The sequence below is a fragment of the Haliotis rubra genome, unplaced genomic scaffold (assembly GCF_003918875.1).
Source record: "Haliotis rubra isolate DU_JTF1 unplaced genomic scaffold, ASM391887v1 Scf1207, whole genome shotgun sequence".
In the NCBI taxonomy this organism is placed as follows: domain Eukaryota; kingdom Metazoa; phylum Mollusca; class Gastropoda; order Lepetellida; family Haliotidae; genus Haliotis; species Haliotis rubra.
Window position 1 is genome coordinate 173,733 of NW_025765123.1, and position 72,089 is coordinate 245,821.

Consider the following 72,089-nt stretch of genomic DNA (forward strand, 5'->3'; position numbering starts at 1 on the left):
CTCGCAGTGGTAAACATGTATCAACGGAGCTGTTGTGGTAAGCATGTATCAACAGACTGTTGTGGTAAAACATGTATCAACGAACTGCAGTGAATGAAACATGTATCAACAGACTGTAGTGGCAAGCATGTATCGTCATTTTAATGGTAAATGATGTATCAACAGACTATCAAGTTGTGGTAAACATGTATCAACAGACTCTAGTGGTAGCTTATGTATCAACGGGCTGTAGTGGTGCCGCACGAATGACTGTAGTGGTAAACATGTATCAACAGATTTTAATGGTAAACATGTGTATCAACAGACTGTACAGGTAAACATGTATCAACAGATTTTAATCGTAAGCACGTATCAACAGACCGTTGTAAAATTACGTATCAACAGACTCTAGCGGTAAGCATGTATCAACAGATCGTAGTGGTAAAAACATGTATCAACAGATCTTTAATGGTAAGTATGTATCAACAGAACTGTTGTAGTAAAACACATCAACAGACTGCTGCAAACACGTCCAGCAGACCTCGGAGTGGTAAACATGTATCAACAGACTCGGAGTGAAACATACTCAACAGGATGAGAGTGGTAAACATGTATCAACAGATTTTACCGGTAAACATGTATCAACGGGCTGTTGTGTGGCAAACATGTATCAAACAGACTGTCATGGTAAACATGTATCAAACAGACTCTAGTGGTAAACATGTATCAACAGACTCGTTGCGTAAACATGTATCAACAGGCTGCCGTGGTAAACATCAACACTGCAGTAAACACGTATCAACAGATTTTAATGGTAAACATGTATCAACACTTGTTGTGGCAATCATGTACCAACAGACTGTAGTGGGTAAACATGTATCCAACAGACTCGAGTGGTAAACATGTTATCCAGCAGACTGTTGGTGGTAAACATGTATCCAGCAGACTGTTGTGGTAAACATGTATCAACAGACTGTTATATATGCGGTGACTGCGGTGAGTTTAGTTTTACGCCATCTTTGCTTTAACGCAATATCACGGGACGGCACCAGAAATGGGCTTCACACGTGCTTGTACATGTGGGGAATCGAACATCTTCGGTGACCAGCGAACGGCTTTAACCACTGTGGGCTACCGCGCGCCCCTCTACATATATATGGGAAGCATGCTTTTGTGGTCTTGTCGTTCATTAGGCGTATGTAGATGAAAGATTGCTGAGTGCGGACTCTCCCATATTTTGATATAACCAAGATAGGTGGATATCGCATTTATCCATTGTTTGAAGTGTAAAAATACGTATGGCGCAGTGGGTGTTTGATGACTACCAGTCAAAATTGTTTTGCAGATATTTTGTTGCCGAAGGTAAAAGAACATACCCGGCCGCCAGAATCCAGGGTTCAGAATTAATCTTCAGTAACCCGTAGCAACAGTAAAGCTGACTAACAGGATCTGATGGTGGGTTCGCTGGCTGCCGTTTATTTTATGTCGTATCATCAATTGTATGATCTCGATACTCCATAGATTATGGTCCAGAGCTGGATTGTTTAAGACCAGACCGCCGCCATATAGGTGCTGGAATATTTTTGTGATGCGGCGTTAAAACAACCGACCGTACGGCCGAAATCCTTTACAAATATTCAGCATATTAAAGAGACGCTGGTCTCAGGCTACTTGCCAATCTTGGAGATAAGTCCCGCTAATACTTTATTGTTTTCTTCGGCACGTTTGATAATGTGTATACCATTGCTAACGTTTCCCAAAGATGCGTACATACCTATATGTATCTATGTTATAAATTACACTGTCTAAGACTAGAAAGAAACCTCGTGTCATTGTTGATCTTAGTCGACTCTATAGATCTATATACTTTCTCCAGGACGTTGTTGTATAGCTTGTATCGTCCATCAATGCTACTTACTCATTACCCAATACTTTGTCGATCATTTTTAGACTACCTTTTCCACTTTATTCATCTGAAATTAAATGATAAAAATTGCTTTCAGCGCTGACAACCCCTTTGCCTTAGCTTCTGGCTTGGTAGTCATTATGTGGATCAACATTTAAGACACAACGTGCAGGAAAAATAAACACGCTAAATAAAACGAGTGATTACTGATGGATACAGAGCTCATTTTGGGGGGGTATTCGTTTGGGGGTTTTAGTTTAATTTTAAATTTTTAAGATCATAATCTTGAACTTTCAAAATAATATTTTCAAAATTAATGTTGAGTTACGATCTTGAAATTTATAGATTATAGAGTGGATATTTCAGGAAAATATAAAAACGAAGGACCCCTAAAAAGGCTTCCGTTGATGGATGTCCCTTCAGCTCTCATCCAGTTATAGGCGGCGAACCAAAGAATGCACGGAGGAGCTGCGCGACATGACTGACATGACATGCAGCACAGAATATCCTGATACAGCGGTTGGTATCAAACGCCAATTTGAGTGTAAGTGGGTGAGTTTGGCTTTACGTCGCTTTTAGCAATATTCAAGCAATATCACGGCGAGGACACCAGAAATGGGCTTCACACATTGTACCCATGTGGTGAATCGAACCCAGGTCTTCGGCGTGAGCGAACGATTGCAACCCGCAAACGCACCGCCCTAAACGCCCATTTTGAACGGTATTTCAGATGTTCTATGGCGTTGTCGGCTCAAATATTGGGTGACCGGGTGACCATGTGGCTCTTTGGCGTTGAACACGTCAGCCCAACCCACGAGCGCAGGTTTACGGTATGGTACTAATGAACCAACAGTCCTAATCACTGGACAGTGGATCCAGGTACGTAAAGGGACGTAATTCACTGTAGTGATCGCTGATGGCTTTTAATACCTCGAAGTATGAAGTTGCAGCCAGCTTAAAAGCCTTCGGTGAATTGCAGAACTTGTTTTCAGGGAGCTTTCTTGCATTCTTCAAGGATTCGCTCAACAACGTTCGTCGTGAACAGATCACTGCCCTCCGTCAAACGACCCCCAGGCAAAATCTATGAGGGTCCTCAATGATCACTGGCTGCAAAGACTTCCGGCCTCTGATCAGCCCGGAGTAGATGTCGTCAAACTTCCAGGTTCTCTGTGAACTGGATGTGTGCGATGCCAAGAGCGACTCGCATGAGGTCTTCTTTGGTCCGGGATATTGTGGTGGATGTTGCTTATTCGAGCCTTCAGCTCGGGGACATCCCTGGAATCAAACAACATATGTTACACAATTTTATCAAGATCATACGCGTCTTTTGTCATACTGTGATCGGGAATAATAATCGCGCAATTATTATTGCGATCCTGTTTCAGCAGCCCGTGCTTGTCGTAAGAGGCGATTAACGGGATCGGTGTAGTCAGGTTCGCACCGACTTGGTAGTGATGCATGTTATCGTATCATTAATTGCGTACATCATCCATGCTCATGATGTTGATCACTGGATTGTCTGGTTCGGACTCTATTATTTACAGACGGCCGCCATATAGGTGGAATATTGCTGAGTTCGGCGTAAAACAACCAACCAATCAAACGAATCTGGATGAGTGATTGCATGCACGGTGCTCTGCATGGACCTAAGGTGCAGTTTGGTCATTTGGTCATTCTATTTCGCCCCATGGACAATAAACTGCCCACAGTTTGCCAAGGCTTGATTCCGGATCGTTCGTCCCGTGCTTCACCACACAATAACGAAAAGGTCAGCGTATAATAGGTACGCAGCCGCAGTGCACAGTTTTGGTTTTATGGTCCAGGCCGGTCCTGTTATGTTGGTGTGGAATCTGTGGTTTGACAATTTAAAACATATTGAAAATGTTCGCCCGTAAAAACGCTTTATGGGAAAATCATTGAATACCCGAAGTAAAAGAAAAGGCCTTCTTTTATGTTTGATGGCCGAATTACGCATGTAGGTTTACTTTTTGTTGAACCCGTTAAACGCGTATGTTAGCCTTTCTACACGATCTCTATACAGCTACACTCATCTCCTGACGCGACTCTGTATAGCTACCCACATCTCTGACACGTCGCTCTATAGGCTACACACATTTCTGACACGTCACTATAGCTTCACACCCATCTCTGACACGTCTCACTATAGCTACCCACATCTCTGACACGTCTCACTATAGCTACCCACATCTCTGGCACGTCTCACTATGGCTATCTCTGACACGTCTCACTATAGCTACCCACATCTCTGACACGTCTCTCCTATAGCTACCCACATCTCACTATAGGTACCCACAACTCTGACATCTCACCGACTGACGTCTCCACTATAGCTACCCACATCTCTGACGTCTCTCTCTATAGCTACCCACATCTGTACGTCTCTATAGCTACCCACATCTCTGACCACGTCTCTCTATAGCTACCCACATCTCTGACGCGTCTCTCTATAGCTACCACATCTCCATCTCTGACACGTCTCTATCTATAGCTACCTCACATCTCTGACACGTCTCTCTATAGCTACCCACATCTCTGACACGTCTCTATAGCTACCCACATCTCTGACACGTCACTCACTATAGCTCATCTGACACGTCTCTCTATAGCTAGCTACCACATCTCTGACACGTCTCTCTATAGCTACCCACATCTCTGACACGTCTCACATAGCTACCTCACATCTCTGTAGCTACGTCTCTCTATGGCTACTCTCTCTAGCACATCTCTCTATAGCTACACACATCTCTGACACGTCTCTCTATAGCTACCCACATCTCTGACACGTCTCTCTGTAGCTACTCACATTTTTGACACGGTTCGCCCTTCCAGATGACCTGCAGTGTGGCCTTCCACCCTGGTCAGCCGCCTCGTCAGATGAAACACGTTGATTGGGTGGCTCAGATACTCGTTCATATCCGAGATGTTCCCATGGGAGAACCTTGTTCCTCTCAACAATCCTGGAACAAGTCGAAAAAAATACATTTTATCAAACTCAGGAAGATATTAGACTGAATAACGTTGGATATTTAGGTCGAGCTTTCACTAAGACTATTCGCACGGAGTCCTGGGAAGGGTAAAGTATGACAAATAGATGGTAAACTTTTGTATTACAATAGGATCGCTGCGGTCGCTTAGCGAAGCGTGGTGTATGATCCGAAGGAGTTGGAGCGATCAGGTCATTACAACATTTGACTGATGTTATGTGAGTGTCCCCTAAAGTTGGGGTCATACTATCAACCCCTAGTTTCATATCCACCGTCAGTGACAATATACGTTGATTATTCCAGCGTAACCTGAAGGAAAGGATTCCACCTTGTGCAGTTGTTCATTATCTATTTCAAAGGTACGTATCACACCTGTTCTTAAACAGTTGCACTGGCTCCCCCATCAAGGCAAGAAGCGACTACAAAATCCTCTGTTTGACCTACATGGCCCGTCACGGACTTGCTCCCCATATCTCTCTGACCTGCTTACTCCTTACTGAAACAAACGCTGCCTTCGATCATCCAATCAAAGGCTTCTGTTTTGCCAAACTTCAGGCCCCAACTTTTGGAAACCGGACTTTTTCATATGCAGCCCCAACCTTGTGGAATTCCTCCCATACAATCTGAACGTTTCTGATAGTATTGCCCGCATTCAAGTCAGGACTCAAAACATACCTGTTTTCAATGTATTATTAGGACTCTATTTGGACGTGTACATATTGCTGTATAAATGTTGGAGACTCTTTTAATCTGCCATTGTCGCGCCTTGAGCATATCTGCTGACGTGGAAAAGGCGCATGAAGAAATCGCCAATATATATACGTAGTCTGAACCGCCCGGGGTAGAATTTGTCTCAAGCGACCCATGCTTATCGCAGGAGACGACACATGGAAACGATGTCGTTGCCAACGTATGTCATCCATTGTGTCCTGTTTGCGTACATCAATCCTCGTGATGTTGATCACTGGATTATCTTGCCCATATTTACAGACCACACTCCTAGAGCTGAAATATTGCTGATTGTGTCGTTAAACAACAAACAGACCAAGTCATAGTACTCGATATTTTTGAATGACATTACTAAAGGGATAGTAAATGCGCTTACATACTTCTTTTCGTATTGCTGTTCTATAAGAAGAATGGTTTAATCATAATTATGTCACGAATAAGATAACGGGGCGTGTACCATGTGTATCCCCGCTAGTACATCCGTCAACACCTGCGATTGATTGTAATGCTATGTCGACACTTGGTAACATATGGCGTTCAATGTGGCACGCAGGAAATAGAGGAGTACATCGATTATCTCCCTTTACAGGAGTCAATGCTCAATTTCACAGCCGGTGTGCTGGCAGTGCTGTGCCTATTTCTATAATCACTACACCAGCACAAAACAACGAATGTATGTCCATTAGATTCAGTTAGCATGCCAATATACTAATTAACACTCTGAATACAGCAAGCATAAAGTTCTATATCCGTGTATGTTGCGTTGTTCGTGCAGTAATGCAATAGTGTCGCCTGGGGATAAATCCTCATAATAATGATCTTACGTGCTAATTTTGTAGACTTATCAGTAAATTGGATATTTCTTTAATGCAAAAAACAGTCCCTGTATTAAATGTCTATAATAAACATCACTGCTGAAATTTACTACTTTATGTCCTGTGGAAAAAGCATTACATTAGTGGCATCGGGAGATAAATCCTCATAATAATGTTGATACGTATTAATTTTGTACGTTTATCAGCAAATAGGTTATTTCTCTTATCAAATGCCCATAAAAGTGAAAAACACGGCCCCTGCATCAAATATATATAATAAACATAAACATCAACAAAATCTGAAACTGTCAGTCTGATAAAGTGTTTTATATCTTGTAAGGAATGAATAGTGAGTGAATGGAGTTTTACGCCGCCTGCACAATTACCTGCTTTATCAAGACACAGGACACAGTAAACATCCTTAACAGAACAACCCATGTTGATGTTGGGAACTGAACCCCCGGCAAACTGCGAGAGAAAATGCCTTAGCCACTAGCCCACCCCATTACTCGTTAAACATGTTCATAGATGCAAAGGTACGTCAGGAAAATACGTGACAGATTGGTTGACGTACAATCTGGGCCTCTACAATCGTCTATGTTCTACCCGATCTTGACGGGAACACTAAAAACCAGAGAACATACTCCGTTCCAGAATCAAGAATTGAGTTAATCCGGTTGATTTCACCACAAGAAACGGTTTTATCCGAATTAACGAGGTCCGACTATATCGTATCACCTGGTCACACCTGAAGACCGACTGACTGTACTCACTCTCTCATCCCTCCCAGGTTATGGGGATCCTCGCCATGATGGGCGAAATGTTCCTCACGAAGAAATACGTCTGCAAGCGCTATAATTTCAGATTCGATGTAAAAGAGCTTTTCCAAATTTGCCATAGAAGTAAATTTGCCTTTGTTGGCAGAGCACACAGCCAACAAGGCAAAAATAACCAGCAAACGCTTCAATATCCAAGCCATTTCTGGTTGTGCGTCTATGCTGGAAAGTTTGGCATCAGATGTTGGCATATTTTGATGACGTAGAGCTCACGAGCACGTGGCGCGTGAGTTGGCCGCACAGATGGTGTCACCATTGTTGGTGGGTTATTGGAAGTCGATTGTACAGGTACTCCATACACAACACTGTTATAAGCCTGTAGACGTGTCGGAGAGAATACGAGTTGTCCCCCTTTAGTTTGGACGACGACTGAACGTTGGACGAAGACACCGAAGATAAATCCGAATAGTTACTCCGCACCAACATGCCTTTACCAAGCACTCACTAGGCTCACTCACTTCACTTGAACTGGTTGAGCAGGACTCGATTGCACCATTTCTTAGCGAACTGGTTGAGCGAGTTAGTGTAAGTGAGTTGGGTTTTACGCCGCTTTTAGAAATATTCCAGCAATATCACAGCGGCGGACAACAGAAATGGACTTCACACATTGTACCAATGTTGGGAATCGAACCCGGACCTTCGGCATGACGAGCGAACGCTTTAACCACTAGGCTACCCCACCGCCCCGAAATGGTTGAAGCAGACACAGTGGGAGTCTGCTTAATATTGTTTGTAGGTTCTTCATCTGGAATGGTACAAGCTTGAAATGTCTCAGTGAACAGTAGTAAAACATTTTATTTGATATTCTATCTTTATGAGGAAGCGCGTCAATATAACGATCGCGTTGAGATAGTAATTCATGTATATCACAGCGTCACACTGATGCAGAATACAGCCTAAATGATTTTTGTGTGCTGAATCTTGGACATTGAGCTTACAAAAATTAGTAACAGTGCAAGTGGCATTTTGGAGACTCCTCGATCCTCTATTACCACCAAATTCCGGCAACATCTTTGGCAACTTGACCTCCTGCACCGCATGTTCATCGATCTAAGTCAATGGAGGCTACCAAATCGCCCTAGCTATGCTACATGTTATGTTATGTTATGCTTGCGTTATGTTATGTTTGTGTTATGTTGCGTGGCATGCTGTGTTGTGTTGTGTTGTGTTGTAGTTGTGTTGTGTTGAATATATTGGAAGATCTATACAAATGGAATTGTTATATGCGAATGTATGCATCTAAACAATATTTTTCATGTGTATATATTCAGGAATAAACAAAATATTGCGGGTGGGACTGCATAGAGACTTTTATAGAGCATGATTATCAAAATAAGGACTTAATTCATATTTTTACAAATAGGCATAAAATGGCGAAGAGAAGGGGAATTATTATATAAGGGAATTATTTTACCTTTGACTTACTACATGATTAGGGTAGTATATAGTGGTTAAAGCGTTCGCTCGTCATGCCAACGACCTCGAGTTCGATTCCCCACATGGGTACAATGTGTGAAGCTCATTTCTGGAATATTGCTGGAATATTGGTATAGCGGCGTAAAATCAAACTCACTGACTCACTAAATAAACAATGACATCGACACAAAAAAGACTGCTTTACACAAACACAACGTGTGTCATTTAGAACACAAATGTTAAACACAAATATACCTTTAACACGTCAACGTATATATATGGGATTTTTACGAGTTAGTGTTGGATTTTACGCCGCTTTATTAACATTCCAAATTCCATAATATTAGGGCGTTGGGCACCTGAAAGGCCACGTGCGACTAACTATCCTCTCTCATAATGATTAAAAGAACAAAGAAATTTGAATGAAATATTGTGAGGGCAAACACCATGAAATACACGCCTTAGACAATACATTCTGTTAAGAGATTTCTGCTGCCCTGCCCTGCCCTGCCCTGCCCTGCCCTGCTGTACTTGCTCGAACCTCTGACGGGCAGTCAGATCAGTCACATGTCACAAGTAATGAGAGCCATCATGCACATATATCATAACTCCATCTATGTTCAATGTTTAACTTCCCCTCAAAGTGTCATCCAGCATCTCTTGTACTATGGCCCCTTGGCTCTCTGTGTGAAAAACAAATGATTTATGATGTACGCATTCACAGTAGATTAACGCTTAGACCCTGAATGTATATAAGTTTGATAGAAACAAACAAACCCATTTAAATTGAAAAGGAGCCCCAGTGAGTTGTGGGAACCTGGGGAAATCTAGACTTGCTTCATTTAGGACTTTTGAATTGCAGGGATAGCTCATCATTAGGGGAACATATATGGTTCAGGGACTGTGAGAGTGACTGCCATTCATAGTTGACATCTAATTACATTTTAATACAATGCTTCATTATGTAATTGCATGAGAAGATAATTTTACTTATTATTATTATTGTTTACTTTATTTGTTAGTATCGTTAATTTATTGTTCATTACTTTTCACGTATCAGCTAGATATTGCTTATATAACTATTCAGTTTTGCCTAAATTCCCATCAGATGATATCGGACAACTTTAGTGGTTATGTAAGAACACAACATGTGACCTGTACATGAGGCAGATATGTTACAGTAAATGAGCTTTTCTTGTAAGGGGGCGTGGCTCTGGCGAGTAAACAAGTCAGAATGTCAGCGTGACAAATGTGACCTTTCTTAGCACGTGACACGTCGTCGTAACATTTGTCAGTGGCGTGTTGCGTGTCTGGGTTATGGGCATAGAAACCCTGAATGTATGGCCTCGTACGACAGACACCAGTGCATACAGGAATCTACAATATTAATCAGAAACAAGGTCGCGGCTTGTATGCGTGACTGGACTGTAACAAAGGTACTTGTCAACATGTTGACAACACTGCCAGCGTAAACAATGCAGCTGGACATCATCAAGATCAAAACTATTCTACTAATTCAGTATAAACTGTCGCATTCAAGCCTGAGCTACATTTCAGTTTATACTTGCTCTACAGTCATCTCAGATTTTTGTGTCCCTACACCTTGGTTGAGTGTGTCCCTACATCTCACTTTTATTGTGTCCCTACATCTCACTTTACTGTGTTCCTACACCTCACTTTATTGTGTCTAGACCTTGCATTATTGTATCCCTACACCTCCGATTTGTTGTGTCCCTACATCTCACTTTATTGTGTCCCTTACACCTCCACTTTATTTGTCCCTACACCTCACTATATTGTGTCCCCACACCATGGTTTATTGTGTCCTACACCTCACTTTATTGTGTCCCTACATCTCACTTTACTGTGTGTCCTACACCTCACTTTATTGTGTCCCTCTCCTATATTGTGTCCCTACACCTCCTGTACTACGCCTTGGTTTATTGTGTCCTTACGCACATTGTGTCCCTACATCCTCACTTTGCACCTCACTTGTGTCCCTACTACCTGTGTCCCTGCATTTATTGTGTCCCTACATCTCACTTTATTGTGTTCCTACACCTCACTTTATTGTGTCCCTACACCTTATATTGTGTCCCTACATTGTGTCCTTCACTTTATTGTGTCCCTACGCCTCACTTTATTTTTTTTATTGTGTCCCTACATCTCATTGTGTCCCTACACCTCACTTTACTGTGTCCCTGTCCACCTCACTTTATTGTGTCCCTATTGTGTCCCTAAATCTCACTTTTTACTCTCTGCCTCACTTTATTGTGTCCCTTGCATCTCACTTTATTGTGTCCCTACACACCTCACTTTATTGTGTCCCTACGCCTCACTTTATTGTGTCCCTACATCTCACTTTTATTGTGTCCCTACACCTTGGTTTATTGTGTCCTGCACCTCACTTTATGTGTCCCTACATCTCACTTTACTGTGTCCCTCACTTTATTGTGTCCCTACATCTCACTTTACTGTGTCCCTACGCCTCACACGCCTCACTTTATTGTGTCCCTAGAACTGCTTTTGCATTACTGTATTCCTTCGCCTCAGTTTATTTTGTCCCTACGCCTTGGTTTATTGTGTCCCTACACCTCACTTTATTGTGTCCCTACACCTTGGTTTATTGTGTCCCTAGACCTTGCATTATTGTATAGCTACGCCTCAGTTTATTGTGTCCCTAGATCTAGCATTATTCTGTCTTTACACCTCACTTTATTGTGTCCCTACACACTTTGGTTTATTGTGTCCCCACCTCAGTTAGCCATCTAACCCACGTGGAAGCTGGGATGGCTGAGTGGGTTAGATTGCTGACTTTTGTGTGCTGGCGATTAGGTGTCTGACTCTGAGGGTGTGGGTTCGAATCCCAGATGGTACCAACAAAGGTACTGGAATGTGTACGTTGCTGAGAGAGTATAATCCCAAATATAACATGCGTTACATATAGAGATGGTGTCAACTAAACTGACGAGCAAAAGAACGTACACAGGTGTAATTGTTGCTGCAATCCCAAATATGCGTTCTAACTAATAAAATTATTGAAAAACATTGATTGTATAGAACGCAACCATCATGTTTCATTTGCCAAAATGCAACCAAAAACATTATGCGTGTTTTGCACGAATGTTTGCAAAATTGTGATTATTGTCCCATGCACCAGCACTTTTCTGACAGAGAGTATAAAACCTGTTTGTCGTGAAGACTAAACAATCACTTGACAGAAATCTCATGAGGAAATGCCAAGATTGACGTAGGCGCAACGAGAACATGCCAAAGGAATGACACAAATGGGTGCTTTCAACAGCGATATTGCAAGGACATTGGGTTGCACAAGACAAACCATAATTCGGCTGTTTAACCGTTTCAGTACGACAGGCCAGACATGTGATCGACCCAGATGGGCGTTCCAGAGTCACAACACCCCAAGAGGATCGCTATCTGCGGGTTATTCACCTACGCAACTGGATGTTGACGGTGACGTCATCAGCAGCCACATCATTGGGTCATCGCGTAAGCCGATTCACAGTGACAAGACGACTTCGTCCTGCTGGCATGTATGGGCCTACCGACCGCTGCGTGGAATGGCCTTGACCTTCCAGCATCGTAGGAACCGTCTGCAGTGGTCATCACTACATCGCTGTTTAGTGTTACAATGTCATTTTGCTGATAAAACACGTGTATTGCAGTGTGCTTCAACATACATTTTCCGTTTCATCAAAAGGTTTTGTTATTTTTATCTTATTGGAAGAAACACAACCTGTGTACTTTCTTTGCACATCAGTTTTATGTACATAGGTATGCGTATGTTTCTTTCTAAACTGAAGCGAATATTTTTATCAAATGAAAATCTCGTCCCCTGTTATTGTAGGGCCCTGGTAGAGCAAATAGGACATTTTTAACTTACACAATCACAATATCCTTCGTTAAATTGGTACTACCCGAAAAACATTTACCAATACGGATGGCGGTTTTCAGACATCACATGCTTAGAAATTGTAACGTTTTACCTATTTTCGTTCCGTTATCATTACAAGATTGATTAAAACAGGTTAAAAAAATGCGGATCATCATCCGATCTTGCTATGCGATGTACCGTGCCTGGAAGTGAGGCACATGTTCGCCAGCAGAGCCCGGCGGCTCTTCCGAGCACCGCCCTTGTACAGCTCTATTCATCATTGCAGACAGACGTTGACAACGGTCGTCAGGAAAAGGTATGTGCACATGGGGGTTTTGAAGGTCGAAGATGTTGGTGTATATTGTGTGGTGCATGGAACTGAAAATATTTTAAATATAAGATGTAAGTAAACAGCTAGAGTCGACATGTTGTCGAGATGAGATGAAACGGGGGTTAACCCTTCAGATGCCATAAAGACATACATGTGTATATGCTCCTTCTTTTGTACCCTCAGTTTTCCCAACCGAACTTTAGCTGATTGTTTTTCAAGCAGTATGGGCTAATAAATCATCAGTAAAGTCAAGTATGCGACAAAGAGATATGAGACTTATGTCATCGTAATCATTTGATGAAAACTGTTCGTAACTTTCATTACATGGTAAAATATCCTGATGATTTTGTGATTAGTTTATACGCATATGTTTCAAACACACCAAGTACATCCATCTGTCACTGCGCATGCCTGTAGTCCAGTACACCTTGACGGGTGTGATGTGTACAAGCAGGCATTGAGACAATAACCCCCGACATTGCTATGCGCATGCCTTGGGGCTAGTACATAAGTAATATCTACCTATGTATGAAAATGACTTGATGGTTGAATTTGGATGAATATTTTAGGGTTATTATTTATTTGCTTCCGGAGTCGTGGAGTAATTCTAGAGACAAATGGATTCCTTCTGTAAGGGGAGTTGTTTCGGGAGGTCTCTATCCCTTGGCTTCTCCACAAGGGCATGTCTGATGTTGTACATTCCTGATGAAGTGGGTGTAGTTGTTGCTGACGTATCGTGTCAGGGTTGCACATATGCTTGGCAGATTGACACAATCCATCATAACGGCGCTCTGAATCAAACAGGACCATAACTCTGATAACTGGAAATAATGAGACTATCCGACGTCATATTTTGAACCCTTCAAACATCGCGAACAGACAATAGGAATACTAGAAGGTAAGATTTGTTGTAATACATAAGGCTATTGAGAAAAGGTTTTGAAAAGGTTGATCTTGTGATTGTGTCATCTGACCGCTAACCTGACTTCAAGCTGGGTCCCAGGTGGTTGTTATGTGAGATCTTGTTGACTGGGTGTGTCTCCATCTCCATCAGAGTCGACTAATGGGTCTCGGATGGTTGCGAGTAAGATCCTGTTGACTGGGTCCTAACTGTCTTCAGATGACTAATTGCGATGGTTGCGATGTAAGATCTTGTTGACTGGGTGTCTCACAACTCCATAACTGTCTTCAGAGTCGACTCGGATGGTCTCGGATGGTTGCGATGTAGATCTTGTTGACTGGGTGTCTCAGAGTCCAACTCCATAACTGATCTTCAGAGTCGACTTATGGGTCTCGGATGGTTGCGATGTAAGATCTTGTTGACTGGGTGTCTCACAACTCCATAACTGTCTTCAGAGTCGACTAATGGGTCTCGGATGGTTGCGATGTAAGATCTTGTTGACTGGGTGTCTTCCAACTGGAGTGTCTCACAACTCCATAACCATACTTGCGTTATGAAATCTTGTTGACTGGGTGTCTGACTCCATAACTGTCTTCAGAGTCGACTAATGGGTCTCGGATGGTTGCGATGTAAAGATCTTGTTGACTGGGTGTCTCACAACTCCATAACTGTCTTCAGAGTCGACTAATGGGTCTCGGATGGTTGCGATGTAAGATCTTGTTGACTGGGTGTCTCACAACTCCATAACTGACTTCAGAGTCGACTTATGGGTCTCGGATGGTTGCGATGTAAGATCTTGTTGACTGGGTGTCTCACAACTCCATACCTGACTTCAGAGCTGACTTAATGGGTCTCGGATGGTTGCGATGTAAGATCTTGTTGACTGGGTGTCTCACAACTCCATACCTGACTTCAGAGTCGACTAATGGGTCTCGGATGGTTGCGATATGAGATCTTGTTGACTGGGTGTGTTCCATCTCCATAACTGACTTCAGAGTCGACTAATGGGTCTCGGTGGTTGCGATATAAGATCTTGTTGACTGGGTGTCTCACAACTCCATAACTGACTTCAGAGTCGACTAATGGGTCTCGGATGGTTGCGATATGAGATCTTGTTGTTGACTGGGTGTCTCACAACTCCATACATAACTGTCTTCAGAGCCGACTTATGGGTCTCGGATGGTTGCGATATGAGATCTTGTTGACTGGGTGTCTTCCATCTCCATAACTGTCTTCAGAGTCGACTGATGGTGTCGGGTGGTTGCGATATGAGATCCTGTTGACTGGGTGTCTTCCAACTCCATTACTTGATCTTGCTGACTGCGGCATGGAACTATATTCACTCATGTATATATTTGTAGCAGTACTAGAATGGATATTGGTTAGGTCTCTGGAGAGAGAAGGGTGTTCAACACTGATGACCTCACCTGTAATGTGGTCATTGTGTTTCAGATGTTCCTTCTGCTCAGTACGAGTCTTCTCCTCCTAGATGCCTTGACGCCTGCCCACGCAGTCGTCACACCAGGTACGATGTCCGCCATCACACCTGGTAAGAAATCCGTCGTCACACCTGGTACGATGTCGCCGTCACACCTGTAAGAAATACGCCGTCACACCAGGTAAGATGAACGCCATCACACCTGTAGAAATAGTCGTCACACCAGGTAAGATGTACGCCGTCACACCAGGTAAGATGTACGCCGTCACACCTGTAGAAATAGTCGTCACACCCGGTAAGATGTACGCCGTCACACCTCGTCATACCAGGTACGATAGTCCGCCATCACACCTGTAGTAAGATCGTACGCCGCCATCACACCTGTAGAAATAGTCGTCGCTACAGGTACGATGTCACACCTGTAGAAATAGTCGTCACACCAGGTAAGATGTACGCCGTCACACCTGTAGAAATAGTCGTCACACCAGGTAAGATGTCCACCGTCACACCAGGTAAGATGTACGCCGTCACACCTGTAGTCATTACATCAGGTAAGATATATGACGTCATATCTGTAGAAATAGTCGTTACACCAGGTAAATATAAGTCAGTAGACTTGCATGCATAGTCGTTAAACACGGTAAGTTACATGTGGCCACACCTGTATTCACAGTTGTCACACAAGGTAATATTCACATAATTACACATGTAAGACTCTGACACCTGCAACCAACGTTTTGTCAGGTTTCATGACTTACACGCAGTTCAACAGGGATTCCCTACACTATTCCGAGCTGAACAGACCTTGATTTATCCCCTTAATGCCGAGCCAGGTAACAATAAGTACCACCTTTTAACGTTGGTTGATGAGACCGGTTATTTAACCATCGACCTTCCCTTAGTTGAGAGGGCGGTGGGGTAGTCTAGTGGTTAAAGCGTTCGCTCGTCACGAGAAAGACCCGGGTGCGATTCCCCACATGGGTACATTGTGTGAAGCCCATTTCTGGTGTCGCCCGCCGATATTGCTGGAATATTGCTAACAGCGACGTAAAGCTAAACTCACTCACTCTTAGTTGAGAAACGTCTTTACGTCATAAAAAAAACTTAGGAACGTCGTCATAGGGTGACAATTACGTAGTTTCTGTGAAGCTCATGGCCCATTAAGTATGGCTTGTCTTGCGTGGTACACCAGACTGTCAGGGCATGTAACGTACACTGTTTTAAATGTGTCACATATTCGCAGAATGTCAGGTAAAGTTCATCTTGTAAACGGATGTACATTCCGATTTGAATAAACATGACCGCCATATGTGTAGACGTGTGTCACGGTTCAGAGGGCAACGTGTACAAAAACTTATCACAAGTCCTATCACACAGCTACAAACTTAACTTGGGTGGGGCGGCTAATTACTGAGTCACTAATCGCTTTATAATGGAGTACCTGGCAAGTAAGAAACCGTTGCGTTTTATTCAGAATGATGAATGCCCTCGTGTCTATAAACTACAAACTATCTCCTTTTTTGATAAAAAAATTCAAATTCCTAAGGCTTTAATCGCTACTTGTGACACATTGGCCGACGATTGTAGACTTGCAAGAGATGTATTGTCTATATTTGTTACAAAGTCTGTATGAAACTGAACCAATCTTGAGTGCTGTATACAATAGCAAGATACAATTAAACCTTCTGAATAAAACAATGACAAACTTGCATTTTACGGAATAGAAGCCTATAATTATTATAGGACAAAGGCTTGGAGCTTACGACAACTGAAACAAGCGAAAAGCGCAGGTCTGCGAAAATGTCTTTTATTATTTTTGTTTTCTCTAGCAATAATTTGTTCAAGCATCTCCAATGTTTACATAATACAGATACATACGACGCACGCAATGTCATATTGAACTGTGTCAACAGGTCACAAAACATAACTGACAATGAGGTACAATAGTCAAAAGATGACAATAATTTTTTAATGCAAAACACTATTTATTACCCTTTGTTGCAATGCGCGCAGGCCTCAAGGTTGCCTAATGTTGATGTTTACAAAGGCTAAAGGAAATTATATTGCTGGGGTGTTTAGCTGTTCAGAATGGATCATTGCTGGCAGGCTTCACAATAATAACAAAAGGGGCGGTCAGGTAGCCAGGTGGTGGAAGCGTTCGCTCGTCTTGCCGGAGACACGGGTTCGATTCCCCACATGGATGTAGTGTCAGAAGCTGACTTCTGGTGTCCTCCGCCGTGTTGTTGATGAGATATTGCTAAAAGCGAAGTAAAACCATTCACTTAGAACAACGGAATGACATCACGAGAATATTATGTATTCCAGGAAATGCCAAGTGCTGTTGTAAAACAAGGGTGTGGCGTGTATTCTGAGTACAGCTGTGTCCAGTCATTCTCTCAACATGACAAATCATATTTGGAAGCTGCACATGCATGAGAATGGTTTTTTTTTCACATGTGCATTTACTTATGCACATTAATTAGGACAAACGTCATAATAAGGACAAGTGTGATATAACCCATGATAACAACTGCCGCTGAAACTAACCTGCACATTTCAGTGACAAGGTTGAGCAGAAGTTGAGTCGGTATGGTTTTTTTTGTCAGTTTATACGATGTGACATGATTGGAAAAAGATCATTGCGTAGTTTCACGGTGCTCTGTATGTGATAATCTGATATACTGCATTGGCCATAACTAAAGCTTCAGGGGCGGATACAGCTTTTTGCGGTCATTTAATAAACTTTCAGGACAAGGTGGTGGTGATAATATGATGTGTGCATTGATTCTCCCTGCCGGTTACCTACCTTTGATGTATTATATGCGTGATATTGCATCAATGCATGATCGTTCCCGCAGGTTCCCAGCAAGAAGAGTTTTATGAGTGATATAATGTGATGTAGCATGGATCGTTCTTCTTGCTTACAAGCCTTCACAGTATTATATATACGTGATCTTGCATGAGTTGCAGGAGTCGTTCTCGTAGGTTACCAGCATGAAGAGTGACATAATGACACAAACCATGTGATAGACTGCCAGTTACCAACGTTCAGTTGGGTTTTTTTCATATTACGTATTACTTGGACCCTTTCATACAGTTACCAGCTTGTATGATTCAGATGCTTGATTGGCATTTTAGAAGATGCTATTTGATGAACTTAAGTTTAGTTCAACCTGATGATGGGGCCAGAACAAGCCATGAAACGTTGTAATAAACAAACAAAAAGATGAAACCCAGAAAATTCTCTATGTTCAGCTTGTATGATTGTTCCCGCAGGTTATGAACCTGCACCACCATGCCTGATGGGTCAAGCCTGCCGACACACCTATAGTCGCAGTTACATGAACAACCAAGTCTTCTGTTGTCCTAATGGACAGGGGATGAGCGTAAACAGCAACGGGTTCACTACACACTGTACATGTGGCAGCAACAGCTTCGTCTCCAACGCAAACTTCGTGAACGGTCAACATATGGGCAGAGTAATGCGGCTCAATATGCAGAGATTTCAGGCAGAGATGGCCGCCTTTAACCGTCGAATGGCACAACTTGGTCAGAACCTTGCCAACATGTTCCGTGGCGGCTTCTGGTAGACGAGCAGGACATAGGTAATTCCGGTATGGTCGAATTTGAAGAAAAGACATTTTCGTTGAAAGGACATGCATCCTCCATATATCATTATGATTACATTCTTATCTACAATAGTATACACAGGGATTGTATTTAAATATTGAACAGAACGATAGCTTTTCGCAAACCATAAACGATTTATTGATTTATATAATGATTCTATAATTCAATGTTTTTAAAAAACGATATAAAGTTGTCAAAGGGAATGCAGCGAGTCTAGTCCGAGTTGATGTTTCTGTTGGTGTCCCTGTTCAAAAAGGATAATGGCAAGTGTTAAAATGTAGTGGCAGTTTCTGTGCTGTCTCCTATTGTGAAACTTGAAGAGAACAAGTTATTTACTATCCAATTTTATCTGCCCAGTTATACACTCTATTTTCTTACATTTGTTTTGACAATAAAACTTCCCCAGGGTTAAAATAAAGGGCTCTAAATGTATTAGTGTATGAGTAAGTGTAACATTATTAAGATTCTCATGACTCTCAGAGTTATTCTGTCAGTAAACATTGCTGTTGATGCCTATCAATAATAATATATATAAAACATTACCCATGAGAAACAAGTCCCTTCAAAATGTCAAACTGTATCTACGTAAGCTATGTCTGTATACCGGTAATAAAGGTTTTCAAAGTGAGTAATGTTTTATCTGTGTGGTGTTTGTATTTTTTAAATGACACATGAACATAATTTGAGCAATATCTTGGGAGAGGATGGCTAGACTGTATTTAGGGCTATGGAGAGGAGAAATGGGTCAAGTGGAGACAGCAGGAAAGAGAAAGCAAAATGAAATACAATACTGTCGGTGTATGCATACTTTTCAATGCAGACTATGACACTGGACCTATACTTAAAGGTTTGTGAGTAACACTCCCACAATACAAGAAACACTTCTCTATTTAGCGCAGTTACACTGACTTGCCATTTACCTGGCCTGGATACCCTTAAAGCTAATTTGCTACAGCTGGCTACCTCACTGTACAGACAGGGCTCTAGTCTGTTAGTCTGAGACAAGTAACAATCCATACAGACTGTAGCTGTCTTATGAACAAGGGAAGGTAGATGCTTTATACCAAAATTTCAACATTTTCCATAACCACTGGTCCAAAATGATCTGTGGATCGGTTACACAAAGGTGAATAACACTGAGAAACATGTTAACAAAGCATTTTTAATTCCAATAACAGTTCATTTATGCATATTCATATCACAGAAGGCACTGAAAGGAAAACCTTGTTAAAATAACACACTATTAAATAGGTTGTAAAGATACATAAAACCATTAACATGAATAAGGTTTAGCATAGATAAAGATACAGGTTACAAGCCCTCTTCACTGCTACTCACACTAATGTAGCACAAACACATTCAACTCTTTCATCACAGATTAATCATGTTAGCAAACACTGCACTTATGAAAAGCCGAACAACAAAGCAAAGATATTTTCTACCCAAAATGGTAAAATGTTTTATAATTTGAATCAGGTACTAGTAAATAACATGAAAAAGGAAAAGATCATTTGATATGTTTAAATAGGCCCAGAAACAACTCATCCATTAGCATGTTTAGCATAACAGAGCAGGACCTGGAAATACGGTTAGTTTTCTCTGATGCTGTTTGGAAGATATTCTGGAATTCCTCTCTAATACCTGGAAAACACAACAAGCTAAATTTAACTAGTCCATAACTTGGTTAGTCAATAAAGATACAAAAATAACATGACTGACTGACTGACTGAGTTTAGTTTTACGCCGCTTTTAGCAATATTCCAGCAATATCACGGCGGGGGACACCAGAAATGGGCTTAACACATTGTGCCCATGTGGGGAATCGAACCGGTCTTCATTGGATGAGAACTAAAGGCTTTAAACCACTAGGCTAAGCCACCCCAAAATAACATGAAGACAAAGTCATCAATATCCCCCGCAATGGCAAAATACTCTTCATGATTATGTCTACGAGTTATGATTATGTCAAATATTTAGGTGTGTATATAGAAAAGTGGAAGGAGAGTATTGAAAGGTTTTTAAAGTTCTGCTCCCGAAAGGAGCACTATCACCAATTTCAGTCTAAGACAAATTTGTTGCCATGGAAACGTCAAAAATATTTTATTCAGAAATCCAAAACTACCAAAAGGCACCAGTACACCACCAGATCTATCTATGTGCCAAGTTTGGTGAAGAAATATTGAACGGTTTTAGAGTTCTGCTCTGGAAAAGAGCACTACCACCAATTTCAGTCTAAGTCGAACTTGTTGCCATGGAAACGCCAAAAATATTTTATTCAGAATTCCAAAACTACCAAAAGGCACCAGTACACCACCAGATCTATCTATGTGCCAAGTTTGGTGAAGAAATATTGAACGGTTTTAGAGTTCTGCTCTGGAAAAGAGCACTACCACCAATTTCAGTCTAAGTCGAACTTGTTGCCATGGAAACGCCAAAAATATTTAATTCAGAATTCCAAAACTACCAAAAGGCACCAGTACACCACCAGATCCATGCATGTGCCAAGTTTGGTGAAGAAATATTGAACTGTTTTAGAGTTCTGCTCTGGAAAAGACAAATGTGCACGGCCGGACGGACGGACAGACGGACGGCCGGAGTCCATTTTAATACCCCCCGCAAAACGCGTTGCAGGGGATAATAAGATAATGTAGAAGTATTAAAAATGGTGAAAGGTAGCAAGTCTATTACTATTATGTGTGTAAAATATTTAATATCTTAAACATTTATTATGGAGGATCATTTAAATGAACAAAACATTTTAGAGAAACGGCAAAATGTTTGGAATGACTGACACATTCATATTAAGTCATCCACACATGTCCTTTATAACGCTGCAACATACAATCATAGGTGCTATTAATCAAGTTACAAGGCTCAAACACACCTTTTGAGGTAAAGCTCTTTTCAATGAAAGGAAAACATTTCAATTTCCACAAAACATCTGGGAAATACAAATACATTACTCGGTTATAAGGCATCAAATTTCAGTATTCATCTTATACATTGGAGCACAGGGGTTCGAATCAATGTCTTGACAATAATTTTTAAAAATAAAAATCTAGATTTTTGCAACTGTATATTGTTTTAATATGTTATGAGTAACTTATATTTAAAATTTAAAATCCATTTCTTCACCGATTTCGTTCAAATTTGAAATATAAGTTAATCATAACATATAAAAACATTATACGGTTGCAAAAAATCTAGATTTTTAATTTAAAAAATTATTGTCAAAACAGTGATTCGAACCCCTGTGCATTGGAGGAAACTGCCTATGATACCTAGTTGAAACTACTTCTTGACATACTTTCTTTTCAGTTCCATGTCAGTAAAGAGTGAGTGAGTATGGTTTTGCGCCACTTTTAGCAATATTCCATGGTGGGGGACAACAGAAATGGGCTTGACACATTGTACCCATGTGGGAATTCAAACCCAGGACGAAACGAGCCAACGCTTTAACCACTAGGCTACCCCACAGCCCCAAACAGGTTCTGTGGCTGCCTCATAGTCTCCTTACATCAGTAACATGTATGATGACTGTTTCAGCCACAGTAATATTGTAGGAATATTGCTAAAAGTGGGGTAATACTGAACCACCTCACATGTATGTGTACATTGTTAAAAATTAAAATACATTTTAAAAGGAGTAATGGATTTTTATAGCTTTTGATGCACTAAATCAACACTATCCATAAATAATCATTTCTTGTAAACAGGCATTTGTAAATCTATGAAAACCATATTTTACTGTAAAAATATGAAATGTGATCAATTCTAAAATAATATCTATATCCTACAGAGCACTCAAACTTTGTTTTGTAAACAAACATGATATAAAAACAAATACATACTTCACAGAAGTTTTTCTATTGCTTTTTGTCAACAAATTTCTCAAGAATAGCTGCTCCTGAATGGTTACACATCAGTGATAAATGAAATCATATAGAATGTCAACAGTGAATTACATAGTGAGTGGACAGTATAATGCAGTACCTAGTAAAGTTGAAACTTCTTCCTGAATACTGATGAAGGTATGACAGCCCACCGCTGGAGATAATTAATCCAGCACAGGAGTGGATGAGATCACAATGCAGTGTTCCAAAGGGCACATGACAGTCAATCCATCGTTGTCACAACTCTGCTAAAAGTTATATATAAGGTCCCATATTCAATTAGTACATCAGCAAGGGCTGCAGAATCCCAGGAAAAGTTTTGAAGGTGTAGGGTTATTCCCTCCTCTACCTAGTCAATTCTGTGCATAGTGAACAAGGGACCCTCAAAATCAGCATGGTTTACATACTTACTGATATTGAACTAACAGTAATTCATACTTCTGGTTTGTTCAATACAGGCTGTTAAATGTTAGTTGACAAATACCTGAATATACCTCTGAACCACCCATAAAATCTTCAAATACAGCCATGTCATGAGATCTGAACCTTGCTCAGTGACAGGAGTCTTGATTAATTGGCAAGTTATTATGACATTGTATATCATATGATACTAGTATATTATTATTCAGCAGAAAGCATGGCTTCATTTCCCTGAGTGATTAGACTATCTGCAATAAAACGTATGATTCATCATGTCAGTCCTTACATCCTTGTAACAATTTCTGTTTGCACCAGAACACTCACTACTTAATCAATTAACTGAAGCTTGTTTGATATCAAACATGTAAAGGCTAAAATAAATATGTTTGAGTTCAAGGTATTTTACTTTTCATAACATTGAAATGTAAATAAAAAGTACACAATGCAAACCTTGTCTGGCTTATTAATATAATTTGGAAAAGTCAAGCAAAGGTGAGGTGATGTGAGGTGAAATTGGGTTTAACGTCGTACTTGAGAATATTTCGCTCATATGAGGACGTGCATGCGTGTGTAGGCGTATGTGCGGCTGCTTGTACTAGCCCAGACTTAAGCTGGTTTTATAGTGCTAGCCCACTGAGATACCATGCCACAGTGAAGCATGAATACCCCACTCAGACACATTATACTGACTCCGAGCCAACCAGTCCTTGTTGTACCCATTAATGCCGAGCGCCAGGCGGGGACCAACAAGTACCATAATTTAACGTCTTTTGGTATGACGCTGTCGGGGATCAAACCCGCGACCTTCCGCTCTCCGGGCGGACGCTCTAACCACTACACCATGAAGGCGGTCCAAGCAAAGGAGGGCCAACTGTGAAAATGGAGGGTTACACACAAACCAAGTGACAGAGCGAACAAAGCAAATGCCTACCCTATCCTTATTAGGAAACAAAACAAATACCTGAACTTGATCCAGGAAAATGAGCAAAACAACGGTTCCAAAGACCAAAACATTATTGACAGGGTAATCAATCTGGTTAAAGAAAACCTCCCTGATTGAGTGAGTGAGTAAATATTGCTTTATGCTGCAAAAGCAATTTTTAAGCTATTTACGACAAGAGATGCTTTTTGTTTTACAGTATGTCAGACTGTAAGTGATGATGAAAATCACTAAAATTTCAATGAAATATCACATTTATGGGTAAAAACTTACGTTTGAGATAAAAATGTATACCTTGTTGAATAGTTCTATTTCTTTTAAATATGCTAAAATCGTCTGGTTCGAAACTGTTTTACAAAGCTGAGATAAGTTTGGAACATCACCATAAAACAGTGTCTGATATCAGCAAAATCAGCACATTCAAGTAAAATCTGATTAATACTAATTGATCTATGGCATGGGATGCATTTAGGTGGATCTTCTCCTTTCAATAAAAACAAATGTGCATGGTAACTCTGTCCTATACAACATCTCCATATTACCACTTCATCTTGATGGGCAAGTCCAGTTAATGGATTCTCTCCTATGTTTGGTTTAATGGAATGAAGCTTATTTGTCACTTGGTCATTCCAACTCTGCTGCCACTGATCTGTTACATACTGGCAGATTGCAGGTATAAGGTCAGTGTAAGGCATTTTAGTGTTGGAAACCTCTTATGCCAGAGTGGCTAGGAATCCAGTAAAATACAGTAACTTTACCAGCCATACGTAAGTCTAGATGAAGATTTAAAATTTCAGCTAAAAAAGGATGCTTATGATTGCATGTAACCTGGACGACCTATCTGAATATATGACATCTCTGGTGACGTATCAAATTGAAACAGCCGACAGAACATACCATGCAGTCTGTGCCACTAAATGAGTTCTGTCAAACAGGATTCAGAAAGTCCAACATCTCATTATTATTTGTACATCATTGGCTTCCACGCCTGTCCTTTGTCTACTCTCTGGCTTCATCAGCTTACTGCCTAGCCAGTTATGTTAATTATGTTGTTTTCTCTGTTACATTGTTACATTCAGTATATATATACATCCTCCATCTTAATGTTCCATTCCTGCTTGACAACGGTACAAGAATCTGTATCGAAACGTCGCACTCACGAATAAAAGAAGTTGTTATCTTAAAGTTTGTTCTATATTGTACTAGAGCTGGGACAGAGCAAAAGCAACATAGTCATGTCTTAAAGCCAAATTTATGAAATCTGAGTCATTTTATGAAGTAAATATTGAAAACAGGAGGTGAAACCAAGGGAAGTGTACCAACCAAAGCCATAAAAGAAAATATATTTTCATATTTCCACAACATATATGTGTTACCAATTCTGAAAATGATTCATATACTATCATATATTCTATATCGAGACTAACACTAGTACTTCAGCTAGTTCTGGATAATAATGAAATGTCCTCATATTGGATACCTAAACAATTGCCTGCATCAGCTGGATGAAAAGGCAAATATGTCCAGAAAATATAAAATAAAGATGCTAAAAAATTAGTGAAATTGTAAAAATAATGACATGTAGTTCCTTTGAGAGATGGTGATGGCTGTCTGACCTTAAGACACTTGTTATATCTAGTGTATATGAAAATACAGTGCTGCCATGGAGTATTTCATAACAGTAACAGCTAGGGCTGGCTAAAAATGATTGATATTCGGAAATGTCATCGATAGGAAAAATTATTCATGATTATCAATATGAAAATGGTGTCATCGATAATATCGTATATATAAGGCTTTGTGATAGAATAACATTTTAATCTACAAAGTTAAGTTTTTAATCACATGATTCTCCTAAATTATGCTCAGGATGCTGTGTTGTTAGTAACCCATGCATAAACATGTCACTGATTTAGTGGCATGAAATGTATTTATTTCAGACATTTTTTTGCATTTTGGCTCAAAGTTACTTCTCCGATAAATATCGATAATTGATTTTTAGTTACAATTATCCATCTCTGTAATTTAAATCCATAGCCAGCCCTAGTAACAGTAGGCTCACACATACTTAAACATGATATGGGGAGTAGAGTGTTGTTACATATATTGGTCTGTACAGGTAGACGACACAGAACCCCTCCCCAAGATACACCGCCTCACCCCCGGCCACCTTCACACCATGACCCATCTCACCAGCACTCTCCATGTCACAGATGTCCAGCAGATCATGAATAGTGTGACTGTTTTGCACACCCTGTGAACAACAAACAGTCAAGTGCTGCGCTTCGACCGAACCCCTTAGGTGGGGAAGGGTAGCTGGTTTTGATGTTGCAGCTGCAGGAGAGAGTATTTTATCCTTAATTCTTGTTTGATATTTTGACATTTGTGCTAACCTTGCATTCACAGCTTTGTTCCTGGCAATCACCTCATCTCTTTCTCTCTCTTCTGGTTTGTCAAAGAGAGCACGTTGCTCCTCACTCAGACATATTCTTCCTGCTACAGTGTTTTGTGAGAAGGTGAAGCCCACTACCTTAAGTCTGAAGGCCTTTCCGACATTGTCTGCAACATCCTGTCTGGTGTGGTATGTTGAAGCACCAAGTGCTCTCCCTTTGTTGCAGAACTTGGCTGTACAGTGCAGAAGATCATCAGACTTCCATGGAAAGTGTAGCTTTAGTTGGCTTTTCTCATTCTCTGAAATAGTAACTGATATATCAAGGTATTTATTAAAGTGTGTGAGTAGTTTAGCAAAATTCTGACACATTCTAGCTGGAGACATTCTAACAGAATACTCACATCTCCCATATATAAGCATGAACACAACACATACACCCCCACACACACAAAATGATTCATATGAAAATATGACTTTGGAATGAGATTTACTATTGTTTTTTCTGAGGTACACAGATTTTCTCTCTACCTAATATATGACAACAAAATTATTACCTTGTGAAGGCTTCTGATATTTCTTACGATACACCTCCAGAATAGACCTGCAGTAATCCGGAAAATGCTTCCGACACTCCTCATACAGGTGTTTAGCTATGAACCGTATATATTTACTTGATTCCTCTGTCAAGAACCAACCATAGTATACTGGAGCCTTGTTCTCAAACTGATGAACCTTTTCTCTTAGAATATGTTCACTGACACCATGCTTATTCCTCCTTGCAAGTACATCAGGACTAAAACGCCAAGATGTTTTCTGAATTACTGTAATGGCTGTGTAGTTTGTCCGATGCGCTAAATTTAAGTAGAACTGCATTTCCCAGTGAGCACATTTGTGTTGTCAATGATAACAACAGGAGTACCTGACTCACAGGCATAGCGTGCCTTTGTCTGGCACCATCCATGAGCTTCCTGTAATCGTGCAGCATCAAATTTGTATTGACCTTTGACAAGGAAAAAGTCATCTGCAGAACACTTCACAGAAGTTGGGTAAACATACTGAAGATTGGAAACAATTGTAGACTTGCCTGATCCAGGTAAACCACGCAACAAGAACATCACCTTTCTCTCCTTGATATGTTTTACTGTATTTAATTCAGTCAAGTATGGAAAATCCAAAGTTGGGTCTACTTTCTTCAACACAGTGTGTTCCTCCTTCTGTAAGGATAGTTTTTCCAAGTCAACCAACAGCTGCTCACCTTCTTTTCCTGTGGCCATCTGAAAATATTCATGACATCAATGAATTTAGAAAAGATATAATTTTTTCTTTGCAAATGAACTAGTGTTAACCATATTTATTTCCCGAACGTTTGTTGACAATGTGCTTTAGTATTAATAGTAACTTAGAAATTTTATCCTGATTCTCACAAACATATTTGTGAGGTGGACTCAATAGCAAATCAGTTTAACAAAGCTGTTTTGTCCAGGATTGTAAGAAAACACTACCCTGTGGTATCTGAAGGAAGGAAATGGCATTACATGTATCTGTGTGAACATAGTATACAAAAAAAGAAACACCTTAAGTCTGTAAATACATGCCAAGTAGTATCACAAGATCATATGACACCAAGTAAACCAATTACAGGATCTAGTTGAGAGTTTCCAGTGCAAGCTGCCATTGTTCAAGAGTCTATTTACTGGTTAACTTGGTAATGTTGCAGAATGTGTCATGCAGAATTTCCACATTGTGCCCATTACAAAACATTCCGATAGTTCACCATTGTCTACAGCAACGATCAAACATCTCACAAACACTGTCAAGGCACGACAGCTCAGTACGTAAAACAGATAACATTACACAACACGCTATGACCTTGAACTGAACTGAAAGGAGCTTAGCAGCATATGCTCTAAAATTGACAATTTCAGCCTATAAACTGAAAGGCAATTATGTAATAGCATAATTTAAGTTCCATATGATCGATGTACGACTTTTTTCATTTGAATTAACCTCAATGTATTTCTGTAGCAAGCCCGGACTGGTCGATAACGTGATCTTGTTTATATATGATACAACAATGGTGACTCCATGGTATTACTACCGGTTTTGTACGATCTGGCAAGAGCATTGTGGATCATATATGTACACGGGTTTTTTTTTGAAAACACGAGACGGAAATAGATATGTCCGTGTGATAAAAACAGTGTCACACAGATCAGCAGTGAGCGGAGTTCAGCTATAACGGCGCATTTGCATCATTTCACATCCATTTAGCAACGACAACAGCGTATACCTATTGAAAATATAATGTCCAAGTTACATTTCCATCAACCGTTCAACAAGAAATATTTGGACATATTTGAAGACACACCCACCGACAAACATTGTCCCTTTTTTTTCGCCTGTCCCACCATTACACATGTGGGAGCAGTTGTTATGTATAGATTCACTAAAAGCATTGGTAGCTTGTCAACTTTCAACAATCATATGTCACATATATGGGCGATTTGTGGTCATTCACTTCTGATTTTGCAATGTTGTGAAAGCGTCGGCTGCTTCCTTTCCTGTCTACAGTTCCGCAGAAAAGGAATATGAAATAGTAAAAATATTATATACCCGAAACCTTAAAATTATAACAGTATTTGGCATAGAAAATGATCTGAATTACATTCGTGTTTTAGGAATTCCATTTTCTTCGCTGTCGTGACATAAATTGCGAGCTTTACACATGGCTGCGCCCATGTTGATCAGCTGTCCATTGCGACCTAAGAAACCTATAAAGTGTTGAAGGGGCGCGATCTGTAACGTGACATTTGAACAGAGTAAGATATATAAACGCATTTATCTTATACAACAAGGTTCAGGACATGTAGTATTTATAAAAGGTATGTTTTGCTGTTATATCGACCCCAATTCAGCAAAAACCGTACTTCACTTGTCTTCCGCACCTTACTTACTGTCTTTAGGTTACTTGATGCAACTTCTTTGATTCTTAATACTTTTCTGCGGCAATGTGAGCTTTAAGCTTGGCTAGAATGTTAGAGTCAACGTGATATCACAAATTAAATAAGTAGCTCTTGTTTACCTATTGGTCTGTACCTATATGAGTTTTATCGAAAGTGAGTGACATGCTGGCTCTGAGATGCAGTGGAATGATCATGAGCAGGATGAGAATGAGAATGAGGCGAAGTCACATGGTCTCATATGTACAATCCACAGCAGTTATCAAATGTACTCAGTATGAGTAAGTGAGTTTGGTTTTGTACAGCTTTTAGCAATATTCCATGTCATGGCATGGGACACCATAAATGGGCTTTACACATTGTACCCTTGTGGGGAATTGAACTCAGGTCTTCGGAATGACAAGCAAACTCTTTGGAAAGACTTCCACCCAAGAAGTCTTACCTTAATATTACCTTAATATCGATCAACAATTTATATGTGTATATTTGATGATCAGCTTTGAGCAATAATGAAAAACAGTGTGACTATAATCAACATTATTCACAACACTGGTGATTGGAGGCATTTTGCATTTGAAAGTGACCATTGAATAAATACCTAACTTTGTGTGTTGTCTATGAAAACAAGAAGTTATTTCATCGCAATAGTTTATGTTAGTTGCTGTGGATGACGAAATGTTCATATCAATAATCGTTAGTAATCAAACCACTGATATGAAAATATTTTTGATTATCAATCTTTTTAGCCAGCCCTAATACTATGCACTAATTATGTTCATTTATTCAGTCCAACCTCAACACACCAGCAAGTATTATTGGAGTGTGGCTTAAAATGTGTGATGATAATAATTAATCATGACAAGGTCAGAGGTTTAAGTATTATTGTTAGCCGATCAGGCATGGGACAACTGAGGTACAGATAACTTTTTGGGTCATTGAGTTATGTACTCGCTTGTGATCATCTCAATTGGGTATCCTAATTTTCCTTTGAGTAACCAAATAAATTGTACTCACCTCTTTCAAACTCAATTGGGTATTTTGCCTTTTTTTGCATTAATTTTAAAAATATAATAAAGTTTAAATGCTAGTGTTTGTTATTAATATTTGATCTGTAATATGAGAAATGAGAAGAAAAACTGCAAGTTGCTAAGTTCACGTCCTGAAATAGAACCTCTCAATATACCTCAGTTATTTTATCAATCCACTGGAACGTAAACTAAGATTTGACATTTTCGTGTGTACACATGTAAGATCACATTTATTGAGTATTTACAAAATTCAAAAGTACTTGCACGCAATAGACTAAATAGCAATTGAGTTTTCACGTAAATATTTGCGTAATTTACGCAGATACGCAGCTTAGCTGTACCTCTGGACAAAGAACATTGGACTGTATCACTATTTGCATTACAAATCTCAATCAAAATCCACCAACGTGTTTTAATAATGGTTCATCTTTAAGTTGAAGGGTTTCCTGATCATGTTGATATTAGGGAATGGATATAGGACCATAGTTTCAGTTACATAACAATTGTTTATTGAGGAAGCACAAATATATTCTTTCAGTGTATTTATACTTTAAATAAATGGTAACGAGTATATGTTGAGCATATTGAAGAAAAGAAGATTCCCTCTTCAGGTAAAGTAGTCAGATTGCTTGATATTTGCCTATCATCTTTGGCACTGTCTGTTAATACCCATATAACATATATCTTTTTCTTTTGAAAATATAACAAGTGAATCATCATAGACCATAGAAATCAGTATTTATTTACTAAATATTGTTGAATTGTCATTAAATATTGGAGAAATATCTTTGAACCAAAGTACCACAAACATCAAATGAACATATTTCACTTCATTGACGAGTGGTCACACACACACACACACACACACACACACACACACACACACACACACACACACACACACACACACACACACACACACACACACACACACACACACACACACACACACACAGAGCCCTGACAGAATTTAAAAGCAGCCCATGAATAAAGACCTAACTTTGTGTACTGTGTGAGTGAATTTTAAAATACTTTATTCATCACAATAGCTTATATACAATATTATCGATGGCACAGTTTTCATATCGTCATCTTTAATAATTCTTCTCATCAAAGATATTTCCGATTATTGATCTTTTCAGCCAGCCATACATAAAACTACATCTCACTTACAATCACCTTGCTGACACAACTGTTTCCAGGTACTAAATCATGGCATCAGTCTGTCCCATGATCTGTAATGACCTCCTCCAGCACATCGACAACATACCCGAGAGGAGACATGAAGTTAGGGTCACAATAGATCACCTAGACGATATGCCAAGCTATGAGGAGTTCTTCCTGCAGTACCTGTTGCCGAATCGCCCATGTGTGATGTCAGCCAAGTGTACCGAGGGATGGCGGAGCCGGAGGGAATGGGTCCAGCAGGGGAGGCCCCACCTAGACTTCTTCATCAGCCATTTTGGTAAAGTTGTGTCAGAATGAGGTCTTTACTTGTCATTAGGGCTGTAAGGGTAACCGGACGAAATCCCCCAGACAACACCCCCACCCCCACCCCAAAGTGCATCTTAGGACAAAATCCACCCAGACAAAATCCCCCCCAAGGAAAAACAGTCTAGAGTTTAAGATCCATTTATTTATTTGTCAATATTTCATCATACAACAAGGTCAAAGAGCACACAGCACATATTTCGATCACAATTTGCACATCATTGCACATTTCCCTTATTTGACATATTTATACAATGCCAATGAGGATACATTTATTCATAGATTATGTGACATTGGTGTAACTTTGGTAAAGTAATTTGTAAGTAGTGGGTCCTGGAAGGGAAGCTCACCTACACTGTAAGTTGACACAGTCCTTTGTAGTGATGTTATCTGGAGGGATCTGTGCAGTGATGTTATACATATTTCACAATACCTCAGCAAATTCATTGAAGATTTCATGTTGTGATTGGGCACGGATGTCTCAGTTTTAAGACGCTGCAATTCCAGGTGCAGGGTTGATTCCCATCTGTTTGTCAGAACATTATGATTATTCTTTCAAATCCTGATCACTGTAAGTATGTTTCTATTGGCTATTGTCACCACCATACCCATGTTTGACTATTTCACTGTGGGTTTTCGTACTCAGTAAGCTGACATACAGGAATATTGTTAAAAGCAGCATTAAACTCAGTCAGTCAGTCAGTGTTTTGTTAGTTTATACTAATGTTCGGCTTTGAGATCTACAGTTGACTTCTATCGCACTGATACAATGGCCTAAAGGCACATGGCCCAGGATGAACTGTCTATGAGCATTAATTTTACATTATCACATGGAATGCAATGTTGAAATTTTTTAAACTTATCCTTTCTCACGCTATGCACCTCTCTTGTAGGACCATGTGTGGACACGTGCTGTAGGCTAAGTTGAATCAAACCTTCTGGCCTCTGACCCCCTGACCTCTGCCCCACTCCATAGCAGCACCTGTCAATCATCTCCATAAACGTGCAGCTCGCTCCGATGATCACTTGACAGCCTGCCCTTGTCATCCTCTTACTTGTTGCCATGCTGTCTAGACATGTGTGTGTTTTCAAGGAATTTGACTGTTTTCTCAATCATGGGCAAATCTAGTTGCAGTGCGGCTAAGAAAAAACGAAAGTTTTGTGATAGGTGCAGGAGTAATTTCTCTGCTGCAGACCCGCATTCACTCTGCGTGGACTGTTTAGGCCGATGCGACTGGGCAAAACGATGTCAATTTCGTGCTGGTTTGGATGACGACACCTTCTCAGAATATCGCTAGGTAGCATCCAGAAGGATAGCTGACCAAGATCGTCGTAGACCCTCCGAGGGTCCTTCTGTTAAACGGTCTTCATAAGAAGACTGCCGTTCGTCGCTCTCATACTCCATCACCTAACAAAGAATTTTTGGACGTTGCGTCGGACTCTTATCTTAGCGAGAACTTACGACAATTATTTCGTCCCCAGTCGTCCATTCTGGTCACCACTGGCATTCGTTCTCCATCCAGGATAGTCGTATTATCTACCTCTACTACGCAAGGCTGTCCAGCTTCCCTAGTGTCAGTTTCACAAGGCTCTAGTCTTTCGAGGGGTGTGGCTTCCGGTAAGGCTTTTGGATTGGCTGGGGCTCAGTCGCAAGCGCTGCTTACTATGGGTGTGGCGCTCTCCTGCTCGCTGATTGGTCCGACGGTTTCTGCCAGTGCGCCGCTTGTATTCAGTTCGGCGCTTAGGTCTACTTCAGCAATCGCTACCGGTTCGGCGCTTCCCTATCAGCCTTTTATATCTACTGGTTTGCCGATTTCGATTCCGTATGTCATCCCTCTTCTTTACGGGACACCACCTGTTTCCAGTTCACCATTTACTTCGAGCTTGGTGACTGTGTCTACAGAGTCCATCCCTCCCGGTTCGGCGCTTATTAGTAGTTTGGCATTTGTTACCAGAGCGCCGCTTACTTCCAGTTCGACACATGCTTCTAGTTCGGCGTTTACCTCCAGCTCAACGCTTACTGTTGGTTCAGCGCTTGGTGCCAGTTCGGTACTTGCATCCAGCTCAACACTTACTGTCAGTCCGGCATCGATTCCCATTCGGCGCTTGGTTCCAGTTCGGTGCTTGCTACCAGTTCGGCGCTTACTCACAATTCAACCCTTGTACCTGGTGCACAGATCCTTCCCAGTGCGACGCTCTCTGCCGGTTTATCGCATACTCCTGGTGCGCCACTTAGCTCAACTTGGCCATTGTTTCCTGGGCATCCAGCTTTGTCTATGGTTCCTTACCCTCCAGGTGCGGCACTTCAATCGTCTTATTCAGCTCCTTTAGCGGGGGATGTTAGCTCCACGAGAACAACATTTTCTACAATCACTACTGTTGCTTCAAGCAGACCACCTACAGTGGGTTCAGATTTGTTTCCCAGTGCGACGCTTCCTTCGACTGATCCGCTCACATCACTTCATCAACAGAATTTGACTTATTATCCAGCTTCGACATGAGACCTGGAGACTTTGGCTCCATCACCTTTTCTCCTCGTCCTTGCATCACGCAACTGGCGGCGTTTGTCAATCTCAGGAAGATCAACGATTGATTTTGGCGTCCTCTCATGTCCATGGGTTTTCCACCTTGATTACCTCCCGTCCGGTAGATGACAACATCACGTTGCTGGGGTCTAAGCAGAGGGCCTACTATCCCTTCTTGGTAGAAGATCTGGACGGATCTGTTCGGAAGATTTTGGCTCCATTAAACCTTGTCCTGACGGCAACTGAAGCGGTTCCCATGTCGGTCTGTCATGCGACTTCACCTCAGCAGGCGTACACTCGGGCGGCGATGGTTTTACTGCAGGAGCAGTTTCAGATTATCCTGGATCAATTTGCTCATATCTTCTCCTACATCACAGCGGCCCGTTGCTCACATCTTCTCCTACAACCGTAGGGGCCCGTTGCACTTATCTTCATGGAAAGACAGATTCAGGACAGATCTTTTTCGTCAGCCTTGGTCGGGCAGATACCTCTTCAACGGAGCCATCAGAGATGTCGCCACCATGGTCGGACAAGACGCTCATGTCCAAGTCTTAATAGAACTGTTGAAGTTCCAGCAATTGCATAGTGAGGACTCGTTACATCAGCGTTGACCGCTCGCTATGTACCAGTGAATCCACATATATGTTCGGATGCTCCTACTTCCTTTCCGGGGAGAGGTTCTGGAAGAGGTCGTGCCAATCGTCATCGCCGATCCTTCACGTCTTTCAGAACAAACTACGCGGTTGATCAGTCCTCCACGCAGAGACCAGACAAACAGTGACTTGCTGATATCAGAGCGAGACTGGATCCCTCCGCCTCCAGTTATTCCTATCAAGGTGTCCCCAGTAGGCGGAAGACCTTGGACTTATGCCCTCAACCATCTTGGACGACCCTTACGCAATTTTAACTCTGTCCAAGGGGTATCAACTTCCAATTGTTGGCAAACCTCCTCTCACGTTAATTCCGGATCACAGGACATATCCTGCTCATGACGGCTGTGCTGCGATTCACAATAGAGACGTTGCTGCAGAAACTTGCAATCGAATCACTGGGATCGAACCCTGTCAACACAGTCTTCTTGGTACCAGAGAAGGACCCCGACAAGTTGAGGCTCATCTTCAACATGAACGTCCTCAATGAGATGTTTCTACAACCTCTGCCTCACTTTCGCATGGTGTCGGTGGCTCTCCTCAAGACCATCATCAAGCCGGGGGATTACAAGATCAGCCTCCACCTTCAGGATGCAGTGGTTGCAGAGTACCTCCAACATCTTCGTACCTCCAAGAAGCTGAAGGCTTCTACACTGTCTACTTACCTGGCTGCTCTTAATACCGTTATTGCACCAGCCTTGGGTGTGAAGGTATCTACAGTTCCTGAGCTCCAATCTCTCCTCTGATCGTTTAAGCTTGCTGATCAGTCCTGGAAGTTCCGCCCTCCAGCTTGGGACCTCTCCATTATGCTTAATCATCTTACGTCTATGGACTTCTATGCCTCCTTCAAGACGTTCTTTCTAATAGCTTTGGCTACTGCTGCACGCATCTCTGAGCTACATGCCATCGACATCTCTCGGGTGCGGTTTGAAAGGTCAAGACATGCTAAAGTCTTCCTTGGGTTGAGATGGTATTTCATCGCCAAGAATCAACTTCCTGGTCAGCCGGACCGCACGTTTACGATCCTGCCGCTGTCCTCTATATTGGGTCCTGATGACACAGAAGATCTGTCCCTGTGCCCTGTGCGGGCATTGCGTATATACCTGGCTGCTTCGAAAGATTGATGTAGGCTGCGCAAAAGACTCTTCATCCCGTTGTCTACTGCTTCAACCTCAGAAGTCTCTCGTACTACCTTGGCATTTTGGATGAGATCCACCATCCTGCGTGCCTACACTTATGCAGACCTTCCTTCACCCACTGTGGCGAATCCTCACGAGACTCGGGCCTTAGCATCCACCATGGCACTCCATCGGAACTGCTCCCTCACTGCCATCATGGAGGGATGTTTCTGGAGATTGGACACAGTCTTCGCCTCACTCTATCTTCGAGATCTCTCAGTTACAAATGTGGAAGGTCTGCACCTGTTTGGTCCGTTGGTCCTGGCCCAGCAGCTGTCATCGACCGTGCTCGCAGATGAGGAACAATCCTTCCTCGTGTCGGTCTTGCTCTCTGTACATAATAAACATATCAAAGTCATCTTTATCTTGGTGCTTTTTTCGTTTTGGGCATAGACAACCTCACATAGGCAACTAGGGCGTGTTCGCACTGTCATAAGCTATGACTCAATAGACTGAGAGGCCAGTCTTGTGCTACATGCAGAGGTGGTCGACACTCCGCGTAGTGACCTCTACTCCTCAAGCAATCACGTCAGTGAAGTGTTGATATCCGATTTCATACGTGGTTTTCGAAGCGTTCTGCTCCTAATTCCTTTCTCGCCTCTGGGAGGGAGATCGGTACCGAACGTGAAACAAGTCAAGCAACCGCACTATTCCCTCTTATCCGTCACCAGCACGTGTCTGTGGGGGGTAGTTCCGAAGCAGGGACTGGCCAGATTAAGATCTTCGACTTTAATTCACTGGGTTCACTTGCCAAACTGCGTCCTTTTGCTTGTCAAAAGTTGCGGCTGAAAACCACATTAATTCGGGAGCGCCCACTCCCTAGAGTTTTTGTGCGGAGTAAGCCATGGGGTTATCAGAAGCAACCCGTCACAAGTTTGGAGTTAGCATAGCGGGAGTTAGTGCTTTTTCTCCTGGCCTCCTTGTGGTTTTAGAGTCACCCAACCGTGGGTTAATGCATAGCGTGAGACAGGATAAGATTAAAATTTGGAAATTTAACATAAATTGTATATTTATATACTTACGCGAAGGATACCCGCCAGACCTGCACCACATCACAGATTACTGGGAGTTCCAAGACGAGGATGACAAGGGCAGGCTGTCAGGTGATCATCAGAGCGAGCTGCACGCTTATGGAGATGATTGACAGGTGCTGCTATGGAGTGGGGCAGAGGTCAGGGGTCAGAGGCCAAAAAGTTTGATTCAACTTAGCCTACAGCACGTGTCCACACATGGCCGTACAAGAACAAGAGAGGTGCATAGCAGGAGATAGGATAAGTATATAAATATACAATATATGTTAAAATTTCCAATACTTGATATTTAAAGAAATGACACCCACCCAAAGTGGCGCTATGTTCCCATGGTTACCTTTGTCTTATAGGCTCTGCAACAGTTCCTGTGGCAGACTGTAGCCAGGAGAAGTTCTCCTCACACCCGAAGGAGGAGATGTCATTGAAGGATTACTTCAAGTACTGGAAGGAACAAACAGCGTCACCTGGCGCGAAGTGTTTGTACCTGAAAGACTGGCACTTCAACAGGTATTCAAAATCTGAATCTACAAATGATTCAGAAATAACAGAACAGAACCTTTTTATGTTGATGTATATGCAGTGTTAGCAAGTGTTTTGAATAGCTTCTTCTGGATCTTTACCAAGATATCAGCTGAGATCTTTACAAAGCTACCCGTGAAGGTCCGAGTTAGAATATTGATCGTCAGTAAGAGGCAACTAACAGGATCGGGTGGTCAGGCTCACTGACTTGGTTGACGCATTTCATCGGTTCCCAATTGCGCAGATCGATGCTCATGCTGTTGATCACTGGATTGTCTGGTCCAGGCTCTATTGTGTACAGACCTCTGCCATGTACCTGGAATATTGCTGATTTCTGCGTAAAACTATACTCACTCACTCACTCTTTACAAAGCTCAACAGGTCAGATCGAAAGAAATGGTTTTTGAATGGCATCCTACTGAGCTCAAAAAGCTAAGAAAACCTATTTATTGCCACTGTATATGTATTTTTTACCAGTAATGTATGTACTGTAATACATTGGAAGAAACATTATTCCCTAAGTGTATATACTGATCATTCCCTAAGTGTATATTCTGATTTGCAGTGGAATTCTGTTTTCAGGGAATTCCCTGAATACAAAGCTTACACCACTCCTGTATATTTTCGGTCAGACTGGCTCAATGAATTCTGGGACACTCGTACAGATGAGAGGGATGACTATCAGTTTGTCTACATTGGTCCCAAGGGATCCTGGTGAGCCCACAATGTCTTAGATCCGCAGAAACAGTACTTACCATGGTCTTCCTTGTGTAACACAATGTTAGGCCACAATATCAAATACCTACAGAAACAATAGCTGTCATGATCTTCATGGTGTAACTGTGGTGGTACATGGTGTTAGCGCACAATATCTCAGATCTGCAGAAACAATAGCTGTCATGATCTTCATGGCCTTACTATGGTGTTACACAATGTTAGGCCACAATATCTCAGATCTGCAGAAACAATAGCTGCCATGATCTTCATGGCCTTACTGTGGTGTTACATGTTGTTAGGCCCCAATATATCAGATCTGCAGAAACAATAGCTGTCATGATCTTCCTTGTGTTACACAATATCTCAGATCTGCGGAATCAATAGCTGCCATGATCTTCATGGTGTTACATGGTGTTAGCCCACAATATCTCAGATCTGCGGAAACAATAGCTGTCATGATCTTCATGGTGTATCTGTGGTGTTGCATGGTGTTAGCCCTCAATATCTCAGATCTGCGGAAACAATAGCTGTCATGATCTTCATGGTGTTACATGGTGTTAGCCCACAATATCTCAGATCTGCGGAAACAATAGCTGCCATGATCTTCATGGTGTTAGCCCACAATATCTCAGATCTGCAGAAACAATAGCTGCCATGATCTTCATGGTGTTACATGGTGTTAGCCCACAATATCTCAGATCTGCAGAAACAATAGCTGTCATGATCTTAATGGTGTATCTGTGGTGTTGCATGGTGTTAGCCCACAATATCTCAGATCTGCGGAAACAATAGCTGCCATGATCTTCATGGTGTTACATGGTGTTAGCCCACAATATCTCAGATCTGCAGAAACAATAGCTGTCATGATCTTAATGGTGTATCTGTGGTGTTGCATGGTGTTAGCCCTCAATATCTCAGATCTGCGGAAACAGCTGTCATGATCTTCAGGTATTTCTGTGGTTCCTTCAGATTGTTCTTACCTCTGCAATCAGGTCTTGTGATGTGAAATGTGGCCTAATATTGCCTTCAAGATTATATCTTTGATACAGTGACATGCATATATTTATATGTGGCTACCTGTACTAATCTGAAATTATGTTTCATAATGTTAGCCCATTATACTTCCACTGTTTATTGATATGGTGAGGTGAGGTGAAATTGGGTTTATCGTCGTGCTTGAGAATATTACGCTCATGTGACGACGTGCATGCGTGTATTGTGTATGTGTATGTGCGGCTGCTTGTACTAGCCCAGACTGAAGCTGTTTTTTTAGTGCTAGCCCACTGAGATACCATGCCGCAGTGAAGCATGAATACCCCACTCAGACACATTATTGTACCCATTAATGCCGAGCGCCAGACAGGGACCAACAAGTACCATATTTTAACGTCTTTTGGTATGACGTGGTCGGGGATCGAACCCGCGATCTACCGCTCTCCGGGCGGACGCTCTAACCACTACACCACGGAGGCGGTTTTATTGATATGGATATCCCATTATAGCAAGCTATTGCTTAATCACCATGACACCGACTGCCAGGCTACTGATAGCATGTAACCACACCGCCAGGGAATAGAACCACTGATATTCCACTGGCCAAGGGCTGTCTCCACTCTACCATGGAGGTGGTCCTTTATTCATGTATCTTTCACCTGAAAACAGTATTTACAGTATTAAGATGGTTTTCTAAAGACTATGGTGTCTTGAGGGTTGATGGAGTGTTACTTAATGATCAGTTGACCAATGTTTGTCACGTCATTAACCCTCATACTACCGGGGGTATTCTCTGTTAACCCTTTCTGAAGTTATGTGTAATCCAGTAATCTTTTACTTACAGTGTATTACAATGTAAGTTCAATAGACATTGCAATTTGCAGAGAGAGGTCATGTATGTTCTCATGTACTTTAAGGAGGCGATGGAGTAGCCTAGCTGGTTAAAGCATTTGCTCGTTATGCCAAAGGCCCAGGTTCAATTCCCCACATAGGTACAATGTTTGAAGCACATTTCTGACGTGATATTGCTGGAATATTGCTAAAACCTTGACATTTAATTCAACAAAAAAGCTAAATTAGATTCCTATTCATCTAAATACAAAAACCTTAACCTAAAACATGTCTGTATTATGATTCAAAGTAAAACTTTTGGTCTTTCTAAAAGACCTTAGAGAGACTCCTAGGTTTCAGCTTGAGTGTGAGTACCTGCTCAAGGAAAAATCCCCATGGAGAACAAATGACATATCTTGAGGTTTGTATAGTAAAGAAAAACAGGGTAATCTCCCCTGCCAAGTCACTGCCTGGCAACAGACTTGGTATTAATCAGAAACAACCAGGACCTGACTCCTTAAGAATTGTTTGTATCTTGTAGGCACCCATGAAAGGCCACCTCCTCGTGGTGGGTGCTGGGTCACGCTAAGAGCCTTTCAACCCCCCGTTGTGGACCCGGGGGGCATATTTTGGTCCACCAACCCGTTTGCCGTGGGTTGCACCCCTGTGTCAGTGGAGGACGGGAGGCTGGTGGTTGAGGGCACTGGTTCCAGGAACAGTGTTCCTTTGCCCAACACACCACTTCGCCCCTTACTTCACCTAGACGGGTGGTGGAACTGGCCCGGTTCCATCAATCGGCTGGTCACGCCAAGCCCTGTGCGTGGTGACTATATTGCACATTGTAATATTATCATTGGGCCTTGGATTTTTGGATCTACTTTGTTTGAACTTGTATTGCTTTAAATTGCCTAGAGTCCTATGCCAGAAGGCGGTGGCTCATGGGCCAATCTGGTGATATTAGACCTCTGGAATCTGTGATTCTTGGGAATGGTGTCATGGGCGAACCAGCCTGGCATTTATTCTTTTAGTTTTCCATAGCTTTCATGTCTTTGTCTCTGGAGTATAACACCCTGTATCCCTGGTGTCAGCATCTTGGAGATCCGGTGCTATATGACGCTGTCCTTGTTGATATTCCGAGGTGGATGGGGAGCAGGGGTGCTGAACTTATTGACTATTATCATGGATCCCAATCCATCTGGTTCCTGCGAAATGAAAAAAGCCGATATGAAAATGTTGATGAATCTAACAAAACTGTTTCTGCCAATTCTGAATCATGGGCTCGCTTCCTTGTGATTGAGGCAACTGATTTTCTGCCCATCAAACTAAATCCTTTCGCTATATCAAAAGCTGTTTGTGGAATTTGTGGTGATGTTAAAACGTCACCCGTCTCCGTGAGTGGTTCCCTTCTGGTGGAATGCGCACGGAAACAGCAATCTCTCAATCTCTTTATCGATTAAAACCTTCGCCAATATAGAGGTTACTGTGTCCGTGCACAGAACTTTAAATTCCTGTCGTGGTATCATTCGCGACAGGGCTCGCTGTCTGTTTGACATGTCTGAGGAGGACATTGCTGCAGAGCTTCACGATCAGGGTGTGACAGCAGTCAAACGTTTCACTATCAGGAAAGAAGGTACCACTGTAAAAACGAACACTTATCTCTTGACGTTTGCTCGTGCTTCACTGCCACAGTCAATTAAAGCTGGATATTTTAATATCGGAGTGGACGGTATGTCCCCAGTCCACTCGGTGTTACAAATGCCAAAAGTTTGGTCATGGGTCAAACTCTTGTCGTGGCTCTGTGGTATGTCATAGATGTGGTGAGAGCCACGACAACACAGACTGTGACAAGAGTTTTAAGTGCACGAACTGCCAAGGCCCACATGATGCCTCATCTAAATCCTGCCCTGTGTGGCAAAAGGAGTCAAAGATAATGAAATTAAAATGTGAGAAGAACATTTCGTATCTTGATGCAAAAACTTCTTGCAAATGAGGTTTCAAGTCCAGTTAATATGACATACTCTGCTGCTGTCACTTTCGTCCCGTAGCAACATCATCAGTTACATGCCAGACAGATTTGACATGGGTCAAGTCGGAGAAACCCACCACATCAACTTCAGCTGTATCACGCCCTCTCCCAGTAACACAGTTTTCCTCTGGATCTCAGACTGAGAATCAGCCAGAGAACCAGCCTCAAAATGAGCCTGAGACATCAACTAAAACATCGGACAAACAGCAAAGTTCGGTCAACCAGTAAAAATGAAAGGAAAAAATACCATCGGAAACAAACAACTGACGTTCCTTTATCTTCAGAGCTTCCTCTGGAGAACCCTTTTGGACCTCTCGATATGGAGGTCACTCCGTCCTCACAGGACCGGCGGAGGAACAGTTCCTCCTCACATTCACGAGGGCGATCACCAATTGAGCCACCATGACTCAATTGCCCAATCTAATTCAATGGAATTGCAGAGGTCTTAAAAAGAACTTTAATGAAATACAATTATTGATACAGGACTTTCATCCATCAGCATTTTGTTTTCAAGAAACTTTTCTTAAAAATACAGATACGTTAAACTTAAGACAATACAGTGAATATCATTTCTTTTTCCTCCAGGAGATAGAGCAACTGGGGTGTTTCTATTTTGGTGCGACAGGGTATTATACATAGCCCTGTCCTCTTAATACCAATCTGCAAGCTGTAGCTGTTCGTCTCACTTTACACATTGCGTTGACGCTGTGCAGCTTGTATATCCCACCGTCTTCTGATATCAGACTGTCAGATCTGCAAAAACTGTATGATCAGCTTCCAAAACCATGTATCATCATGGGTGATCTGAACGGACACAACCCGCTTTGGGGAAGTGCCCATACTAATAGTAAAGAGTAAAATCATCGAGGAATTCCTTTCTGATAATGATTTATGTATCTGCAATGATGATTCAGCCACTTATTTACATCCAGCTACGGGAACATACTCTTCCCTGGATCTATCACTTGTTGACTCCATTTTATATAATGAATTTGAATGGATGGTCCATGATGACCTATGTGGGAGTGATCACTTCCCCACCATTCTTAAAACAATACGCCCTGAAGATGATCCACCTTTATCCAGAAGGAACTTTGCCAGGGCTGATTGGTCATTATATAATTCACTATGTAATGATAACTTAAAACATGATGTTTTTGCGAACAGCAAAGATCCTATACAGTTGTTTTCCGATATACTAAATGACATTGCTGATCAAAGTATACCCAAGTCCTCTGCAATTTCCCCATATTAAGTAAAACCATGGTTTAATAATGACTGTAAACTGGCCAGAAAAAGTAGGAAGAAAGCAGAAAAATATTTCCGACGACATCCTACTGTACATAATTTAGATAAAGTAAAAATTTTCAATGCTAAGGCTCGACGCACATTTAAGCAGAACAAGCGTCAGTCTTGGAGGAAGTATGTTTCTAAGATAAATTCCCGTACACCAATTTCGAAGGTATGGAACATGATACAAAGAATAAAGGGCAAAGGTTCCAAATCTACCGTTCATCATTTGAAGGACGGTGATAATTTATTGACTAATAAACCTGATATTGCAAATAAACTTGGTGAAACTCTTGCAAAGCATTCATCTTCATCTAATTATGTCCCTGAGTTTCAAAGTATCAGAAACAACAGGAGAAGAAAAAGAATAAATTTTAACTCAGACAATGGTGAAGATTATAACGAACTATTTTTCGTTACATGAGCTCCATACTGCCCTTGAGCAAGCTCATGATACAGCAACAGGAGCTGATAATATTCACTATCAGCTCTTGAAGCATTTACCCGAATCATGTTTAGAAATCCTTTTAGACATTTTTGATCAAATATGGACTTCAGGGAATTTCCCAACTTCGTGGCGTGATGCCATTGTTGTTCCTATTCCAAAGCCTGGCCGGGATCATACTGATCCGTCTAATTACAGACCAATCTCTTTAACGAGTTGTGTCTGTAAAACCATGGAACGAATAGTCAATAATAGATTAACATGGTATCTTGAAACCAATAACCTTATAACTAACATTCAATGTGGTTTCAGGAAAAATCGTAGTACCATTGATCATTTGGTACGATTAGAATCCTTTGTAAAAAATGCAATAGTTAATAAACAACATGCAGTATCAATTTTCTTTGATCTTGAGAAAGCATACGATACCACCTGGAAGCATGGCATTTTAAAGGATTTACATGATTTTGGTTTAAGGGGTCGTTTACCTCTTTTTATATCACAGTTTTTAAAAGACAGGCAATTTCAAGTCCGAGTGGGTTCAACCCTGTCTGACCATTATAATCAGGATCAAGGTGTCCCGCAAGGCAGTATTTTGTCTGTAACATTGTTTAGTATTAAGATCAACAGTTTATCCAAGGTTTTAAATGATTCAATCGATGGCTCACTTTTGTGGATGATTTTAACATTTCTTGTCGCGGTAAAATATGCATACTATTGAACGGCAACTACAGTTGTGTTTAAACAAAATAAATAAATGGTGTCTTGAAAACGGCTTTAAATTTTCCAAGTCCAAAACTAATTGTCTACACTTTTGTAGAAAATATAAGCCGCATAAAGACCCTGAACTATCTTTAAATGGCACTCCCATCAAAGTTGTGAAGGAGGCCAAGTTCTTGGGTCTAATCTTTGACTCTCATTTAACCTTTTTACCGCATATTAAAGCCCTTAAAGCTAAATGCCTGAAGGCACTTGATTTGTTGAAAGTTGTTTCCAACTCAAAGTGGGGAGGGGATCAAGCTACCCTGCTCCACCTATATCGATCATTGGTTCGCTCGAAGCTTGATTATGGCTCCATCGTATATGGTGGAGCCTGCAAAAGCAACTTAAAACTTCTTGATTCTGTCCACCACCAAGGCCTAAGACTTTGTCTTGGTTCCTTTAGAACCTCTCCTATTGATAGTCTATATGTTGAAGCAGATGAGCCTTCTCTTACACAACGTCGGATAAAATTATCCTTACAATACATTACTAAACTATATTCTAGCGAGTCTAACCCTGCATTTAACTGTGTCTTTAATCCCCTCTATGAGGATTTATACAATAAAAACCTTCTCTTGTTCCGCCTCTTGGGCACAGAATTAAGCCATTCCTGTCCGCTGCCGGCATTGAGCTGGGAAATATAGCTCCTTCCCGTCTTCTTTCTTCTCCTCCTTGGCAACTGGTTAGGCCTGAAGTTGACCTTACTTTGACACAGTTTAAGAAATCTGAAACTAATGAATTACAATATAAACAAGAATATAATCAACTAAAATCTAAATATAATACACACAAATCCTTATTTACAGATGGGTCCAAGGACGGTGGCGCGGTGTCATGTGCCACGGTCATTGGATCCAGAACAATATCTTCTAGAATACCAGATAACAGCTCCATTTTTACAGCAGAAGCAAACGCCATATTAACAGCTCTTAAATATATTCAACGACATCCCAAACATAAACAATATATTATCTTTTCTGACTCTCTTTCTTGTCTTCAGGCTATTAAAAATATTTCTTGTAAGCATCCACTTTTATTAGAAATTATTGAATTATATAATGAACTTGCTACTGGCCAATGCGACATCATCTTTTGTTGGTTACCCAGCCACGTTGGCATTTCTGGGAACACAATGGCTGATCTTGCTGCTAAGGCAGCACTCAACAAATCTGTGACACCACTTCTTATTCCTTACTCTGATTACAAAGCTAGCATTAGAACTTACATCCGTGATCTTATGCAGAAGAAGTGGGATGCCCAAGTAAGTATCAATAAATTACATGCAATTAAACCAACCATCGGTTATACCTACTTGGGTTGCCAGTCCAGATTTGAAGAGGTCATTATGCGACGATGTCGCATTGGCCATACGCGTTATACTCATAAATACTTGCTAAAAGGTGAAGATCCTCCGTTTTGTATCCCTTGTGATGAGAGAGTTACGGTCAAGCATATCTTGCTTGACTGTGTCGAATTCTCCATCATAAGGGGTAGATATTTCAGTGTAAAAACACTTAAGGATCTTTTTACTTCTGTTAATTCTCATTTAATTATTGGTTTTTTAAAAGAAATTGACTTCATTGATGAATTCTGATTAACATGTTCTGTAGATAGATGTATTTTAATGATTGGTAGTTTAGATTAGTAACTGAGATTGTTAGTGGCTGTACCCTCAAAGGGGGTTGAAGTAGTGTAAAATTATTGTCCTCCTGAGAGGGTACGTAAGTCCCAAAACTTTCAAAGTAGAATTTTCACATACCAAGTTTTTTAAACGTAGTATTTTTGTTCATTTAGATTTCGGCTAAATTATCCTACAATCACCAGCGGCTGAAGGGATAGTGTAAATCCAACTAGGGTCCATGCAGGTAGCAAAGGTACTGTAAGTCCCCATGGACCCTAGTATGGTGACCTACCTTCAGTTGTTGGTGATCTATAGCCCATTTTTATATTGTGTTGTCCCTGTGGTTAAAATGTTTTAGACTCTATTACTAGTTTTACATGTATATCTGTGATGTTCTAGTTGTTTTACTGCCCTTCGTCGGCAGATTTTTTATAATTTACATATATTTCATTCCAATATCAAATGTTCTCGTCACTATATGGCTGAAATATTGCCGATGTGACGTTAAATAATAACTCACTCACTCACTCAACATTTGATAGTGTAATACCTCAGCCTGGAGCTGTGTCCCAGATACTATCAAGGCAATGGTTCATTATGACAAAAGGAGGACATGTGTATATTTCAGCTTTTTAACCCCTCTTTCCATCTTTCCGTCTTTGTTGTTGTGAATTAGCCAAGTAACACACAAGTCTGTCAAAATGCATACTGTATGAAGGTGAAAAGTTACACCCAGTACTCAGACAGGCATTTGCCAGAAAGTGTCATCTACCCATTGGTCTTATAAGAAAAACATGGAACACGAGTCATGTGTTGTGTGCGAAATAGCCGCTGGCCCGCTAGCCCATGGCTAGTAAAAATCCAGTCGGACCAGTAAATCTCCATCGTCACTGGCGTGGGGTCAGTTTGTAAATATTAACACTCTCTCCAACTTGTTAAGTTATAATACACTTTTAAATCATGCAAGATGATGGCCTGATAAAAATGTACATCTTATTAGTAGCTTACCATTGTGTAATCTTTTGCTTAGTTTCTACATTTAAATTTCGGGCTAGTGAATTATTTTGGGGGCTTGTATTATTATATAATAAGTTGTAACTTTCAGGCATTGCTAGCCCTACTGGATAGCAAAATTTGGAAACTATTTAGCACACAGGTCATGTTGCTCACTTGACACATAGGTTGAAATCACATGATTTGTGGTAAATTATACAAATGTACATCTCCTTTATTATCCCCCACCATGTGTTTTGCTGGGGAGCTTTGTATTTAATAAAAATGACACTTTCTGGCCAGTGTTGCAAGGCATTGTTTCTTGAAAAGATAGGTACAGTGTATAGTGGTTAACTGACCCCTTTTGATACTTTTGGATGTTTAATAAAATTTTATTTATTTTATTTTTTTTTTTGTTGAGTGTCCATGACGAGAATTTTAATTAGTCTGAAAGAGAGATATTGTTATTGTTCTGGAGGAGATCTTGAAACAACGTGCACTGTTTCTTTACTAAACTAGGCTTCTAGGTAGGTCTAGTTGAGAAATGTTACGTTTTGATATTTTGGGATGTTGCCATGGAAACTTTATACATTTTTGTTTAAAAATATGTTCCAAGTTTCCATGGCAGCAAGTTTCAAATATATGTTTACAACAAGTATGTTTTCCATTGCAGGGGATATCAATGACTTAAAGATAATTTAATCATTTTGGTTATTTTGAATAATATTTAGTTTAACCATGTCATCAACATGAATTACTGTAAAATCTTTCAGTTTTTTCAGTTTTTCTTTGTCTTTGATCTCTTTACTCAGAATTGCAGTCCAGATCTCAGGATTCAGTGTTTGAATATTACTGCTTGATAATGGCGTAAGAATCTACACTAAAACGTTGCTCTATACAATAAACAAGAACTTGTCATCCATAAAGCTGAAATCTCTGTTAATGGATTAATGTTATGGGTTTAACAGGCCTTACCTGCCTTTCTTGACAGTGGGCTAATCCATTCAGCTTCCAAGGTGTACTCAGACAATTGTGTAAGTTAGTCGCTACATACCTGTATGACAAATGGGAGTAGGAAAACTGGGCGTATGACTAATGTGCATGACCTGAAATAAATGAAACAACAAATTTAAGTGCAAGAGTCACTCATTATTAACAGCCCGAGGGGATCTGATGAATATGTATCACATTGCCGTAGAGAAAGGAAAGAAAATCGAGAAAGTAAAATTCATGACAAGTTCAATGTAGCACCTTATTGCAATCAGTGTGCAGTTCAGCCACTGGCCCGCTAGCCCATGGCTAGTAAAATCCAGTTGGGCCAGTAAATCTCCACAGTCACTGGTCCAACTGGCTAGTGAATTTTCATGGGGTCACTTATTAATATATCTTTTTCTCCAACCTGTAAAATTACAATACACTTTTAAATCATGCAAGATTATGGCTTCATATTTGCAGCTAAATAATGAAACCTGTGTCATGCCGACAATATCTTATGCTCATCTATTGTTGTTGTTTTTTTGTGTAAACATATTTTATTCAAAATAAATTGAACTAGGATTGGTAAACAAGCCTTAATGGCTTATTTGAATACCTCTCCATTTCACTGATACCTGAATAAAACAAATATTAAATAATATGCAGCATGATAGGAAAGCAAGCAACCTGCATATTAAACATTATTAATCATTTATCAAACCTATGCTGATTTTATTATAAAAGAATGGACAGATTGTAGTATGAAAGAATTTACAAGTACATTTTTGTTTGGATTACCATTTAGGACAGAATTTAAATTATATCCATGTTCGTAAAAATACATGTGATGTCTGATGTTTGAATAATTAGGACAAGTAAAGAAGTAATGTAAAGTATCCTCATAGGGGTGACCACAGGAACAGAATGGATCAACTGAAATGTGCCGTTCAAACGTGCGCTTTCAAATTACTGCACCCAAGTCTGAGGCGTGAGTGGATAACTTGGCAGAAACGTGTACCAAAGTTTTTATCGAATATATTAAAATTGGGTGGTTTAGATGATTGGAATGCATTTTTGAATTGGCCTATGGTTTTCTCATCTATTGTGCTTTGAGTCTTCATTCAAATTTCGGGCTGGTGAATTATTTTGTGGGCTAGTAACTTTCAGGCATAGCTAGCCTGACTGACTTGCAAAATTTGGAAACTATTTCGCACACTGATTGCAATGTTGAGTTATTTTATGTATACTTGCAATGGTGAATGTGTTCACCTTTCATAGTGGGTGGTGGGGTAGCCTAACGCGTTCGCTCATTATAAAGATCTGGGTTTGATTCCCCGCATGGGTACAATGTGTGAAACCTATTTCTGGTGTTTTGTAAGAAATTATTTCCCTGAGTCTTTCTGTAAGCAATTACATTGTGTGTGGTGTTACGTTTTATTTTTCTGCCTCGCACAAATACATGCACACACAAATAAAATTGATAGAGATGTTTCTCATTATTGAATCACAGGTACTGTAAACGTACTTATTTTTGCGTGGTGCAATTTTCGCGGAACTGACAGTTTAGACTACATCGCGCGGTCAATTATTCGCGCAATCAGTAATTGCCGGAACTGCCAGCTGTCTCTTTGGCCGCCACTAATAGCAGTGAAAACAAACAGAGTGGCTTAACCTGTCAGGCGGCGTTTATTGCATACTCACAGGAAATCCCTATCTGTGCGACAGAAGACGGAAGAGATGAAAAACACATCAGTCTTATGTTCCGAATTCTGACGATCTGACGAATTAACTTCTATTGTATATGAAGCTCTTTGTGATTTCAAACAAGCCGGGTTGTTGTGAATGAGATGATTGAGTGTTAAGTGACTATTCGCTTCATGAAGTACTGGTAAATAAAATCTTAATGAATAAATAAAATACTGCTGTATTATTTCTTTCCGAGTCGTTTCATGGTAATCTGTTTTGTATCAAACCATCTGTCATGTGACCAATTTCCATGGCGGCCACAAAACACATTACTGTTTTCGCTAATTCGGCGATGGGATTTGGCTCATTATTTAATTATGTTTTGGGAAATACATTACAGCGACAGTTAAGTATGATTCTTTATGCTACTATCAGTCGTCATTTTAAGATTCCCGTAGATTTCTGTCTTTAAACTTGATGTGTTATGGTAACAACTCAGGGGCGAGCGTGGCTAGACTGAATGAATGACAGGTTTATTCGCGGTATATGAATTATTGGTACACTTACAGAATACCGGATACCTACCAGCCATATCGTTTAGTGTCACGTCACCCTAATCCTAAACCTTACCCTAACCCTAACCCAACCCTAAACCTTACCCTAACACTTACCCTAAACCTTACCCTAACCCTAAACCTTACCCTAACCCTAAACCTTACCCTAACCCTAACCCTAACCCTAACCCATAGAGATTACTAAACGAGTGAGATGTCCGATACCATTTATCTTACAACGAGTTGTCAAATTTCATGTTTTCTCATCGTAGGTGCGCAATAATACATAACACAACGTTTATGAATGAGTGACGTCACTTGGCTTCCTAATCACTACACATCCCAATGGTGACCCTCCACAAAAGGTTTCTGCCAACTCTTAGCGATCATCAAGGCAATAGAGATAATGATAACTAGATAAGATCACAGAAAAGTCATTAAACCCTCTAAAACGATGATGTTACCATGCAAATGTGGATGATTTTAATCTTGCAAGCCGTAAAATATTTGGCAGTGGCGTCATCGTTATTGCTTGGTGGTTGTAGATCATCGGAAGATTGTTTTGGATATCTTTGCACATTGGGGATCTGTACTTTGTACCAGTTTACGTTCAATGTTCTCCCATCGACCGCCAAAACTTTTGAGTGTGTGTAATTAGGTGCACCTCCAGTGTGCTTGAATGTGACATTGCTCGAGGGTTACGTTCACTATCAATCGGGGACTACTCTTCTCCGCCACATCCTTCTCGTTTTCCCGAGCCAGAAACTGCCACTTGGAATGTAACGGAGTTGTCAGTATGAAATGTGAGTTGATTACATCCTGTATGTTATCAAGACATAAACTTTGCATTATCATGCGTCGGAGGAATATCTTGAGCGGTGACTTATGTGTAGATCAACCGTTCCTGTACATGTTCGATAGAATAGAAAGGACGTGTGCCGCCATTTGCACTCATGAAGCCTTGCAAAACGTACCATGTTGTACATTGTTTCAACGAGTGTGTTTTGGTTCTGACTATCATGAGTGAATTTGATAACATTGGAATGACATAGTTGTAGTATCTCGCAGCTGGAAGTGGGTCTTCATCATGTGTATCAGTGAAAAAATGTCATCTTCATCAATGCATCAAAAGAAACGAGGCAAATCGATCTCACAATGGACAGACACTGACGTTATCGTGTCAGGTATTTTTGCAAGATCGACATACGACACTTTGTCGCATCTCTCCAGTAAAAGTACCAGTGTTGTACATTTTGAATATTCGGAAGGAATCAAGGGCTTTATCTGTAACGGTGATTTTCACATAATTGTTTACACAGGTATCACTGATTGTTGGAGCCATTTTGAATTCATGACTAGAAATCGAAAGTTTTAATAAAAGGAATTAGAAAATAAATAGATTTGTGTTATATTTATTCTACTTGTGACTCATTTTATAAATACCTGTTTATGTTGCAATCGCGAAAATAACAGGTAGGTGTAAAGGGGTATTTTTTGCACGAGTAACAGGTTTCTGTTCGATTGAAGCACGAGTAACTTATCAATGAATTTTAATCAGGAAAGTAGTCCGTCATACCCTGACCCTAGGTCATCACCATGGAGTAGCCAATCACGGGATTAGAAATCGATCTCACACATATGTGTGATACCAGTTTTCTCACATGGGTTTCTCACCCACGGGTGTGTAAGAATAACCAATAGTAAACTCGCGTGCTTTCAAAGATGGCGGAAGGTATCCGGTATTCTGTAATCTTACCGAATTATTAATCATTTACCTTTATTAGGCCAGTCCAATTTTATTTCTTGTTTTATGGATATTTGTCCTTAGAAGACCTGAAGGCAGGAGGGAAAAACAATAAATGTAAAAATCTCCTGTCAAAGTAATATTCTTTCTAAATACTCAAAATATTTTACTTTGGGCAATTTATCAAGTGTATATGGAGCAAAAAGCAAAAAAAAAACATTTTATAAACATAAGGATTTTATTTATTGAGCAGGGAAAATTAATTCTGATTTTTTTTCTTATTCTTGAAAAAATATGACACGTGGATCCGTAAAACAAGAAATAAAATTGGTCTGGCCTTGAACAGAAGCTTTTACGAAAATTGAGATTACAAATTTGTTAACAACCATAAATGACATACATTAAATTTCATGGTATCCTAGAACTGCACCAATGGTTCCTAGATGAAAAAGCTGATTAAACAACTTTTCACTTGACTTTTTGTCATCTGATAAAGGTGAGCTTCAGCACCTGTGGTGTCACCCTTACACACTTATTATTGAGCTGTTGTAAATTAACCCCAAAATCTGACAAACTGTGTTTATGGTTTGATGACCTAAAATGTCTGTATCTTCCTTATGTAAATGAAGTAGTTATACATGCCAAAGTCGTACAGTGGTGACCTTCTGACCTTCAGGACCCCACTCCACGCTGACGTGTTCCGGTCATACAGCTGGTCAGCTAACATCTGTGGACGGAAGAAGTGGATCTTCTTTCCACCAGGTCAGTCTAGCTTGAATTCCACTGGGTCTACGTAGGTGTTAAATGTATAAAAATAGCATGAAGTGCAGGGACACATTGGTCCTTTAAGATTGGAGTAGTTGTCTCCCTTTGCCAATTCAGGATCTGACAGCTATAGGTGCCAATCTCAGGTTCTTCAGATTATGGTTTGTCATGCCCATACAGTTGGTTTCACCATAGTGGCAAACATGTGTAACTGTGGATTTACCACATAAGCCACAGATCAAGCTGACACAGTGTGAAAGGACATAAATACAGTGCATCTAATCCAACTTGCTTCCTCACTTGCCTCAAATAAGAGGTATGGTAGGCCCAGTTGTCTGAGGACTTGTAATTTACGGATTTGCATCACTTCAGCGTGTAAGAAACTTATAATCCAGGGTTCAAATCCTTGTTTGTCCTCCTTGAGGCAGCTAACAGGGTCAGACTATCAGATCGCCATCATATTGCTGGAATATTGCTGAGTATGGTGGGAAACAACAAACAAACAAGCAAAAAGAATTCATGATGCAGGTAACTCACCCTTTCATGATGACCCTTGTTTGTGTCAGTATCCAAGCCAGGTAACTCACCCTTTCATGATGACCCTTGTTTGTGTTAGTATCCAAGCCAGGTAACTCACCCTTTCATGATGACCCTTGTTTGTGTTAGTATCCAAGCCAGGTAACTCACCCTTTCATGATGACCCTTGTTTGTGTTAGTATCCAAGCCAGGTAACTCACCCTTTCATGATGACCCTTGTTTGTGTTAGTATCCAAGCCAGGTAACTCACCCTTTCATGATGACCCTTGTTTGTGTTAGTATCCAAGTCAGGTAACTCACCCTTTCATGATGACCCATGTTTGTGGCAGTATCCGAGCCAGGCAACTCACCCTTTCATGATGACCCTTGTTTGTGGCAGTATCCAAGCCAGGTAACTCACCCTTTCATGATGACCCTTGTTTGTGGCAGTATCCAAGCCAGGTAACTCACCCTTTCATGATGACCCTTGTTTGTGGCAGGAGAAGAAAAGTGCCTGACTGATGTGTTTGGTCAGCTGGTGTATGATGTCACATCCAGCGAGCTTGCTGACCAGTCCAGATATCCCAGCTACAAGCACCTGCAACACCGCCTTGAGGTCTATCAGGAAGAAGGGGAGATAATCTTTGTCCCAAGTGGCTGGCATCACCAGGTGTTCAATGTGGTAAGCTATGCTATGGAAATTCGCACAGTCTCCTATTTTATTCTAAATACAGCTGTTTATGACTGCAGCTATCAATTTAGTAACTTCCAGCTGATATGATAAAGGTGTTTGGTGACAGCTTTCCAAGTTAGTATATGGTCAGGTAATATTGGGATGGAAAAGTGAGTTCAGTTTTACTTCACATTTAGCAATATTCCAGCATTATCACGACAGCGGACACAAGAAAGGGATTGCACACGTTGTACCCATTTGGGGAATCGAACTTGGGGCTTCAGCATGACGGGCAAACACTTTAACCACTAGGCTATGCCACACCCCTAGAGTTGGAGGAGTGAAAGAATGGACGGATTTTATACTAAAATGTATGACATAGGTTTAAATCATGAATAACAATTAACATTTCTTTTTCTTTTTGCATACTAAAAGTTGATAAACAATCTGATTTTTATCATAACAAAAACCTTAATTGATTAGGAGAGGATAAAGAATATTTCGGTTCGTTTCATAATAAACAACATCTGTATTTTCATCTGCACATTCGGGGCAGTGGGGTAGCCTAGTGGTTAAAGCGTTCGATCGTCACGCCGAAGACCCTGGTTCGATTCCCCACATGGGTACAATGTATGAAGCCCATTTCCAGTGTCCCCCGCCGTGATATTGCTGGAATATTGCTAAAAGCGGCGTAAAACCAAAACTCACTCACTCACTCATCTGCACATTCATATAAAAAGGCTGTTACTGTTCTTAAAATGGAGTAAAAATATTTGTTACAGGAAGACACTATTTCCATCAACCACAACTGGCTGAACGGATGTAACATAGACATCTGCTGGGCACACATCCAGCAGTGTCTCCGAGAAGTACAGAAGGAGATTGCAGATTGTCGCGACATGGACGGATGGCAAGAGCAGTGTCAGGTGGGACTGGCACAGAACAAAACGTTTTCCATAGTCATATGTTGTAAAATTTCAATTTCTTCACAAATAATTAAGCATTGAACAACAGGGCCGGTCGCATAGCTTTGGGCATGAAACATTTGCTCATCATGCTGAAATCTCAGGTTTGAATCCATACATGGGTACACTGTGTGAAGCGCATTTCTAGTGTCCCCTGCAGTGATATACTGGAATATTGCTATAAGTGGGGTAAAACCCATCTCACTCACTCACTCAACAACAATTACATGTACATGTCAAATATGGCCTAATGCAATAAAAATAAAAAATATGTCTTTTTTTCGAAAGCACCTCTTTTGATTACAGGAAGCTAAACGCACTACATGTCACACCTTTTTAAATAATAGCGGCATTCAACAGCTACTACATGTACATTTGTGCAGTCTGGCTTTAAGGCAACAATAAACACAATAAATATATCCAGTTTATTCAGATTCCGGGAAGCTAAACATACCACACCCAGTTCAAATGTTACAAAATATTACCTACTTAAAATTATCATTGAGATGATGTGATTTTAATACGCATGACACTAAAATATTTTTGAAGTCATTTAAAAAAACAACTTATCCAATTACAGCTCCTGCTCTGAACCAAAGTGTGGGAATTGCTCATTACGACTTCTTGTAGTAGAATCTGAACAAACTATTGACAGGGGGAGATAACTCCAATTATTTCTCTTATGTCAGACGTTTCATTTAGTGTGTTTTTTTCACTCCACAGTAATAGCACGAGAGGCTGCAGTAATTTCATGAACATATTGCCCGAGTGCTAGTGACTGCAATATCAAGCACTTCCTGGTTATTGCCTTGAAGAAGGAGGTCATTGAATATTTTGTGTATATATTTAATGATGTCACGTCAGGATGCCAGTCTTTTATGACTTGAAGACTGAGTTGTTCAGTGGATCACAGGCCATCTGTTAAGCTCAGTAGGGTGTATCTATGAAAATCCTGACCAAATTGATCTTCATCAGCCCTGCTAGTCGAAAGAAGCATCTACCAGGATTGGATGGTTGGAGGCCTGACTTGATGCATGGAGTCCTATACCAATTGCATAGATCGATGCTTATGTTGTATGTTACTGGATTGTTTGGTCCAGATTCGATTATATTAGTGTGGCATCAAACAAAACTAACTAAAATCAGGTTAGTGTGTCATAGACCATCAAGAGGGATCAGGCTGGTTGATCATGGACCATCTGCAGGATTCAGAATGGTTGATCATGGACCATTGGTAGAGAGTTGAGTTCATTATGGACCATTGGTAAGGATCAGGCTGGTTGATCATGGACCATCTGCAGGATTCAGAATGGTTGATCATGGACCATTGGTAGAGAGTTGAGTTCATTATGGACCATTGGTACGGATCAGGCTGGTTGATCATGGACCATCTGCAGGATTCAGAACTGTTGATCATGGACCATTGGTAGGGATGAGTTGGGTTCTTTATGGACCATTGGTACGGATCAGGCTGGTTGATCATGGACCATCTGCAGGATTCAGAACTGTTGATCATGGACCATCGGTAGGGATGAGTTGAGTTCATTATGGACCATCTTTAGGTTGGCAGCTCAGATGAATAGATTGGACACAAACAGTTAGTGTGCAATGCAGTGATTGCCTGTGTGACTATCTTGTCATGTTATCCTGACCTTAATGTATATTGCCTGTGTGTGTGACTGTCTTGTCATGTTATCCTGACCTTAATGTATATTGCCTGTTGTGTTCCAGTTGATCCTGAAGGCCAGCAGCGGCATAAACTACATCGAGTTCCTCTCCTTCCTCACCACCATCGCCCAGCATCGGCTCCACGCTCTCTCCAGGCTCCATGTGGCTCCAACACCTCTCAGTGAAACTGATTCATTATGTACAGAAAAGACAAACTGTGTTACAAATGTGACCACAAGTGTGATAAATTCTGCTGATCAAGCAACTAATTCTGTGATAAATTCTGCTGATCTGGCAACTAATTCTGTGATAAATTCTGCTGATCTAGCAACTAATTCTGTGATAAATTCTGCTGATCTAGCAACTAATTCTGTGATCAATTCTGCTAATGTAGCATCTGACTCAGTGATGAATTCTGCTGATTGGAACTCTGTGATACAAAGTGACATCCACAAAGACAGCAATGACTCCAAGAAAATACTTGCCACAAGTGCTGGTGAGCCATACCAGTCAGAAAATTCACAAAGTTCGTACCCCAGTGAAAACAATACAAGACAACCAACAAATTCACCCACCAGTAGTGGGGGCACAACACATTGTACAGAAACAACAGACATTCATGGTATTGAGACAAGCGGAGCTCCTAGGCAGATCAACAGTGCTGGTACAGGGTTCACAGATAGCAATGTCAATCTGGACCTACTTCCCATCTCATGTGACACTGATGATACTAAGTCACAGTTCGCTGATGCACACTGGCGGTACTGTAACACTGCCCACGCCAAATTTGATTTAATGCAACTCCGAGATGCATTGACAGATATTTTGTCAGCACCTGAGATGTCTGTGCTGGAAGCAGGTCCCCACATGGACCTTGCAAACCAGGTCCTGAGACAAATAAAGATTTTATGTGGGTATTCATGGTCTTTGTATCCTTGTGGATCACTTTCTGGTATCCTGTGATCGCATGAGTGAGTTTGTTTAGGTTTACATCGAGTTTATCATTATTTCAGCAAGATCAGGGTGGGGACACCAGAAATGGGCTTCACATGTTTAACCCATGTGGGGAATCAAACCCAGGTCTACGTGGTGATGAACGATTGCTTTAACCACCAGGCTACCCACAGCCCCTTGGTATCCTGTGAGGGCAGTTGGGTAGCCCAGTGGATAAAGCGTTCATCACACTGAAGACCCAGATTCGATTCCTCACATAAGCACAATGCATAAAGCCCATTTCTGGTGTCCCCAGCTATGATATTCCTGGAATATTGCTCAAAGCAGCTTAAAACTAAACTCACTCACAGTAGAGGCGAGATAGGGGATTGGGTGGTATTCACTCACTCACGCTTTGTACCTTCCTTTTTGTTTATTGTGTAAGGAATACTCCGCTGGGGACGAAGACATTTAAAAAGAACATGCACTGCTATTTAAATCCAGCGTTGAGCCCATGCATCTGTAAAACTAAAACTAACATTTTCATTGGTATTCCAGAAACTAGGGTGAGGTGAGGTGAGGTGAAATTGGGTTTTAACGTCGTGCTTGAGAATATTTCGCTCATATGACGACGTGCATGCGTATGTATGTGTATGTGCGGCTGCTTGTACTAGCCCAGACTTAAGCTGGTTTTATAGTGCTAGCCCACTGAGATACCATGCCACAGTGAAGCATGAATACCCCACTCAGACACATTATACTGACTCCGAGCCGACCAGTCCTTGTTGTACCCATTAATGCCGAGCGCCAGGCAGGGACCAACAAGTACCATATTTTAACGTCTTTTGGTATGACGCGGTCGGGGATCGAACCCTCGACCTTCCGCTCTCCGGGCGGACGCTCTAACCACTACACCACGGAGGCGGTCCCAGAAACTAGGGACGGTGGCGTGAATGTTCCACGTTCGTGTAGGTAGCTTAAAAATAATTACTGATAAACTGGTTGAGATGGTATTCAAGAGGTACTCACTGGATCTGGGAACTTAATACCTCAAATACCATAGTGAACAAGGGGCGGCAATACCCATGTTCACATTTGTACAACTTGAGATGTCTGGAAGTTTGACAAACCGAAGCAAATATATTCATAAAAAAATAAAATACGTTCAGTCAAGTATATGTTGTTTAAAGCCGCACTCAGCAATATTCCAGGCATATGGCGGGGTTCAGTTAAGTACCAGTGAAGATCCGGGTTAGAATTGGTCTTAAGAATCTCATGGTTGTCGTGAGGGGTGACTAACGGGATCGGGTTGTGGCGCGCGGACTTGGTTGTCATCGTATCCCAGCTGCGTAGATCCATGCTCATGATGTTGATCACTGGATAGTCTGGTCCAGACTATAATATTCAGACCGCCGCCATATAGCTTGAATATTGCTGAGTGCAGCGTTAAACAACAAACAAACAAACAAACATCAGTCAAGTTAGGTGAGCTTAACAAGCATCACATGACTCAGGCAGAATGGCGCGTGGTGCCACAGCTGACATTATGTATCTCTGGGTAATCTATGCATTGGTTATCGGTGTTGAAATCAAATGGTCTCTGATGACAGGGTTGCTACAACCGTATAGGAAGAGTCAAGCTGTGGGCTCATGTAATGGATAAACTCCACGGGACATACATGGCGAGGCCAACGTGTCCACTATTCCGTAGAATTTGGATGAGAGAAAATGTTAGTAAAGCGGTTAACGTCACCTAGAGACTGAGGCGGACATGAATGCATTATTATTTTTGAATGCATTTAAACTTTTGAATTACCTTGCAGTGGTGCCTGGTTATAAGACACTACCGACAACTTCTGCTTGTCGTTAGAGGCGAGGGGTGTTGGGGAAACCCAGTGGATAAAGCGTTCGCTCGTCAGGCCTGTGTTCGATTCCGAACATGGGTACAATGTGTGAAGCCCATTTCTGGTGTCCCCCCGCCGTGATATTGTTGGAATATTACTAAAACTCACTCACTCATTCACTATAGAGGCGACATAAGTGCTGGTGTACCATACCAGTCAGAAACGTTCTTACCACAGTTGAAACAATACAAGACAACTAATAAATTCACCCACCAGTAGTGGGGGCACAACACATTGTACAGTAACAACAGACATTCATGGTACTGAGACAAGCGGAGCTCCTAGGCAGATCAACAGTCCTGGTGTTGGATTCACAGAGAGCAATGTCAATCTGGACCTACTTCCCATCTCTGAGGAGGCTGATGAAACTAAAAAGTCACAGTTCGCTGATGCACACTGGCGGTACTGTAACACTGCCCACGCCAAATTTCCATTCATTGCGACTCCGAGATGTATTGACGGGATATTTTGTCAGCACCTGAGATGTCTGTGCTGGAAGCAGGTCCCCTGATAGACCTGGCAAACCAGGTCCTGAGACAAATAAAGATTTTATGTAGGTATTGATGGTCTTTGTGGATCCCTTTCTGGTATCTCATGATAATGCTTGGGTATTGCTTTAAAGACACCTGTAAGCATGCTCACTCACCTTTGTTCTTGTTTAATGTTTGAAGAATATTCCAGGTACATTGTGTGGGCCAGACAATCCACTGATTGACATTAGGAGCAACAATGGACCACATTAATTTCGAAGACATTAAAAAAACATGCACCACTCGTTAAATCTCTAAGAGATCCAATAATAGTGAACAAGTAGAGTAAAACGTACAATTTTGTATTTAATTTCCACTGCTATTCCAGAAACTAGGGAGGATGGTATTTAGGAGGTAAATATATTCTTCACATATTTTTTATGAATACGTTCATTTGTTTGTCCTTGTTGTTGTTGAATGCCTCACTCCAAGTGGATAAAGCGATTGCTCGTCACACTGAGGCCCCGGGTTCAATGCCCAACATGGGTACAAATCGTGAAGCCCATTTATGGTGTCTCCATCCGTGATATTGCTCCATATTGCTAAAAGCGGCGTAAAACTCAGCTCACTCACTCACAGTAGAGGCGAGATAAGGGATTGGATGGTAGGGCACGGAGTGGTCGTTGTTTGCGTGTCATGAACCCCGAGGTCTGTGATCGTTGCTCATGCTGCCATTCACTGGACTGTTTGACCCAACTCTGTTATTTTATAACCATCGGCATGCAGCTAGAATAGTGATGAGAGTGGCTTTAAACAGCACACAAACAACACAGGGTGCTTGTAACTATCCATAAGACTGCCCGAAGTCCGATCAGAGAGAGGGGCGTCAAAAACGGACTCTCCCTTATGCTTGTAATCGGATAAGTTCGAGCGGATGACCCACCCATTCATCCATCTAACAAGCAATCGTCAGTTCTTTAACATTTACCCGTGAAGATCCGATTTAGCAACCCATGCTTGTTGTAAGAGGCAAGTAACGGGATCGGGTGGTCAGCTTCGCTATATATTTATATAAGTCATTGCTCTGAATTGTCTAGTGCAGCCTCGAATATTTACGCCGCCATATAGCTGGAACATTGCCGAGCGCGGCGTTTAACAACAAACCAACAAAACGAGAAAACTTCATCAATTGCTAAAAATTCGTTTTGTACAATATTCTCATGCACTCAGGACACACACGGCGACCTCGTGAAATTCGCGAAAATGAACAGCATGTCCTGCCCTGCAATGGGCACTCACAAAGACGTGTATGTGCCGTTACCAGATGTGGTGCTTTGTTATGCAACACTCGCCTAACTTGTTGTTCCACAGTTGTAACAATCCAGGTTTCTTGTCCCATGTGACTACCCAGCCGGCACTCCCACGTATTCGCTGATATACGACAATCATTTAAAAAGAGATGTGTTCTGTGCAAATTTACATTTTTGAAAACGTGCCGTGTCAAAAACTTACTTAGTGCATGTGTGTTTACAACTGCAAGGAGTACAAATAATAATTTCCATTCCTTTTGACATTTTTGAAAGTGGTTCCCCCAGCTGTCATGTTACAATATCAATATTCTGTGCAGCAAATATTTATTACCTGCCCACGCTGTCACGATGTTTTCTTTGTTCTATTAACATGATTCGAAACGAAAATGTTGCCTTAAAATATATTGTTACTTATTTAGTATCATTATTATTATTATTTTCCCCTCGATCACTGGATGTCAATCTTATCGGCACGTCGTATTTTTCAATCTCAACTCCCTGGGGATCATACAAATCGTGCAGCCACTAGGCGCACCAGGTTAGTGTGACTTTCCCATCCTTTCGAGGTACCCATTCACAGCTGGGTGGACTGGGACACATTTGATAGTTTAAAAAACAAACTACATAATTTTATCACTCTTTGTTCTGATTTATGACTTAAATTCTAGTGTATACCATGGGAGTACTAAAATATGGCAAAGGGGGATTTGGGCTTTCTTAGGGTTAAATACATGTAGAGGTCACATACGAATGTACCATGCACAGTTCTTACAAATACGATCCTATGACACTTTTTTGCCTTATTTCCTCAAACATGTTTCTTATACACAGGTTGAACTTGAATTAGAAAAATAAAATAACCCATTGTCTTGTGTTGTCTTTCTTCCAAGTGGCCTTCCCATGCGCTCTCCGTCGGAGTTATCTCCCCCTGGCGGCACACATGAACGCATGTGTTTACTTGTTTTCTGTTATTTGTTTCTAATTTCCCAGCTTTGGTTTTCCAATGTTTACATTGCAATGAACAAATCTAAAACAAACATTGTACCCCAAAATGGCTGGGGGGTTGGAGGTAGGGATGCCGGCAAGACGGCAAAAGAAAGGCCAAATGAATCCCAGCCAGAGGATGCGGTAAGAGTTTTCCATCAAGGAAATTCGGCATGTCCAGATCAAAATCCAGTTGACTTCTCAAACAACTCCAAAACAGCAGTAGCAAGGATTCATCCCAATACTTATCGTAAAAAGCAGATGGCAGCCTTTCCTGTGAAGGTATTCCAGGATCCACTGGGCAGCCATTCGTCAGCTTATACAGAAAATTGAAAGATCGTAGCGACCGACCACCGGACCCTCAAGGTTGTCAAAGAGGGATATCGTGTTCATTTTACCAAGAGACCTCCTTTGATGAGCACCGCTATCAGCTTCTGGGTCCAAAGTTTTCACCATTGATGATACCAATAAGTTCTTGGACAAGAAAGCTGTCGCCAAGTTGAGCCATCCAGACCCCGGATTAGGGTTCTCTCTGGTATTCCTGGTTCTGAAGATTCTCAACCGGGAATATCTGAGACGACCACCAGTGTTACGTATGGATTCCATTCAGAACCTCAGACAGACGATTTCCATAGCGGACATTGTGATCTCCATAGATCTTCAAGATGCATTTCTGCACGTACCTATCCATCCATCTACGATTACGATTTGATGTCAACGGGGAATATTCTAGTTCAGAGTTCTACTGGTCGGAATATCAGTGGTCCCGTGGTGATTGGGGATAATAGGTACTAAAAATATCCATCTACAACGCGTCAGGGTTCATGTCTATCTCGACTATTTCCTGTCTCCAAATGTCGACGGAGATGACTCTTTAGAGAAATCAGTATGTCTGCGAGACCTTTACAGGTATCAAAGCTTCAGCCCAAGAAAGTACAGAAGTACATAGGGGCCATATTCCATACCCCCTGTCGGAACGTAATCAGGATGTAACAGCCAGGATATCGAAGTTCCAGAAATCTCCATGCGCTCTACAGCAATTAATATCGCTATTAGAAGTGCTCACATCTATGCAGGAGTTCACATTCAGAGATGAATGCATCTACGATTCATTCAGAATTGGATCAATCAGCATCATGGGAAACAGCTAGACTCTGTCATGGCACCTACGGATCTAGTGTTCAAGGACCTCGCATGGTGGATGAACCCTGACAACGTACGTCATACACAGGACTCCAATCAGGATGTCATTGCCAGATCGTCATCTCTTCACAGATGTTTCTCTCACAGGATGGTAAGCTCATCAAGACGGTAAGACGGCATCAGGCCTCTGGGAGTTAGATTTAGATGTCCACATCAACATCTTAGAGATGAAAGCGGTCTTATTAACCATCCAATACTGGGCATTCATCATCACGGATTCCTCACTACTAGTTGCCACGACAACATGACAGTAGTTGCCTATATTAACAGACTCGGTGGTACCCATTGTAGGGTTCTCATGGAACTTACGAAGGAACTAAACCTTACGATCTAGTGGACAGTCTGGATTACAACATTTTGGCCGGACACATCCCTGGGAAGATCGACATCCTTGTAGATGCTCTATCACGCCCAGCAAGATCCTATCGAAGGAGTGGACGCTTCATCAGGATGCCTTTACGCACAGGCATGGGGGCAGAGGGTGATTTTGCATTGAACCTGAGGTTGATTGTAGTGATCCTACAAGCTTTCTTGGCTGCATATAGTTGAGTCTGACGCCTCAAATGGTAGACTACCACTAAATGCGGAAAACCGTAGTCTGGGCCCACCAAGCCTATGTTGGATTTGCCAATCAAGTGTGAGAGGCACGTATTCGTAAGGATTTTGAAGTATTTTCAACAATCATCATACGTCTTAGAATACTACCACTAACACTTGAGATAGAGGCCCGCCCACCCTTCCCCGGGAATCCCAGACTTCCTTAAGGTACCCTAGGAAACATGATGACGTTCCTGTGCACACGTCAGGAGAAGATTACTCCAACGTATAGAGCTTGGGAAGACCACTAGGAAGAAAGACAATAAAAGATATGTTACTTCTTTTGTTGTTTTTTCAAGTTAAACATGTGGATCAGGCAATCGCGTGTTAGAGGTAGTAGTTGAAGAATTAGTATTGTTGATAATACTTCAAGATGGACGACTTGTAGTTATATTTTTTTTAGTTTGTTTTATTTTCTCAAAACGAATAAACTGACTTTTTTACACAAGTTCAAAAAGACAAAACTGACCCTTTAACACAAGTTCATGATAAGGCTGAATAACATACACGTAATAACGCTAAACTGTTATTATCAGTTTGAGATGGTTTTTTCTGCACAATATAAAAACATTTGTAAATAAAATCATATACTCCGATATCAGAAATGAAACAAGATGACCTTTGGTATCGTTGAGTTTAGTATCGCAGATTCAAGAATTTTATCATGAATTTGGAATTTACTTGATTCGATTGGTGAATCATAGGTTGTCAAATCACAATATAACCCTCTGATTAAACAGCAGACTCGATGACCGAATCAACGCGGAATTTTTTCTTTAGTACCTTTTTTCATTGTTGGTAGACATATTTAAATTGTTTGTTTGTTTGTTTTAAATTATAGGCTACAAAATACAAAGTTGCAGTTACTACAATATTAAAGCATACTTGTTAATCCATTGAAAACACAGCATGTTTATTTCCTAAATTATTTTTGCTAAAACAAAAATCTTTTGCTTCGAAAGACATGAACAAATCATTGTGTTTAATACATCCACAAACCCCCCAAAAGGAAAAAAATTAGTCTGTTTGGACAGATGGCGAAAACATGTTTCAAATAAAGAAAAACGCATGCAAGTCACGTGATGTGGCCTACTGGCTGTGCCACGTGTCGTGAAAATAACAGATAAAAGGGAGCACCAATGCCGGTGAAGCGTCAGATCGTCAGCAGCTTTCTAACTTCACAACAGGTATAGTACGTTAACCTTTCTAATTCTACTACTTTACATTTCAAAGACTTTATACGAAACTTTGCATGCCTATTTCTTGTACAAAACCTATGATTTTTCTATTTCTTGATGATATCATGATATGATAACACTGGGAAACTATGATTTACGTTTAGCCGTATTTATATTATTTTTATAGATTACAAATTTCTGTTGAAGTTCTTCATAAAGTCATATGGTGCTGGAATTCGATTCACTCCTCAACCTTTCAAATTCTTAGAAAATAATGAAGTAATTTCTTTATTTAAACAATAATATTAATAATTCATATAAATAGCGCCTAGTATCCATCCGACTAGTTGCTCGCTGGACGCTGTAATCAGAATCTGATTATTGTTACCCCGGATAACCTAAGCTGCCTGTGAGGCACTAGAAGGTTATAGTCACATGACTCTATCTACCGGGTACCCATTTTCTGTTGGGTGAACAGTGGCAATTTTAAACAAACTCACTTGCCTAAGGTGAGACCACATGTATCACACGTGCTTTGTTGTGGGGCACGAAAAAGTCCTAGAAACTCTCAGTCAAGCTGCCAAACACGGTCACCCATCCAAGGACTCTCTGAGCTCGACGTGGCTTAGCTTCAACTGATTCGTGACCTGAGCTCTACGCACAGGACCACACACCAAATGAAATAGAAAGACAAAAATACAGTAACAAATATGGCCCTTCTGTGTTGATAGAATAGCTACTGTATCAATCAGTCAAACATGAAAAGTAATAGTGAATGTCAATGTCATGCATAATGAAGTCTTCCTTCATGATAGTGGGTACAATATGTGAAGCTCATTTCAGGTGTTCCCGCCGTGGTATTGAATATTGCTAAAACGACGTACAACTAAACTCCTCCATGATAGTAAAACTTCCTTGTGACAGTAAACCTTTAAATATGACAACACATAGTTCATTATGACAGTAAATCTGTCAATAGATCTACCAGCCTAATAGTAAATCTCTTCGCTTGATAGTAATTCTCTTTGCATAATAGTAAATATTTATGCTGTATTGTAGTCGTTCTGTATGATAGTAAAATCTATGTGCTTGATAATACATCTCTCTACTTGAGAGTAAATCTTTCTGCATAACAGTAAGCCTCTCCGCTTGATAGTGAATCCGTCTGTATAATTGTAAATTTTCATGCTTTATTGTAACCTTTATTTCAATATGAAACTGGTAATTCTCTCTTCTTGCGAATAAAGCTATTTGCATGACAATGAATCGCCCACCATGATTGTGAATCTCTCTACTTGAGAGTAAATCTTTCTGCGTGATAGTAAATGTTTCTTCGTGAGAGTAATTCTCCGAGCACGATTGTAAATGTCCCTTCTTGAGGGTAAATCCTCCAGCATGATAGTAAATCTCCCTACTTCAAGTGAGCCCAATAGTCAGTCATTGTGAGTAGAACCTTGTAAGTTTAGTACTTTCAGTTCGGTGATGTGTATCTATGAGAATGTATCATTAAAGGAGAATCATTTGTGTAATCGCATCAATAGTTATTTATGCATGTTGCCATAAACTGTATATATGTCACATCCTTGACAGACATGTACAGTGGGTCGGTGGGGTAGCCCAGTGGTTAAAGTGTTCACTCGTCACGCCGAAGACCCAGGTTCGATTCCCCACAGTGTGGAAAACACAGGTTACGTCACACAAAGTATTTAATTCGTCATTCGAAGCATATAACGTACGCATGAACGAAATCGGCAGTTCCGAATGGCTGACTGAGTTTGGTTTTACGCGGCTTTTAGCAATATTCCAGCAATATCACGGCAGGGGACACCAAAAATGGGCTTCACTCATTGTACCCATGTGGGGATTCGAACCCGGGTCTTCGGAGTGACGAGCCAACGCTTAAACCACTAGACTACCCCACCGCCCCTCCGAATGGCGATAATAATGACGGAATTATGGCTGTGCATAGTTTAACAACCCGCTTTACAGCCCAGCCGCGACTCTCAGTTCCTTAAGACGAATGATAATAGTTACATTTCATTGTTGGACATACACTTGGTTATTTTATTCCATCTGCAGAGTTCGATGATTGCAGTTCGAAATTGTCAAACTGATATAGTCAGAGGAGAGAGGAGCAAAAGTGAGTGAGTGAGTTTAGTTTTACGCAGTATTCGGCAAGATTACAGCTATGTGGCGGCGGTCTGTAAATAATCGAATCTGGACCAGACAATCCAGTGATCGACAAAGTGAACATCGATCTACGCAGCGATCCCGTTAGTCGATTCTCACGACAAGCATGGGTGGATGAAGATCAATTCTAACCCGGAATTTCAGGGGTGAAAGGAGCGAGAGATAGATGGAGGAGGAGAGAGATTTAAAACAAAATGAACGCCCTGTATGCAAGGGTTACTTTCTTATCAATGCTCTATTTGTGTTTGTAGCGAACCAGCACAAGATGAACACACTGACTGTATGGGTGGCTGTTGGCCTGGTGTGTACGCTGATGTGTCACACACTGGCAGTAGGTGAGTCGTCTCGACAAACACTGAGTGTATGGGTGGCTGTAGGCCTGCTGTGTACGCTGATGTGCCACACACTGGCGGTAGGTGAGTCGCCTAGACAAACACTGACTGTATGGGTGGCTGTAGGACTGGTGAGTACGCTGATGTGTCACACACTAGCAGTAGGTGAGTCGACAAACACTGACTGTATGGGTGACTGTAGGACTATTGTTTACGCTGATGTGTCACACACTGGCAGTAGGTGAGTCATCTAGACAAACACTGAGTGTATGGGTGGCTGTAGGACTATTGTTTACGCTGATGTGCCACACACTGGCAGTAGGTGAGTCATCTAGACAAACACTGAGTGTATGGGTGGCTGTAGGCCTGGTGTGTATGCTGACGTGTCACACACTGGCAGGTGAGTCATCTAGACAAACACTGAGTGTATGGGTGGCTGTAGGCCTGGTGTGTATGCTGACGTGTCACACACTGGCAGTAGGTGAGTCATCTAGACAAACACTGAGTGTATGGGTGGCTGTAGGCCTGGTGTGTACGCTGATGTGCCACCGACACTGGCAGTAGGTGAGTCAACAGCATGGCCAACAGAAAAATTCAATAATGAATTCAACTGGTAGCGGCAGCAGCAGCAACAGCAGCAGTAGTTGTAGTAGTAGTAGTAGCGGCAGCAGCAGCAATAGTAGTTTGGGAAGTAGTAGTAGTAGTACCGACAGCAGTAGTAGTGGTAGCAGAGACCATATAATAGATATATGGTCTCTGGTAGGCAGCAGCAGCAATAGTAGTAGTAGCAGCAGCAGCAGTAGTAGTAGTAGCAGTAGCAGTTGTAGTAGTAGTAGTAGTAGCGACAGCAGTAGTAATGGTAGCAGAAGCAGTAGTAGTGTTAGCAGCAGCAGTAGTAGTAGTAGTAGTAGTAGTAGTAGTAGTAGTAGTAGTAGCAGCAGCAGCAGTAAGTAGTAGTAGTAGCAGCAGTAGTAGTAGTGGACAGACACTAATTATAATTCAATGTCGTTAAGATTGTACACTATACGTCGTGGTCCATCCTGTTGCAGAGACAATTGATTGTCCTCCGATCAGTAGTAACAGATGTCGCAGACCAGCAAGCACAACCACACTGGATGGTGACGAGTACTGCTGTCCTCGGAAGTTCCCGAACTTAAGTTCAGGCTTGAAAAACGTCAACGGGGTGGTAACCGTTTCGTGTAAATGTTTCCAGGACCTGGATGCATAAATATACTTCCCTTTCGATTCCGCTTTCAACTGACGTTCCTCAGATAGTTTATCGTTGAGATGTATTATTTGTCAGTCTGAATAAAAACAATTCGAATTGTTGCTCGTGTTTTGAATGACACCTTGTGCTGTGGCCTAGACATTGTAATGTTAGTTCTGTGTCAAGTGTACCCGTAAACATTCGGGTTAGAATTGATCTTCAGCAACCCATGCTTGTCGTAAGAAGCGACTCACGGGATCGGGTGGTCATGTCTCGGCTGTAACATGTCATCGTATCCCAAATGCATAGATCGATGCTCTGATGTCAGTCACTGGATTGTCTGGTCCAAACTCAGTTATTTACAGAACACCGCAGTACAGCTCAGACAGTCAAATTCAGACAGGTTCCGCCGCAATCATCAGTGCTTCAACACCTGGGCCTAGATTTTCGAAGCTCTCTTTGCGCTAAGATAGTCGTATGTGCCATTCATTAACATTAACTTACGACTATCTTAGCGCTAAGAGAGCTTCGAAAATCTAGACCTCTGGATTATTAGTCGACCACAAATGGGATGGATTCCAGTCGTGGAACACATTGTGCCCATGTGGGGAATCGAACCCGGGTCTTCGGCGTGACGAGCGAACACTTTAACCACTAGGATACCCTACCGCCCCGAACAGCCGGTGGACCTATGAAAGTACTAATAATTGTGGATTTGTACATCCAGCTCAGAAACGACCTTCCACTTAGAACCCACTTAGAACTATAGAAGGTTAACCTTATCGCTCGACATTAGCATTTGTTCTTACAAAACAAAGGGATATATATTGGAACGGATCCCGTTCTTACCAGCATGTTACGATCATTTGAACTAAGCAAAGCTACGAAATGGGATATGTGGGTTGTCTTGTCGCGATTGTTACTAATCAGGAAAAGGAACGTATGGAAAAAGCAATTGTTTCTCATCTTGCATGGGAGACTGTTTTCTTTATGGCACTTGTCACGGAATTATGGATTTCAGAATTGCACACCTGGTATAAGAGATTTTTCTTTACGCGACAATGAAATAGCATGCTTGCCCAACTACATGTCAAACATGTTTTGTCACGCTGACACGCAATACCATGAGTTTGTTGGTGTGTCTTTAGCGCCGCACTCCGCAATTTTCCAGCCATGTGGCGGTGCCACGGTTTGTAAATAATCGAGTCTGGAATAGACAATCCAGTGACCTACGCAATTGGGGTACAATGGCATGTGTCAACCAAGTCATTGAGCCTGAAATGAAATGAATAAAGAGATTTCTTTTTTGGAAAACAACAACCCAAAACGAAGGCGGAAAAGTCAGCGAGAGCCTGACCAGCTGATCCCGTTTGTCGCCTTTAACGACAAGCATTGGTTGCTGAAGGGCACAACGCACTGGTATTTTCTGACCGGACATTAGGCTGTGATGAACGTACATCAGTAGCATTCCCTAACATACTGTATCTACCGAGTAAGTAGGTGTCGTGAATGAAAAAATAAGATCTTTCCTACCCGGATATTCACAGCTCTTATTTATTATGGATTATAGCATACAGCAGAGGAGGTCCACAGAAATGCTGAAAAGTAAGAAGGAATGGCAAAAGACTTTCTCTGCCCAGCTATACTTCTGTAAAACTGTACTTCAACAGCACCATGGTGACATGACCATGTTCAGCCTTTCCAAAACTGAAATGACTACACTGTCAGAGCTCCTAGATAACCTTATCAAGTTGATTTACAGCGAGGACAGATTCTGAAGTTGTGAAGAAAGAAACCCACTGATAGTTGGAAAAAATGTTATTCGCACCTTTGAATAAGGGGTGAACGTGTTGATCCCTAAGGCAAAGTGTTTGACACAGTCACTTGGTTTCCAGACTGGTACAACATTGTGTATGAGGGAAGATGATGCCGTCTACACTTACAAGCTCCAGGATGACGAAGAGAAAAGCGACCCAAGGCTTGATGGTGAGCCATTTATGTTGAGCCTTACCATCGTTCGTTGATTTCCAATTTCATGTTTGATTTCATTTATTCACTAACCCTAAATTCCAATCAGAAAATTGCCCGTGCATTTTGATTTTGTCTATTAAACTGCTTGAAGTTTTATTAGTCTAGGAAAATTGGATATATTTATTTTGGGTAGATGTTATCATAGTGGCATGTAAAGTGTTCATACGGGGAAGTAAGAGTATTTGAACTTCCAGCATGCTAAAGGGGCATCACTGCAGTTAGTAGGAAGTCAAGGCTGTTTTTCTCTTTTTTCTTTCTTTTTTTGGGGGCGGGGGAGAGAGGGAGTTGTACTGCATGTTATACTACCATTTCGACATGGTTGATTTCATCTTTCTTTTGTGTGTGTGTGTGTGTGTGAGAGAGAGAGAGAGAGAGAGAGAGAGAGAGAGAGAGAGAGAGAGAGAGAGAGAGAGAGAGAGGGAACTGCATGTAGCTGCCCAGAGACTGATAATCAGAAATGATGTAGGGATTGTGTTTTCCAAACTATTGTACATGAACTGTTGTGGTGAATACAGTAACAATTTCCACAGTAATGATTTGAATGAAATACAGTAATACAGTGACGCATTCATGTTTCTTCTCAGTTATGTTCACGGAAGTTTTGTTTGTAGTCCATGC

General features: G+C 41.2%; 4 protein-coding genes across 6 annotated transcripts; 3 read left to right on the forward strand and 1 right to left on the reverse strand.

The window, feature by feature from the left end:
- Positions 1 to 12,768: 12,768 nt before the first annotated feature.
- LOC124264612 lies at positions 12,769 to 19,509 on the forward strand. Its single transcript, XM_046699361.1, has 4 exons — positions 12,769 to 12,897; positions 15,266 to 15,362; positions 15,674 to 15,694; positions 18,528 to 19,509. Exons 1-4 carry the CDS (start codon positions 12,769 to 12,771, stop codon positions 18,839 to 18,841), a joined length of 561 nt encoding a protein of 186 aa, XP_046555317.1. The 3' UTR covers positions 18,842 to 19,509.
- Positions 19,510 to 25,262: 5,753 nt separating this feature from the next.
- LOC124264566 (2',3'-cyclic-nucleotide 3'-phosphodiesterase-like) lies at positions 25,263 to 28,524 on the reverse strand. The gene is given in 4 exon segments (XM_046699320.1): positions 25,263 to 26,825; positions 27,081 to 27,404; positions 27,407 to 27,800; positions 28,166 to 28,524. Coding segments are annotated over 4 exon segments (1,377 nt in total). The 5' UTR covers positions 28,202 to 28,524; the 3' UTR covers positions 25,263 to 26,202.
- Positions 28,525 to 29,260: 736 nt separating this feature from the next.
- On the forward strand, positions 29,261 to 58,095 carry LOC124264624 (2-oxoglutarate and iron-dependent oxygenase JMJD4-like). Its single transcript, XM_046699367.1, has 8 exons — positions 29,261 to 29,345; positions 31,717 to 31,979; positions 37,740 to 37,896; positions 38,491 to 38,622; positions 53,222 to 53,307; positions 54,327 to 54,508; positions 55,282 to 55,425; positions 57,196 to 58,095. The coding sequence occupies exons 2-8, from the start codon at positions 31,727 to 31,729 to the stop codon at positions 58,093 to 58,095; spliced, it is 1,854 nt and encodes a 617-aa protein (XP_046555323.1). The 5' UTR covers positions 29,261 to 29,345; positions 31,717 to 31,726.
- Positions 58,096 to 65,618: 7,523 nt separating this feature from the next.
- Positions 65,619 to 69,562, forward strand: LOC124264594. 3 transcript variants are annotated; one of them, XR_006895179.1, is made up of 3 exons: positions 65,619 to 65,720; positions 68,153 to 68,236; positions 69,283 to 69,562. XR_006895179.1 is itself a non-coding variant. In XM_046699345.1 (3 exons), the coding sequence occupies exons 1-3, from the start codon at positions 67,797 to 67,799 to the stop codon at positions 69,459 to 69,461; spliced, it is 318 nt and encodes a 105-aa protein (XP_046555301.1). In that variant the 5' UTR covers positions 67,782 to 67,796; the 3' UTR covers positions 69,462 to 69,562. The 3 variants fall into 3 exon arrangements, 1 of the variants encoding a protein (XP_046555301.1); XR_006895181.1 differs by having other exon boundaries at positions 65,664 to 65,725; XM_046699345.1 differs by lacking the exon at positions 65,619 to 65,720 and adding an exon at positions 67,782 to 67,851.
- The last annotated feature ends 2,527 nt before the right edge of the window (positions 69,563 to 72,089 follow it).

Bases quoted from the DNA above. Each gene is read 5' to 3' on its own strand.
- LOC124264624 (XM_046699367.1), top strand. From the start codon at position 31,727: ATGGCATCAGTCTGTCCCATGATCTGTAATGACCTCCTCCAGCACATC. The intron at 53,308-54,326 runs GTCAGTCTAGCT...TGTTTGTGGCAG, and splicing joins GTGGATCTTCTTTCCACCAG to GAGAAGAAAAGTGCCTGACT. The intron at 54,509-55,281 runs GTAAGCTATGCT...TATTTGTTACAG, and splicing joins ATCACCAGGTGTTCAATGTG to GAAGACACTATTTCCATCAA.
- LOC124264594 (XM_046699345.1), top strand. From the start codon at position 67,797: ATGATTGCAGTTCGAAATTGTCAAACTGATATAGTCAGAGGAGAGAGG. The intron at 67,852-68,152 runs GTGAGTGAGTGA...TTGTGTTTGTAG, and splicing joins CAGAGGAGAGAGGAGCAAAA to CGAACCAGCACAAGATGAAC. The intron at 68,237-69,282 runs GTGAGTCGTCTC...ATCCTGTTGCAG, and splicing joins GTGTCACACACTGGCAGTAG to AGACAATTGATTGTCCTCCG.
- LOC124264612 (XM_046699361.1), top strand. From the start codon at position 12,769: ATGCGATGTACCGTGCCTGGAAGTGAGGCACATGTTCGCCAGCAGAGC. The intron at 15,363-15,673 runs GTAAGAAATCCG...ATGTCACACCTG, and splicing joins GATGTCCGCCATCACACCTG to TAGAAATAGTCGTCACACCA. The intron at 15,695-18,527 runs GTAAGATGTACG...TTGTTCCCGCAG, and splicing joins AGAAATAGTCGTCACACCAG to GTTATGAACCTGCACCACCA.